The sequence below is a fragment of the Podarcis melisellensis genome (genome assembly GCF_964234715.1).
Source record: "Podarcis melisellensis genome assembly, chromosome: 5".
Lineage (NCBI taxonomy): Eukaryota > Metazoa > Chordata > Lepidosauria > Squamata > Lacertidae > Podarcis > Podarcis melisellensis.
Genome location: NC_138537.1, coordinates 24,318,915 through 24,390,845, shown reverse-complemented (window position 1 = coordinate 24,390,845; position 71,931 = coordinate 24,318,915). Strand labels below are relative to the sequence as shown.

Here is a 71,931-nt window from a genome sequence, read left to right as displayed (position 1 = left end):
GGTGGTAAGGATTGGAAGGCTACATTTCTCCAACAGTTGGGATTTACTCTTAAAAGACAAAGCTCCTGCCTGCAATTTATCATTCCTGCCCATTCTTTTCACCCCCACCCTCTTCCCAGTGGAAAATGGATCCCTGGTAAACAAACCCAAGTCTTTCAAGGAGGAGTTCTGTGTTCTCTACTCACACAGTCAATAGCAGAGACTCTTGCCTGTTTACTCTGTCATGCTTTGGCAGACTGAAAGAGGCAGACAGATTTACTGCCCTTAGTAAGATTGGCAGCTGAGCTATCTAAGGAAAAACCCCAAGGAAAGAGCAGGAATCCCCAAAACCAAAGCATAACTCTTGTTATCAAGTTGCTACTTTCTAGCAAACGTAGTTCAGGTAATGTGTGTCTCCTGAGATCTGCCGCAGCAGTTGCAATAGCTTCTTATCGTTGCTTAAAAATAATTTCTAAAAAGACCTGGTTTTAATCACGCTCGTTACTGAGGGGATTTCAAAAAGATCTGCTCCCCCTCCCTCCCTTTTTTTTTGGCAGAGGCAAAGCTTCATCCACAATTGCATTGACTGCAAACTTTAATCAGGTCTGGATGCTCTTTGCATCCAAATTTGGCACAGAAGAGAAGCAAATATGCCACTAGGAATAAATTATTCAAATGGCGGAATTAGCAGTGATTTATGCCATGCATAATTCATTCTCAATGTGATATGAGGCAACTGGCAGGGGCGGCGGTGTTTGGGAATTCAGAGTCTTATGACAAAAACAGGTGTGAGAAGGGGAAAGGGAGAACGTAGGCCCTGGAAGCAGAATTTACTAACAAACACATGGTGAGCACTGAACTGAAATTCAAGTTGTGAAAATAAAGGCAAGCACCATAGCTCAGTGGTAGAGCACATGCTTTGACTGCAGAACCTGCCAGGTTCAGTCCCTGGCTCTTCACTTGAAAGGCTCACAGAACAGGAGGTTGGAAAAGCCTGAGACCCTGGATTGCTGTTGCCAGTCAGAGTAGACAATATAGGCTAGCAAGGGGTGCTGTCTGTTCACATTTTAATGCCATCCTACCAGATTGGCACTGCCTGAAACAATCCATGAACCCCAGTGCAGCTGTCATTAGAAATTTGCACTTCTCAAAATTGCAGTTCTCCAACGAATGTATACGTGTTTAGAAATGCAAACGTTAGGGCAAAGTGTGCATTTAAAAAAACATATAAAATGTATAGCATCAGGGTAGATTGCTTGCTAAAAATACATCTGTAAGGGAAAATGTGTACTTAAATGCTGAAGAATTTTCATGAAGAGGTTTACCATTTTGTTTCTTAAAAATAAAATTCGGTTGCAGAAATCTGGCAAACTGTACTTAAGATCAGGAAAAACAATGTAATATTAAGTTAGGAAATGCGTAAGAAGTGAATAAGACGGAGGATCATCAGAGGTGCTGATATATATATCAGGTAAAACAAGCAAACCGAAATCAACAGGTTTATCAATCAATAGATTTCCTGTTGGAGTCGATGTGCACATTTGGGATTTTGAGAGAACCTCATGGGCTCCCTCTGGTTACTTCTCCTTCCCCTTCCTCAGAAAGAGAAATCACACGATTGCGCATGCACACACACATGCAGACAGAGATTCTTTGCTTTTCGATGGGGTGTGGGTAAAAGTTGGACCGAGTAGAATTAAAACAGATCCTCTTTATAGGGTTTCCCTCCAAAATGACAATCAGAATTAAAACTGACAGTAGTGGACTGCACAGTAAAAATCACAGATCTGGTGCCTTGCTAGCATCACGTAAACTTTAGTTTGTCTCCAACATTATCACAGAAAATCCCTTTCCACCTTTATGCGCTTGTGGGTGCCAATCTGAGCCTCGAAAAGCCCACAGAGCTGAAGGAGGAAGTGGAGAAGAGCAATGCTCTTTCTTACTTCCTCCGTAAACTCTATGCCATTTTCAGGGAAGGGGAGGAGAGAATGTCACCCTTGTCTCTCATGAGGGTGCAGGGCTTTCATGGGTGCTAAGGGTGCTGGAGGAGACTCTTGAGAGTCCCATGGACTGCAAGAAGATCAAACATGTCCATTCTTAAGGAAATCAGCCCTGAGTGCTCACTGGAAGGACAGATCCTGAAGATGAGGCTCCAATACTTTGGCCACCTCATGAGAAGAGAAGACTCCCTGGAAAAGACCCTGATGTTGGGAAAGATGGAGGGCACAAGGAGAAGGGGGCGACAGAGGAAGGGATGGTTGGATAGTGTTCTCAAAGCTACCAGCATGAGTTTGACCAAACTGCGGGAGGCAGTGGAAGACAGAAGTGCCTGGCGTGCTCTGGTCCATGGGGTCACGAAGAGTCGGACACGACTAAACGACTAAGCAACAACAAAGGGAAGCCCTCAAGGGTGCCATTACGCTTGTGGGTACCACACTGGCAATCCCAGAACCAGATGGGCATATAAGTCTGACCTGGTAGAAGGCAGGATCTTTGGAGCATGAGCACAGCCCCTTTTATTCCACAGTGGTGGTAGGAGGAACAATAATCTAGCACAGTGGTTCTCAAACATTTTTGTTATTACGCATCACCTGAGAAATGTGGGAGGTCTCAGTAGGCTGCTTATTAACCCCATTTTTTATTTTTTTACAAGTCAAAGCACATGCCTAGCTCATAATCTAATAACATTGTTTTCTCTAGCACGCCAGCATCATAATCAAAACCAGCATGGTATTATGAAAATCACAGGCTGTAAGCCAGGCTGCTGAGAAGACCTCCTTTAACTGGTAAATTTTAAAAGGGGAAATTAGCACTGTATTCAAAGGCTGAAAATGAGGGCCTTGTTATACTGCTTGATAACCCAGCACAGGTCAAAACAGCCTCAGTCATTAAAAAGAAATCAAGTGCATTGCCAAGTACAAATATTCTCAGCTGTTCCATATCCTTTCTGTGGACAAGCAGGACAGAGGTCACATGGAACTTCTGATTTAGCAGGGAAACAATAGAAAGTTGAGTGCCCCCCCCCCAAAAGAGCACCAGGCTCTGTCACCCACCAGCCCACCTCTCGGATCCCTCTCCCAATTCCATGAAGAAAATCCCCCCAAAATGGCAGGCGAAACTTATTTCCCAGCTTGGTCACTTAGACCTAGATCATCTGTAGATGCACCACTGGTTGTTCCTTGAGTTAGTGGAGCTCATTGAAGTCGACATGAAAATAAGCTCTTCGTGTCAATGTGGAATGCTCTTCCAACAGAGATTCAGCGGGGATCTTAAACAAATGTTGGCTGAAAACCTCACCTTTTTTGCCACCAAGCTTATGCAATAATGCTAGAAAAATGCAACCTGTGCTGTTGACAGAAGTAGTGCAACTCATGCAACACGTTGGCGAGTAATATACACAGAACAATAATTATACATACTTTATCAACCTTCTGAGAAAAATACAAAACATTAAACAAAGCTACAGAAACTTGAGAACTACCCAGCCTATTGATTACTTAGACTGCCAGGGCGAAACAGGTGCAAAACACCGGCACCCTGTCATCTACAACTTCATTGTCTACAACTTTATTAACATCTATCTACAACTCCACTAGCATCTCTCGGTATTGTGAATAACACCGAACTTACCTTCTGTTGGTATCTTCATGAACCTATCTAAAAGACTGAGTTAAGCATTTGAAAAATCTATTGAAACCAGACATTATAAGTTCATTTTAGGCTGGGTAGTTCGCAAGTCTCTGTGGCTTTTGTTTAATGTTTTGTATCTTTCTCAGAAGGTTGATAAAGGATGTATAATTATTGTTCTGTGTATATTACTCGCCATCGTGTTGCATGAGTGGCACTACCAAGCTTATGCAGACAATCAAGATTTCTGTAATAGCTAGTTGGCGATCTGTCTTTTAGAACAAATCTGTGGTTTTTATTGCAATTTTAAAAAAGAAAATGGGAAATTGGGGCATGCAAGCATTTATGTACATTTACAAGGGCTTAAAGCTCATCTTAGATGGGCAAGGTATTGGAAAGAGAGATCAGAGATCTGCAATGGGTTGGCAGTTCAGGGAAAGGCTGTAACCCAGGTCCAATCCCCACCATCTCCAGGTATGGCTAGGTTAGGTAGGACCCCTGTCTAAAATCCTGAAGAGCTGCTGCCAATCAGTGTAAATACTGAACTAGATGGACCCAGTTTCCTGTGTTCTGGTGTCACCTACATAGAATCTAGTTTTATATTTCTAGGAAGGCTAGAAACTTAGCTTTTCTACAAACAAGCCAAGTTTATAGCCCTGCTAGAACAAGGCTACAGTCTTTTTTAAAAAAAAGAAATCATTTTAAATTTCATTCCGGTTTGTCCTGTACATCTGCTCAAATTCTCCTACCTTTGCACAGGAGTAACAGAGCCAGTACAAAGCGTCCCCAATGAGGCTAAAATACCTCCAAAGAACCACCATCACTTGTAGCTGCAAAGGTTTTGCAAGCAACGGATCATCACTTGTTTTGTTTTTCAGATGTGCCTTTCTAACGCTAAGTAAGAATGGCTGCAACTGGAAATCAAAGCAAAAGGCAGGCATTGTTGAAAATCTGAATGCTTCCACTCCAAATTATCATTCAGCTCACATTTCAGTTTCTAATCTTTTTGACAAGAGTATTTTTAGTTCCTTGGTTTGAAAGGTAGAAAAGTGATAAGCTGGAAAGGGTAAAACAAAACTGGGAAGCAGATCCTCTTCTTGAAAACACAAACGCTACTCGCAGTCAAACACCTTCAAAGTGCCATGGGATCCTAAAATTAAGGATGCTAGCTATATTGTAAAACTGCAAGGAGAGAGAAAGTATGCATTAGGGTAACCTAAAACAACACATTCTTTTCCCCTCCCCAGCGACCTCTAAACACTGTAGAATATTTATTCTCAAAATAATCTGCCTAGCATTCACAATAGAGCGGTGATGTTCACTACCAAACTACCAAAAATTGTAGGAGAAAAAACAGTTCCAAGGACCACGGGATGCCAATATCTATATACAGTAAATGGGCCTGCCGAAATACCATAACATAATGAGCAAGCTTTCAGCTTCCACAAGATTCTTCATCAGGCTGGATGTTAAACAAAATGGGCAGGGAGGTGGGGGGAGAAAAAGTTGAGCGAGGCGTTTCTGTCTGAAAAATCTGTTCTTTGTAAGAGGCTTCTGATAGAACGTGCGGAATTTTTGCAGATCTGGGCTGTGTGCATACTGTAAATTTCCTTCCTAAAGAATCCCAGGAATCATAGCTCTGTGAGGACAGTTCTCAGAATTATTTGAGGGAAGTCATGTGCTTTAAATATATGGTGCTTAAAAGTAAAGGTAAAGGGACCCCTGACCGTTAGGTCCAGTCGTGGATGACTGAGGTTGTGGTGCTCATCTCGCTTTACTGGCTGAGGGAGCCGGTGTACAGCTTCCGGGTCATGTGGCCAGCATGACTAAGCCACTTCTGGCGAACCAGAGCAGCGCACGGAAACACTGTTTACCTTCCCGCAGGAGCGGTACCTATTTATCTACATGTACTTTGTCATGCTTTTGAACTGCTAGGTTGGCAGGAGCAAAGACTGAGCAACGGGAGCTCACCCTGTCGCGGGGATTCAAACAGCCAACCTTCTGATCAGCAAGCCCTACGCTCTGTGGTTTAGACCACAGCACTACCCACATCCCTATATGGTGCATACACAGGTGTAATTAGATGGCAGGCTGTACCTAGGCTGATGGAACAAAGAAACCAGAATGGTTGCTTCCCCATTTTTGAATTTGAGACTTCTCATGGTTATGCAGCTCTAACCAAAACACAAAGTTTGCTTGTGAGGCGGAGAAGAGAAGTAAACGTGATGGTATATTGCATTAGGGAAGCTAGCGATTAATTTAAGGTAGTTAATTTAGCAGCATCCTATTTATCACAGCGTTCACATTGTGCTGAAACAGTTGCTTCCCTTGAATCCCAGCAATTAATGCCAGCATGCCTCTCTTCCTCCTATAACTATACAGCACTGGATAAACTGCATGGGATGCAGTATAAAATATCTGAAAGGATAAGTGTGAATCTACCTATAAGGCAGAGGAGGGGGAATAGTTTTAAGTCTGAGGACCACATTTCTGTCTGATCAACTTGCCATATATCAATGCTGGGTAGTTCTAGAGCAGGGGCCAGCAACCTTTTTCAGCAGGGGACTGTTCCACTGTCCCTCAGACCTTGTGGGGGGGCCGGACTATATTTTTTGGGGGGGAAATGAAGGAATTCCTATGCCCCACAAATAACCCAGAGATGCATTTTAAATTAAAGGACACATTCTACTCATGTAAAAACACACTGATTCCTGGACTGCACGGAAACGCCGTTTACCTTCCCGCCAGAGCGGTACCTATTTATCTATTTTGACGTGCTTTTGAACTGCTAGGTTGGCAGGAGCAGGGACCAAGCAACGGGAACTCACCCCGTCATGGGGATTCGAACCACCAACCTTCAGATTGGCAAGTCCTAGGCTCTGTGGTTTAGACCACAGCGCCACCCACGTCCCACCTTCCCCAACTGAGTCAAGACACCCTTCTCCAACCGGGTGCCTTACATCTCCGTCTTCCATGGCCTACAAAGGGAAGTCTGCACACAACTGTGTCAGAAACTGTCTACAGGCCGTGTTTGGAAAATCCAGCAGCACGAAAAACTCCCCGCAACACCCAAAAATGTAATGGGGAGGGAGATCAACTGCTATAGGCTATTCCCAAAAGTTTGAAATATATTTATATCACTGCACACATGAATATATAATGGTAATTTTTAAAATAATAATGAGGAGGAGGATAGGCTTGAAAACCAAGCCCTTCATAGTCTGGGGGTGGTGGTTTGAGATTCACCTTGGAAAGCAAACATTGGCATGAATGCTTTAAGGATATTGCTTCTTTGCAAAGTACTGCAGAAATGCAATTGAAAGGGATCATTGTGTTACATCAGCAAATAAAAAGGCACAGAGAACATGAGATCATGCAGCAGCCTTTCAAAGATACAAATAAAGTGAATAAAACACAGCTTGTTTATGCTGTGGTGAAAGGATTGCAACATCTTAGGTTCATGGCGAAAGATGGTGGCATTATTAAAAATGTAATAAAGCCATACTGCTGCTTCTGATTACGGTTAAGAACCAGCTAGAAATACATTTCAAGGCAATTATGGGCAGTCTTTCATAATCTTAAAGAAAGCTTTTCATATGATCTCAGCTTCTTTTTCACAAAGAGTTGGGCTTTGTTCAAAGTTTGCTTCATTACCCTCATATGTTTTGCTGGTTATTTTGAAAACAAAAAGAGGATATTGTCATGGATTTGGCCACCTTGATCACTGTGATTAACCGGCCGGAGACTTTAAGAAAGGAACTTTACTGACCTTGAATTACTGAGGGATGCTTTTTCTGATGGGCTAGGATCCAGCCTTCAGGAGGTAACTATTCTCCATGCTAGAGGCAAGGATAGGCAAACAAATGAAGATAGATTTGCAGATGAAGCCGACTAAAATGAGAAGCATCTTGGGGTACAGGGGGCCCTATTTGAGAATCAGGTTCAGATGTACAGATTTACTACAGAAGCATTTGTTGCATAACCACTGCAATTCTCTAGTGCAGACATAGGCAAACTCGGCCCTCCAGATGTTTTGGGACTACAACTCCCATCATCCCTCACTAACAGGACCAGTGGTCAGGGATGATGGGAGTTGTAGTCCCAAAACATCTGGAGGGCCGAATTTGCCTATGCCTGCTCTAGTGTCTTCTTCTCCCAAGGAAACACTGTAGTGTTAAGATTGGAACCTCTGTAAGCATAAAACTGGGGTCACTAGTGGGATGCTTCTTCCTTGGAGAGAAAACTGTGTGCGAATATGATAGAGCCTGAATGGAGGAAATGAGAGCGGGATTCCTAGTAGAAATGGGGGTGGTCTGATGGCTTAAAATTAACCTTAAAATAAGAACTAAAAGCACAGTGAGCAAAATGCAACCCTCCCAAATGCACCTGCCTGGAGGTGAACACTTTGCTTGTTCAAATACTACAAGGGGTCAAAGCTGGCCTAGAGGTCTGCCCAGATAGATAGATAGATAGATAGATAGATAGATAGATAGATAGATAGATAGATGATAGATAGATAGATAGATAGATGATAGATAGATGATAGATAGATAGATAGATGATAGATAGATAGATAGATAGATAGATAGATAGATAGATAGATAGATAGATAGATAGATGATAGATAGATAGATAGATAGATGATAGATAGATAGATAGATAGATAGATGATAGATAGATAGATAGATAGATAGATATAGATAGATGATAGATAGATAGATAGATAGATAGATAGATAGATAGATAGATAGATAGATGATAGATAGATAGATAGATAGATAGATAGATAGATAGATATAGATAGATAGATAGATAGATAGATAGAGATGATAGATAGATAGATGATAGATAGATAGATAGATAGATAGATAGATAGATAGATGATAGATAGATGATAGATAGATACTGCATATATATATAGTTGCTCAGATAGGGTCTCTCTTTCGATAAACCTTCACCAGCTTTTCACGCTCCAAGTGTTTTGGGTTACAATAGTATGAAACTTTGGACCCTTATATGACTATGTGAAGGACAGGGGAAGGGCCTGCCACTGCAATCCTGCCCTCCCCCTGCTCTCCTGCTATGCATTTATCTGAAAAGGATTCCAGTCTTTTTGTTCTGCTAATGGTGAATACTGGCTGAGTAGCCGGTTTGTCTGGGGGTGGAAACTGCTGGTGTTGAGAAACGGGATTGCAATGATCTCAAGTACTTGACAGGAGCGGGTGGGGAGGAGGGGAATGCCTATGAAAATAGGTAAGAACTTTTTATGTTCTTTTTTTGTTAAGCTGTCCATTTACATTTATTTATTTCCCAGGAGAAACTTCTATGCATTATGAAGAGACCTGACCTTTGGGGGAGAGAGGGAGGGGACGGGCTGCAAGTTTGATCATCTGAATCACTGAGAATGTGCCCAGAGATTTAAATAAAAGAATCCTAGGGGTCCTTAATGACTAGAAGTAAGGTGCTGTTGTTGTTGTTGCTGTTCCTTCCTGGAAGAAAGAACAGCAAAAAAGGTTTGGGCAATGGAGACAGCCTCTTTTCTTTCGGCCTTAGGCCCACCCCCGTCCGTCCGTCCATTGTCCTCCCTGGCTGAGGGCGGGTCAAAGGCCAGCCCAAGCAGGTGGGTGGCACCTGCCCAGGTGAGCCCCGCTCAGTGCCGCAAACCCTGCCCACCTGTGGGGAAGGGAGGGCAGATATTGTTGCTGGTTTTTGCTTTTTTATGATCTGGGATCCAGTCTTCAGGGGGTGCTATTCTGAAGTCTAGAAGGAGAGATAGAGGGGCAGTTTGAAGCTGGATTTACCACTGAGATAGGGAGAGAGAGGCAAAGCACCTTGGCTAGATGTAAAGATCCTTGGGGCATAGGGCCTCTTCTCAATCTCTGGCATCTCCAGCTGAATGTTCAAGAAGCAAGTGACATGAAACACTCTCTTCCCAAGTCTCTGGACTATGCTTCCAGCCTGAGTGGACAGTATTGGGCTAGTTCATCATGGCCAAACTTGGTGCCCTCCAAATGTTCTAGGCTGCTACAAGAAGAAGAAGAGTTTGGATTTGATATCCCGCTTTATCACTACCCGAAGGAGTCTCAAAGCAGCTAACATTCTTCTTTCCCTTCCTCCCCCACAACAAACACTCTGTGAGGTGACTGGGGCTGGGAGACTTCAAAGAAGTGTGACTAGCCCAAGGTCACCCAGCAGCTGAATGTGGAGGAGCAGAGACGCGAACCTGGTGCACCAGATTATGAGTCTACCAGGTTGGGCAAGGCAAGGCTAGATGGACACAGTGGTGGACCTACATTTTGGGGGCATTGAAGCTTGAACTGTTATGGGGGCCCCTTCTCAACCAGCAACAAGGTCTGGGTAACCGCTGCTATCTTCTTCAGTGGGGTTGTACCACAACAGATCACCACAATTTTCCCATGAGTTTGCGTTTTTGGCATCTACTTATGTACTTTTGTGACCCCGTTCTTGCTTTTCTGGGGTCTTGACCTCTGTCAAAAAAAAGAGGAGGGGGGAATTACATTAGCCACGGCAGAACAGCCAACTTGCTGTGACATAGGGGGTGCCAACTTGAATAAAATGTGGGGGAGGGGGCAGGTAAGCTCTGCCCCACATAATCGATCACAAGACACGGCACACACACACCATTTGAATGGCAATGTCCAACAACTGGGGGGGCGGCTTCCTCAAATATTTTGTTGGAAGGGGCCAAAGGGACCTCGGCTCCTAGGAGTTGGCTCCTATGCCATGACATTTCACCTTTGCACCATCTATGCTACTGACTCTCAAGCTTTGGGAATGTCGAAATATATACAAAAAGTTTGAATTGTGTGATTCAGATGGGATCTACTAGGCTCTTTTTTTAAAAAAAGGAATGTGAACTAAAGTCACTTATGGGGCCCCTCCGGGATTAGGGTCCCTGAAGCTTAAGATTCATTTGTTTCATAGTATGGACATATCTGAAGGAAGGCAATCAGGTTCTGTATACAACCCTCACTTGCTCAGCGAGGTATTTTTCAACTTCTGCCCCATCCCCTTTGTTTGGGTCTGGACAAGGAGAAGAGCATGAGAAGCCAAGCATCATTAGGACTGCTTGAAAACAGCAGCAGCAGCAGCAGCAGCAGCAGCACACATAAACAGTTTTAGAACAACATTTGGGCTGTGGTATACAGTATGGTGTATTGCAGCCTGCACAAATTTCATGGACCTTGTTGAAAGGACCAGGGTATAATTCCCAGACATCAAACACTTCATTTGTGGTTTGCAGGCACCTTGCAGCAATGTGGATAGACAGGCTTTTTTAAAAACTAGGTGAAAGACTGTAGGCAAGAGGGTCATCTTTATTTAACCAGTGTAAACACAGCCAAGTGAAGTGTGCAGAGTTACTCTGGAATTACACCTCATTTACAAACAAGATCCTGCAGGGGTGCATTTCCTTCCCCTTTCATTGAGTCTATATATATGAGAGAGAGAAATGAGCCAAATATATATAGAATCGTTACAGCTGGGGGAAATGTCACAAAAAGCCACAAACAACAAACAAACCTTAATATACCCTTAAAGATTTACTCACTGTGCAAGGTTTGTATCCGAGCTGTAAGTCCATCGTATGCATGAAATTAAGTTTTATTTACCTTATCTTTGCATTACTATCACCGACCTTACTAAGTAATGGTGATTTGAGTCCTTAAAAGTGAAGAGCCAGTGTGGTGTGGTGGTTAAGAGCAGTGGAATCGTAATCTGGTGAACCGGGTTCGATTCCCCGATCCTTCACATGCAGCTGCTGGGTGACCTTGGGCTAGTCACACTTCTCTGAAGTCTCTCAGCCTCACTCATCTCACAGAGTGTTTGTTGTGGGCAAGGAAGGGAAAGGAGATTGTTAGCCGCTTTGAGACTCCTTAGGGTAGTAATAAAGCGGGATATCAAGTCCAAACTACTACTCTTAAGATATTCGAGCCTTTCCTATTCATCTAAGATTTACCTGGATGAAAATATAGCACATAATTAGTCACTAGCACATATTCAAAATCTGCATCAGTGAGAAAAATAAGAGAAATAGAGTATTAAAAATGAGTATTATTTTCACCTCAATGGAACCGCAACCTTGAGGAAAGATTATGAAATCAATAAGAAACCATTATGCATTTAACACACAGTAACTGATTATGTGGGCAAGCCACAGGTGTCTGTAATAGAGATCCAATATTGCTGCCAAGGCCCAGGTTTCGATATAATTTTATTTATTTATACAATTTATTGTTAGCCATATGTACCAGAGAGCTCCAACCTCAACATCAGAAAGTTCTCCACAGTTGCCAACTTTTAAAAGTGTCTGACAATTGGAGAGCTAAGCATACAGCAATGGTTAGAGCACATGTTTGCAAAACTTGGGAGAGTTCATGTCAGCTACAATATTATAGTATTTGTGAATGTTTTTATTAAACTTTTTATGTACAACAATATCCCCAAAGTGCAATGCATAACTAGGGAAAACCAAATATGGAAAACTGCTTAAGAATTCAATATCGTCCATCAAATAAAGACCATTTGTGTTATTTTTCAAGATTAGTGTTTCCTGACATATCTTTCTACAGTAAGCCATGAGCAGCAGGAGGCTGTCAATCATTTTACTTTTGTGCAATGTACAGTATGTATGCAATACCATGCTGTTTGAAAATTTGCCTTGATTTTTGTTAAGCTTCTCCTGTCTTTTATTTGCTGAGGTACTTTTCCCATTAAAACAATTGTCCATATTTGCTGATGCTATTCATTCATCAAGTTTTCTCCCAGAATTTTCCCATCTTCTGGCTATTGTTAATCTTGCCGCTATAAACATTTTAGTCACAAGACTTTTGTGTTTTCCATCTTGTCCTTTTTCATCAAGGATGATGAATGGAGCAATGCTTGGCTCCAAAGTAAGTAATTGTCCTATCATCAATCCTATTTCATGAAAGACTCTCCTTCAAACTCTCTTATCTTCACAGACTTCCGGAGGCGGCGCGAAACGGCAATGGCGGTCCTCTTTGCGCTCTGAAGAGGGGCTCCGCAGAAAAGGGTCGCCTGCTGCGGCATAGCGGCAACCCATCTAGAAAAACCACGGGCAGAGTGAGCTCGTGGCCATGGGACTCTTATCTTCACATAGGACTACCACATGTGGAAGAAAATATCTGATTCCCAACACGCCCTTCACACAATACCAGCCACAATATTGCTGATCTAGTCTAGTGACAGTGGACTATACTGACCATACAACTAGTCTAGTGAGAGCAATGTGTGGATCAGGGTGAGTCCATAGCTGTCAACCGTCCCTTATTTGGCGGAAAAGTCCCTTATCCCAGCGCTGTGTCCCGCTGCTGTCCCTTAAATTTCCCAGGTTTCAAAGGAAGCAGCTCCTCTCCCTCCCTGCCGGCCAGGGAGGAGGGAGGCTCCAACTGTGTTGCTTGGCTGCGTTGCTCACCCAATAAGGAGTCTAAGAACGACTGGGGGGGTGGAGCTTGCATGCCTTGTGCCGATCACATCGGCTGTGTTGCTTGGGGACTCGTCTTTGCTCAGCGCTTCCCAGCGGAGAGGTGACAGTGGTTTTCCTTGCTGCATCCCCTTTGCCGGGTTGCTGAGCTGTGGGAACCACTGCTTGAGGCTTCGTTTGGCTGCTGGCTGGGCTTTCTGCCTTTGGCTCAGAGGGGCTCAGAAGTGGAACATACCTGTGTCCAGAAAATCCCTTATTTTGGCTGCTGATCCCTTATTTTCGAGGCTGCTGGTCCCTTATTTTCAAATCTGTAAGTTGACAGCTATGGGTGAGTCAGATTCCACAAGTGAATCCATTGGATCTGTTTAGGTACCTGTGATTTAAGTGTCCCATGCAGCCAGCTTTTACATCACATTGATGGAACTCAGATGTCACCTAGAACTGACTGATGTTGTCCAAGCTGATCACGTCAACTGTCTCTTTGGAGGTCATTCACCATAGCTACATGTAAAGATTTCTGAACTAGAGATTCTGAACACTACATTTCCTTGCCTGTATATAAAATTTCAGGCCTTTGCTGAAAGTTCTTTACTCTAAGGCACACCAGTGATTTTCAGGACTGTCCTTCATATGAAGAGAAAGTTGGTAAAGCTCATTTTGATCATGGGGGGTCTTTAGCCCCAAAGCAAATGTACAGGAAGCATGTCACTGAAGTTTGTAGCGGGTGGAACAGGTGGAAATGTGGTGTTGTGACTACTTAGCAGGGCCTACAATACCGACAACTGACCAAGGGGCGCATTCCTAAGGTTTCAACTTGGCAGGTGTAATGGTGCATTTGCCCATGCTGAAGTATCAAAAGAGGAGCGAAAATGTGCCAACTGGTGACCTAGGCTCACTGGCTGTGTTCCAAAAGCAATAAAGACTAGGTCCATTGTGCCAGCACCCTGCTCTGCTTCAGCAGCCAAAACTTTGCAATTTCTACAAATCGTAGTAAGGATCGTTGACACCAAGAAGTGCACCCCATGCTAATTCCATTTCTTTATGTCTCTCTGTGTTACTTCTGAGCAGCTAGAATGTTTATGAACATTCCGTGTCACCATAGCTTCTCAAGTTACCAGCTCACAACCACCAGCTAGTTTTCAGCCTGTTCTATAAATAAGTTTTGGCTTAGCTACCCTTTGCAACAAAAGGGTCAGAAACAAAGGTAATTTTGTGCCACTTTAAACACGGTATACAAATTAATCAAATTAATATGAAATTAAAACAAGGGAAAGGAGCAGAGAAACATGAAACTCCTTGATTAACCCATTTCTTTCTCCTTTTAGATCTTCTTATCAGCACATCTCTCTCATGTCTTGCCCAAGGGAGTGTCCTTTCTGTTACCCAGTTCAAGAATCCTTCTTCAGTTTATAGATCCTTACTCTAAGAGGGTGTAGCTGTTGTTCCTTAGTTGTATAATTTCTCTGTTTAACCCCCTTCCACCCTCTCCTCCAGTCTATTAAACAATCACCTTTTGTGCCTCTTTCACAGAAACACGCATTCTTCTGCTGTGCAAGATATTTAAGTTTTAATGGTTACAAAGTTTGAGAAAGTAGCTTGAAACATTACTCTCAAATATCTGATCTACCAACAAGCCTCCAAGGTATAATTACCTGACGTCTGCTAACCGGTTCAGCCAATTTCCATTCAAAATGATTTTCCAAGCTCACCCATCCATGAAAGGGTTAGCGATTGTAAACTGGAGGGCAAATGGGAGGAGGAACATTAGTGGGTAGAGGAAAATAAATTAGAGATTCTTTTGATTTAGTTTAGTTTCAAGGACAAACACGTGCCCCTTTCTGGCACAGGAACACACACAAAAAAAAGAAGTCTGGAGAGAGTTCATGAAATACCGAGTGCAAACGAAGTTGTTATAAGGCATGTCATACTCCTTTAACAGTGTAAAGCTTACCAGTGAAAACTTGTTTCTCCATGCAAATGCAAAGGCCTGGTTTACCTTTAAACAATATTAACGTCAAATCTAATTATGCAGGAATCTGCTGTCAAGCTGAATTATTTAAGATCTCATGTACACAGTATTACAAATGTGGAATATCTTCAATGACCTAGGGTGGGTTTCAAATTATTTATATTAACACCAGAATTACTCAGAATGCTTTGATATGTCTGCCACAGAAGGTATTTTGCATTAAATACTCCTGAGCAAGAAGGGCACCCTAAATTTGGCGCAGTCTTGCATCCTACTGAACTCTACACCACTGTTTTCCAAATGTTGGGTAAGGATCCCAAATGAATCCTGCTCAGATCTAAGGAGAATTTGCACCTGTGGAGCCAGCACTATTGTATTTTCATTTACAGTGTGTTAGAAAGTGGAGAGAGAACAATAACCAAAAACAAAACAGCGAAGAGGCTGTGGATGTGCTGGACCATTGTCTTGACCTTGGACTGGATGAGAGCCAATAAACTGAAGCTCAAACCAGATAAGATTGAGGCCTTGTTAGTGGGTGGTTTCCTAGACCAGATGGATGGGAGGCTGCCTGCTCTTGGTGAGGTTACAGACCCACTGAAGAAGCAGCTCCACAGCTTGGGAGTACATATGGATCCTTTGCTATTGCTTGAGGCTCAGGTGGCTTCAGTATCACAGAGTGCCTTCCATCAGCTTTGGGTGGTGGCCCAGCTGCGTCCCTATCTGGACAGGGATAACCTAACTTTTGTTAAGTTATAACCTTGCCAACAAAGGTCCGTATAGTTAAAGCTATGGTTTTCCCAATAGTGATGTACGGAAGTGAAAGCTGGACCATAAAGAAGGCTGATAGCCGAAGAATTCATGCTTTTGAATTATGGTGCTGGAGGAGACTCTTGAGAGTCCCATGGACTGCAAGAAGATCAAACATGTCAATTCTTAAGGAAATCAGTCCTGAGTGCTCACTGGAAGGACAGATTGTGAAGCTGAGGCTCCAATACTTTGGCCACCTCATGAGAAGAGAAGACTCCCTGGAAAAGACCCTGATGTTGGGAAAGATGGAGGGCACAAGGAGAAGGGGACGACAGAGGACGAGATGGTTGGACAGTGTTCTCGAAGCTACAAACATGAGTTTGACTAAACTGCGGGAGGCAGTGGAAGACAGAAGTGCCTGGTGTGCTCTGGTCCATGGGGTCACGAAGAGTCGGACACGACTAAACGACTAAACAACAACAACAACTTTTGTTGTCTGTGCTTTGGTAACCTCTAGGTTAGATTACTGCAACATGTTATACATGGGGCTGCCTCTGAAGATGATCCAGAAACTGCAGCTGGTGCCGAATTCAGCAGTCAGGTTGCTCACCAGGGCATAGCGGTTTGAGCATACTGTATAATACCAGTCCTGGCCCGACTGCAATGGCTAACAATCCATTTCCAAGTCCAATTCAAAGTGCTTGTTATGACCTAAAAAGGTAAAGGTAAAGAACCCCTGACAGTTGAGTCCAGTCGCGACCTATTAAGCCTTAAATGGCTCAGAACTGTAAAACCTCAAAGACCACCTCTCTTCATATGAACTGACCCAGATCCTGTGCTCATCATCTGAGGCCCTTCTTCATGTGCCTCCTCCTCACGAGGTCCAGAGGGCAGCAACATGAGAACAGGCCTTTTTTTTGTGGTGGCTCCCCACTTGTGGAGTGCTCTCCCCAGGAAGGCTCGCCTGGCACCTTCATCATATATCTCTAGGTGCCAGGTCCAACATTCTAACCACTACACCACACCGGCTTTCTGGTTGAAATATAAAGAACTGTAAGAAGGAAGAGCAGCAGGGGTCTTGAAGGTGCCCACAAACACTTCACCCCTGGGTTGCAAAACTAGGCAGGCACACACATCATAGTCTTGTCCCCTGTTATGGTGAGGGGCATTGTAGTTTAATGAAATTGCAGAGAATGGTTCTAGATTTGGAATTATACATACAAATTGGCACATGCAGATTTGCATCTTCTTTTGTGGTGATGCGTTTATTTTAGCAATGCCTAAGGGTCCTCCAGACGTCCTTTTTGTTGCTCATCCATGATGCTTTGAGCTCATGATGGTGTCAGAACAGTTATACCCAGGTGCCTGCAAAAGTTTGGATGAAGTCACCCTGTTGTATTTCCAGTCAGTACACGTCCCATAGCCTTCTGCTGAAATCCCATGATTTATTTTTTTATATATACCGCAAATGTTCCCGGGTGTTTTTTCTCCCACTTTTATTGTGCTTCCTCTGACGTCAATAAAGCAGAAATATTGGGGGTGCACTCTTAAGAATGTTGCAGCTTATGACAGAGTTAAGTATGCTTCATTTGGGTATTGTGACTTTACTACCATGTGTTTGAGCATGAAGAAGCTCAAGTCTGGGGGTTTCCAGCACATGGTACAGTACTTAGCTACATGGCTGGGATTACTGAAGGCTCTCCAAATGTCCTCTTTCATACCAGATAGACCAGTATTTCTGGTGTGGCCTAAACTGGTGTCCACTTTCCATTTGCTCAAAGTTCCTTCAGTTTTGCAAGGTGGCCAGCAGGTAGTGTATTCTGCTTCTTCTAAATGTAAAACAAAAAGAAATTGGCAAGTCAGACTCTTCCTCAGGGAATCGTGCAGGCCCTGACTGTACCCTTTAAAAAAAGAAAAAGTAGAATATTATTGTCCTGCCCTTGGGGCCCCTTCCAAATCCACAGTTCTATGATTCTATGAGTTCTGGCCCCTCCCTTCTTCTTTCCCAAAACCCCTGGTCTGAAACCTCTGTTTTAAAAGCACACCTTTTTTTCCTGTGGTGACATCACACCCTCTGTTAACCCTGGCAACCTCCCTCTCTGAGTTCTTCTGTTTCTGACCAAATCTTGTTGTGTTCTTAATGGCATCACTATCAGCAATCTCCTGAACAGGAGAACTGGTTCAGCCTGTATTTTTCACTGGCCTGGAATCTTCCCTTTGTGCTCCAAATATTAGCTAAACTCTGCCCTTTACTAAAGTTGGGATTATGGGGAACCTGTCCCCACTGCCCCAAATTCATAACAACAATATAGTGGTGGTGTAAATTAAAATCAATTAAATGACATAAAATAAGCCGAACCTTAAATCAAATTAATTCCCCCAAAATGTTTGGCAAAACAGAAACAGTTTCAGACCTCTGTTTTTAAAAGGACAACATTTTTCCGCTGTGTAATCTAACGCCCATGTTACCCCCTGGTTTCATACATCAAAGCATCTTTTGATGGACCATCAACACATCTGTCATGCTTCCATCTCAGGGGAAGACTCCATGCATTTGGTAATTTCTAGCATTCAATAATTTCCAACATTCACTAACTTCTTAGAATGATGGACACTTTTGCACCCCTAATTCTGGTACCCCAAATCTGTTCCAATACTTTGCTTCTTCCACATCCCACCTGAAACTCAACAGGACCTAGATCCAATGCTTAAGAAGCATCAGGGCTGCTTGTTGCTTGTAAAATGGAAGGACTGTGTATCAATAAACAGAGGTCAAAAGTCCTGTAGCACTTTCAGGACATTCCACCCAGTGAAATGGATCTGCATCTTTTGCATACGTCCTCAACTAAGGCTGTCATTTATTAGCACGGTAAGATTTCCAGTAGCTGTGAGTCAGCTGAAATTGGAACTCCACCGGTTTTACACCTCTGGAAGTAAATACACAAGAGTTGAAGAAGAAATGTCACCGCTGCAGCACCCTTCCTATCTGTAACATTTGGTTGTGTGGGTGAGAGAGTTGCTGCTGAAGTAGATGAAACAAGGCTTTGAACAGTCCAGGGAGAGGAATGTTTTAGACGAGCGAACCATCTTCTCTTTTCAAATTGATCAAAAGGATGAGAAATTCCGACAGCAAGGGCAAAACCCCCAAGAATGCCAGCCAAAAAAAATGACTCCACTACTGTTCTGACTTTCCTATACTGTGTTTCTGGAAGCACCCTTTAATCATCAATGGGCAGATTTTATGCTCAGTTTCCATCTGATAAAGATGGGGTGGTGTGTTCTGGATCGCAGCCACTATATAATTTCCCTTTGGATAAAGATAAAATGTGTTGTAAGTGTTTAAGGTGGCTGCCATATTTCCCCCTCTTTGGGTAGGGGTGTCTCTGGTAACAGTGTTAACATGCTGACAACTTCCAAAACCCTACATTTGTGATCAGGATTTTGGCAATCTTGTAAATAGGCATCCATCTTTCTTAAGAGACAATGGAGTGCATCTCCTGGGGAAGTCAAACTGCTGCAGAATCACAGCACCTGCTGTAGCTGCAGAGACCAGTAATTCATTACTGCTTCCTCCCACATTGTTTTTGCTGCGTTAGCGGCACCAACATGACCTCTCCGGGATGGAAGCCGGGGCAGTGTGTATGGAGGTTCTGGGCTGCCAAAACAACAAGACCCCATTCTTGGCCTCCCTGTGGTCCAAAGGAAAGCAGAGCAATAAGTTTGGCACCAACTTGGCTGCAGGAGTTACTGGAAAGAGGTGTACAAGGCACCATCCAGCCATCTTAGGGACTCTGCTCCAGATTTGTGTAGGGTTTACTCCTTAGCCTTTTCTTCTCCTGAAGATGTTCCATAAGGTAACTCAGAGTGAGCCAGAGTGATTTCAGAAGAGCTTAGCTTCAAATGATTGTAAATGGAACATGCAGTAAATGGAACATGCAGTCGTAACTTGGTTTTTGAACAGCTTAGTTCACAAACAACTCGGAACTTGAATGTCACAAACCCAGAAGTAGGTGTTCTGGTTTGCAGACTTTGGCTTAGAAGATGAATGTCCGGTGTGGCTTCTGCGGCTTCTGATTGGCTGGAGGAGCATCCTGCAGCCAATCGGAAGTCATGCCTTGGTTTCTGAACATTTCAGAAGTCAAACTGACTTCCGGAATGCATTCTGTTTGGAAACCAAGGTACTACTGTACAAAATAAATAAATGAATCCACAATTGCTTCTTCCCCAAATTGCTGCTTAATTTTCCAACACCTTTTCCTGATTTTTATAGTCTGATCCATAAGCAAATGCTGTTTTTTTAAAAAAATGATAATGCTTTTTTTATATAAAAAAAAAAATACAAGAAAGTTTAGCTAGATTATTCAAATTCAAGTTCCTCTAGTCTTACTTTTCACAGGTATAAGGCTCATTGATACAGACAAGTGTAAGGTTCATGCAAACAGACATTTAACTAGGGCTTAGTGGAAGGAGCTGGCCTGCATTCTACCTTCACAATACATTCAGCTGACATACCTATCTGTGATTCAAATACCAATCCCAGCCGTCTGTCTTGCTTTTCCTTTTTCAGCAGGCTACCTGCATTGTTATTTTTGAAAGTGCAATGTGAATGCCTACTCATTTCTATGTTCGTTTAATGCTTTATGCTTACAACCATTTAAAAACTGTGAAATTGTTCTGAGGATGTGGATCTAAGACATCAAAAGCACCAGCCTATTAGTTTTGTGCACAGCTACTTTCTGCAGCTAAATCACAGAGCCTAGGGCTTACCGATCAGAAGGTGGGCGGTTCAAATCCCCATGATGGGGTGAGCTCCTGTTGCTCGGTCCTCCTCTTGCCAACCGAGCAGTTCGAAAGCACGTCAAAGTGCAAGTAGATAAATAGGTACCACTCCAGCGGGAAGGTAAACAGCGTTTCCGTGTGCTGCTCTGGTTCGCCAGAAGCAGCTTAATCATGCTGGCCACATGACCCGGAAGCTGTCTGCAGACAAATGCCGGCTCCTCAACCTACAGAGCGAGATGAGTGCTGCAACCCCAGAGTCGTCCACAACTGGACCTAACGGTCAGGGGTGCCTTTACCTTACGTTCTGCAGCAAGCTCCCAGGTTTGAAATTTCATTCAACACAGTGAGTGCCCTTCCATAGTGGCCTCGTTCAAACAGAATGCTAAGCTACGGCTTAGCATTATGCGAATGCACCTGGGCAAATATTGGATCCCCATATTTTCCCACTCACTCTTCCAACATGGGATCAGAAACTTTCACTTCTATTTTCGATTAACCACAGTTGCGTTCAGGGCTGGCCCAATGCATTTTGGCACCTGAGGCGAACCACAAAATGGTGCACTGTAGCAACAGCAGGCAATGCATTCCTTGGTCGGCCGGGTCTGCTGCCCTTGAGAACCCTGCTGCCTGAGGCGGTTGCCTCAACTTGCCTCATAGGTGGGCCGGCGCTGGTTGTGCTACACCCACACTCAGAACCCAGAGTCTTAAGCTATGGTATGAAACTGGATTGTTTTAATAAGACATAGTTAAGAGTAACCACTGTTTGTCTAGGTTCAGAAATAATGCTAAACTGCAGTTAGTTAAAAATAGCAGCAAAAGCTTATAAGCTCTTCCCTGGAGGGAGAGAACGCGTAAGTTCAAGGTTTGTGCATGTAATACTAAACCGTAGTTTTGTGCTACATCCGACCAAAGCCAGTGCCCATTTAAACAACATACATCTGTATGCACCCTTCAATTCAAGGAGGCTGAATAAAGTGATTTGCCCATCAAGCAATTAAAAACCATTTCAAGCCCTGGCCCAGGGCAGCAGCTGACATGCTTAACAATCTGTGTTAGCAAGGCTCGGAATCCATGCTTGTCTGTACAAAGTTCACAGCCCTCTAGTATTCACAAAGTGTTAATTATGTGGCACAGATGGGATGTTTCAACTTATGGAATAAAGCTGCTTCCAGGCAGGCTGTTTCTTTTTTGGAGCATGTCGTCTGTTTAACAGCTGATTCTGAGAAGGAGCTGACAGGAGACGGATTCTGCAGCATTGCATTCCCTGCATTTCTTGCTGAAAAGAGCACGTTCTCGGCAGTTGAATTCTGAAATAAATGCACTTGGGAAAGTCAAACTCTATGGGAAAGCCCTCAGCTAACTGAATTGCGGAAGGGAAAAGAGACACTGACAATATATTTGCATATTTGCAGTCTGAAAGGGAAAACATACCACTATGATAAGGAAATTCAACAGATGCCATCTGCAAGCATCTTATGTTGGCAACTATGCTGCCAAAACTATGGAGAACAACAAAGAGAATGCCATTATGGAGCGAATTACAGCACATGTGCTTAGGAAACACCCTATGTTCCTTCCTAAAGCACTCAACTGAAACGTTCCCCTTCATCCCCCCCAAACATGAATATTGTAGCACAGAAGAATTCATTATTGACAGTCATCTCTCCTGTCAATGTAAAAATGTACCCCCATGCTAGCCTTCTCCCTATCCTTTATCATTATTTATTTTCTTATTAGAACTTACACCCAGCCCTTCAAACACAGGATGAAGGCTGCTTATGGTGAAACATTACAAAACAGCTGAAACAGAAAAATAAGCTAAAAACAAAAAATCTATAGCAGCTGAATAAAAAATAACCAGAGCAAAACAGATCAACAGAAATTCAACTGCCTGGAAAGTTATTTGCCTGGCAGTGGAAAGTCACCAGAGTGGGCAACAGGTGAGCTTTTCTGGGAACAGCATTCCAAAGCTAAGGTTCCACCACTAAAAAGGTCCTGTCCCCTGTTACCAGTTGAAGCCATTGGTTCAAGTCCTACCCCCAGGGCAGGAGAAAACAAGCTTGTTCCCTCTTCCATGTGACAGCCCTTGAGATATTTGAAGATGGCTATATCTTCTCTCAGCCTCCTCCTTTTCAGGCTAAACATACCCAGCTCCTTCAACCATTCCTCATAAGGCTTGGTTTCCAGACCCTTGACCATCTTGGTTGCCCTCCTTTGTACACATTCCAGCTCGACAACATCCTTCTTAAATTGTGGTGCCCAGAATTGCACACAGGATTCCAGGTGTGGTCTGACCAAGGCAGACTAGAGTGGTACTATGACTTCCTTGATCTGGACACTAGACTTCTGTTGAGGCAGCCTAACATAGTGTTGCTCACTGGAAGGACAGATCCTGAAGCTGAGACTCCAAGACTTTGGCCACCTCATGAGAAGAGAAGACTCCCTGGAAAAGACCCTGATGTTGGGAAAGATGGAGGGCACAAGGAGAAGGGGACGACCGAGGACGAGATGGTTGGATAGTGTTCTCGAAGCTACCAGGATGAGTTTGACCAAACTGCGGGAGGCAGTGGAAGACTGGAGTGCCTGGCGTGCTTTGGTCCATGGGGTCATGAAGAGTCAGACTAAACGACTAAACGACTAAACAACAACAGCATAGTGTTAGCTTTTTATTGCCTCATGTTGACTCATGTTATGCCCCAAGATCCTTTTCACACCTACTGCTTGTAAGCCATGTGTCCCCGTCTTATATTTGTGCATTTGGTTCTCCCTGCCTAATTTCAGGAAGAAGAATTGAGATACAGTCATACCTCGGGTTGAATGTGCTTCAGGTTGAGCGCTTTCGGGTTGCGCTCCACAGCAACCCGGAAGTAATAGAGGGTGTTACTTCCAGGTTTCGCCGCTCGTGTATGCGCAGACACTCAAAATGATGTCACACGCATGCGCGGAAGTGGCAAAACACGACCTGCGCATGTGCAGACAAGCCGTCACATCTTACGTTCTGTTCAGGATGCGAACGGGGCTCTGGAAAGGATCTCGTTCGCATCCCAAGGTACCACTGTATAAACACAGGACAATAAATGAAAGTAAAATATGCTATGTGGTCAACAATGTTGTAGTACCTAACTGAAGAGAGAAGTTCACCTTAAGATGATGGAGACCACCGATGTTCACTTTTGAAAGGGTTGTGGATCATGGATAGAAAACAACAACACTGTTTAATGCACTTAAAGGCTGCTTGAGCCGATATGTCTTCGAGTACCCTGTTAAAGGCTGGTTCACACATAGCTCTGTGTTACTTGACTAGCAGCTGACTGTGCGGATTGACTTCAGGGCTGTTTTTGAGGAGGCGTGGCACTGCCTGATATTAAAAGATTTGTCTAAGGTTTTAGATCTGCGACGGTTCATTCACACACTTAGATCAACATACAATGCAGCTGTCATCTAGTTTTATGAATATACAGGTGTAAACCAGCCATGAGTCACACTGAATAGAGGTGAGAAGTCTGCTAGAATAATAAGTAGTCTAAGAATAATTTCTGTGTTGCACAGACAGTCGGAGAGCAACGAGCTAAGATTTAAAGGGAAATTATATACACAGAGGAAACTGAAATGTATCCTATTAATTTTAACTGCACCAAAAATAGATTCTCTGCCTTTCACCAGCTCCTCCAAAGCACACCAAAAGCTTGCTGTTTTCATCCTCTTAACAATTTACTCCAGTCAATGTTTTGATCTGCTTCATTCTACTGCTTTGTCAAAATAAAAAAATGCTTACACTGGGGATGTAGGAGGTTTACTGTCCTCTCTGAGTATTTCCTAAATTGGCAGTTGCTTGGGTGGGGGTGGGGATTAATAGATGAAGAATCAAATCTGGAGTGGAAAGATAGCAAACATCTGGGGTGTGGGGTAATCACAAAAATCTTGAAAGGAGAGCTATTCCTTTCTTAACCTGGAAATAAAATGATGATGTAAATCATGGGTAGGCAAACTAAGGCCCGGGGGCCAGATCCGGCCCAATCACCTTCTAAATCTGGCCCACGGACGGTCCAGGAATCAGCGTGTTTTTACATGAGTAGAATGTGTCGTTTTATTTAAAATGCATCTTTGGGTTATTTGTGAGGCATAGGAATTCGTTCATTTCCCCTCCCTCCCCCCAAAATATAGTCTGGCCCTCCACAAGGTTTGAGGGACAGTGGACCAGCCCCCTGCTGAAAAAGTTGCTGACCCCTGATGTAAATGATCACAGCTTAATAAAGCTGTATGCATCCCGTCAAGGCATTTCTTCAACAGCCAGTGTGGTGTAGTGATTATAAGTGTCGGACTAGGGCCTGGGAGACCAGGGTTCAAATCCCCACTCACTGAGTGACCTTGAGCCAATCACTGCCTCCCCGCCTAACCTACCTCACAGGGTTGTTGTCAGGAGTAACTGAGGAGTGGGAGAATCATGTACGCCACCTTGAGCTCCTTGGAGGAAAGGAAAGATATCAATGTAATAATCAAGATAAATAAACCATAATAAACAGCCCTTGCCTGCAATCAGAATCTCAAGTCATTTATACATTTGTGAGATGATGGGAGCAACTGCATGGTTGTCCCTCTCCATTCCTGTGTGGCTCAGGGCCGGCCCTCCCATTAGGCAGAGTGAGTCAGCTCCTGGATACTGAGGGATGGGAAGAGGAGGGAACTGTGTGTGCACAATGCCTTTCTCTGCTCCTCCTAAGCTAGACTGCTGCCTTCAGGTGCAGCAGAAGACAATGTTGACAGCATCCAAGTATGATTCAGCTACAATTCCGGTCAGTTTTTGTACATGAAATACGAGGCGCCATCATCTTGTTGTTTGCCTCAGGCAGCAAAATGTCTTGGGCGAATTTTGGTCTACAGCCCAATATTTGGGAATGGTGACAGTGCTAAGACTAGCCCTGGTCCTGTAGAAGGGTTTGAGGTGTGATTCATTCTCACGCTGTAATTCGCTTGACAGCTATGTTATGGTGTAGGAAATCTACCACATAATGAACCCTTCAGCAGACACGGGGCAGTATGCAACGGAACAGCTGCACGGGCACAAGGCTTAGTGCTGGTGCAACAGGAATCCCATCCGCTCCTCCCCATGTGAGTTCTGTACCATCCTTAAATCTGATCTGGAGGGTTGGGGGAAAACCCAGAAGAGATTTAAAGAGCATGTAAGGGGAAAACATTCCATTGTGCAGGGTGAGGAGAAGGTGGGAATAATTGCAATGAAGAAATGATGATTCTGCAAGCTACACCTGCTGAAATTGCCTCTTATACTCGGCTATTAAAAGTGTGAGGAGTCCTGTCCTTTTTTTTTTTTTTTTTTTTTTGCATCTGCCCACCGTACCTGCAGCCTTTAAAAGCCAGGGAGATGCTTATGCACTCAAAGATGGAGCCTGGGGTTCAAAATGGAGCCCAAAAAGAGACCCATGCCAATGTGCTTAAACTGGTCAGACCGGTAGGTCTTCCCACATAAGCCAACCTGGAATGGACTATTTATTTACTATCCTGCAATAATAAGAATTACAGCAGCAGCAGCTCCGCTCTACCCAGCTCTCAAGGACTGCCTATTAGAAGCATCCCATGCCATCTAGACATATTTGTTTAGAAGCCTTCAATACTTGTATCTCTAATTTATTTCTCTTTCCGCAACATAATCCAGTGTCCTCGATTTCCCCTACACAGAATGTCTTTTTATCCAATAACATTCCTCTGTTTGATGACTTCCATTTTCAAACACCTGTCCCTCCTGGCTGGTATTTTTGTATAACTCCGTATTAACCCTTTATTGTCAGTACTGGATATTAAGGGTGGAAGTTTTGTGAATAAAATCACATTAGGCCCCTCAGAGCCAGCCTGGTGCAGAGGTTAAAGTAAGGACAGGTGGTAGCCTCCAGATCTTCTGGACTAGAACTCACATCAGCCCCACCCAGCATAACAGGGCTAGTAGTCCACAACATCTTGAGGAGATCACATGTTTTTATAATGTTGCACTGTTTTAGTGTTGTTAGCCGCCCTGAGCCCGGCTTCGGCTGGGGAGGGCAGGATATAAATATTATTATTATTATTATTATTATTAGAGTGTTGGACTAGGACAAGGGAGACCAGGGTTGAAATCTTCAGCAAGCTGCGAAGATGACTCTATGATTTTGGGCCCATCACTGTCTCTCAGCCCAACCACAGGGTCCTTCCAAGAATAAATTGGGGGTGGGGTGGGGGCATGTGCAATGCCTCAAGCTCTTTATAGGAAAGGTGGGGTGCAAATGTAGCAAGCAAATAATACTTCCACGCCCCACTGTTTCCTTTTCAAACAATCTTACAAAATCTCTCAATCTGCAGCTTGCAAAAAGCAATAACCGAGCTGTCGTCATGCTTCTAATATGTTGAGTAATCAGATTCCTCAGCACTGAAGAGATAGGTAGGTAGATTGGCCCCATTTATTACTTTTCTTTTGTTTTCTTTTGTAAGGTTAAGATCTGTCTGAAGAGCTCTTGTTAACTCTAAGCATGGCTTCAGCATTCTTCATTTGAAGACAAATGGGAAAAAATGTGGATGTTTTCAGTCTAAAAGTGTTGTGGTTGTTGATGTTGTTGTTGTTGCATTTCTGCATCATAAAATATGCTGGTAGCCCCTATATTATTTGGAATACAGTGGTACCTCGGGTTACATACGCTTCAGGTTACACACTCTGCTAACCCAGAAATAGTGCTTCAGGTTAAGAACTTTGCTTCAGGATAAGAACAGAAATCAGGCTCCGGCGGCGTGGCAGCAGCAGGAGGCCCCACTAGCTAAAGTGGTGCTTCAGGTTAAGAACAGTTTCAGGTTAAGAAAGGACCTCCAGAACGAATTAAGTACTTAACCCGAGGTACCACTGTATACATTTTGTTTACAACTGCCAGAGGGATGGCTATGTTAGCCTGTTGCAGAAAAAACTATAGAGCAGAGCTCTCCAAACTCTGTGCCGTGACACTTTAGTGCAGTGGTTTTCAACCAGTGTGTCGTGACACCCTGGGGTGCCTTGAATGATGGTCAGGGGTGCCGTGGGCAACACTGGCCTCTGTCCCTCTTTCTTTCTTTCCCTCCCTCCTCTGATGCCCTCTCAAGTCTCTGCCTCCCAAAGGCTTGCACAGCTGTTTGTTGCAGCAGCCCTGGCTACAAGCTCCCCAGGTTGATCAGAGGCTGGCAAGGGGGTGCTTCCTAGGCCCCTGTGGGGCAGTGGGAGGAGGTACCTCTCTCTGCAGTGGGGCAGCTGAGAGACCAGGGGTGGCAGCAGCGGCTGCCCAGAGGACTCCCAAGGAGAGGAGAGAGGAGAGGAGGCTGAGGGAACCCTCCACAAGGGAGGGTGTTTGAAAAAGAGTGAGAGGCTGCCAGCTCTGCGGGCAAGGGGTGACATAACTGAGCTCCTGAGCCCCACAGGGGTGCTGCAGAAATAATGTAGTTGGTCAAGGGAGCCGTGGACCCAAAAATGTTGAAAACCTCTGCTTTAGTGTGTTGGGTGCAGTGTGTAGTTTGTTGTGCAAACGTTCCCCGTACTTCTCCCAGGTCTGGAAAGAGGTTAGTTTAACCTCCAGTTTGCTACTAAAACTGAATGACTGTGTCACAAAATGATGCATGTCTAAAAAGTGTGTCACCAACATGAAAAGTTTGGAAAGCTCTGCTATAGAGTGTCTTAGAGGTCAAGGCCTGCCTAAGCCATTTTGCAACAAGACACACACTCACATGCACGTACACCCTGCTGCTACATCCCACAGTGTTGGGACCCACTATGTGTTGCAGGCTCTGTAGAGATGCTGCCCTAACTCTTGCAAGGCTTTAGCCAAGGTAAGTGGCCAAACAGGAGCTCACATTTCACAGCGAAGGGTCCATGCTCATTCTGGCAGCCCAGCAATCCAGGGGCAGGCAGAAGGAAGGATTCACTTCACAGCTGGGGCTGATGGGAGTTGTCCAAAATATCAGGCAGGGGGAAATAAAGTTAGTGAAGGCTGGTGTAGCGCCATGCTCCTTTACCCTAACCTCAGCTGACTCCGATTTGAATTGCTTTACTCCCAAACAAGTGTTACGAAGGCCAGATCTACACCATACATTTAGAGCACATCGAATGTGCTTCTAGAGCTCATGGCATCCCCCAAAGAACCCTTAGAACTGTGGTTTTCCTCCTCAATCAACTACAATTCCCAGCATCCTTAGCAAACTACAATTCCCAGGATGCTTTGGGGGCAAGACATGTGCTTGAAATGCGCATTGAACGTGCTTGAAAGGTGTGGTGTACATCTGCCTACTTCTGGCCAGGGAGAAGTTCCAGAGACAGGATCACTGGTTTCAGTTTTGTTCTTAGATGAGATATTTATTGGAGATCACACATACACATACGCAGGGTGGCATTGTAATATTTGCTTTATTTACAAATATGCAAGCTGAGCAACATCAAGGGCAAACAGGAACTACCTCAGCAGATCGCCAGAGGACAGTTTCTGGTGCTGCCTCTCTCCTCAGAGCTTGCAGCCCCTAGCTCTGGCGAGAAACTCTCCTGTCTTTTCCTCCCCGAATTTCCCATTCAAGTTCCAAAAACAACAGTAGCAGCAACAGAACTATCTCTGATCTTTGACCTATTGATCTATGGAGTGGAAATTACAGCCCATTCAGAAAACATCCCACAGCCTTCGATAAGAAAATCAAGGTGCTTTAGTTAAAAAATAATAATAGTCCTGACTCCAGTCAAATGCTTTAAACTCATCTTGCAAGCACAAATATTTTGCTGGTTAAAATAATTGTAGGAAACTGCCTTTCAGAACTAACACCCCACCCCATCCCACCCGTTTCAAAACACCTGATAACAGGAAAAGCTCTCCTTGCTGCCCATAAAGAAGCCTAGTAATGGTGCAATTCTTTACAAGCCTAACCTACCTCACAGGGTTGTTGTGAGGATCAAATGAGGAGGAGGCCTATGTACCACACTTTGAGCTCCTTGGAGGAAAAGTGCGTTATAAGTGCAATTAATCAATCAATCATCTACTCAGACGTAAGCCCCACCAAGTTCAATGGGGCTTGCCCTAGGTCAGAAGGTAAAGGTAAAGGGACCCCTGACCGTTAGGTCCAGTCATGACCGACTCTGGGGTTGTGGCGCTCATCTCGGTTTAGTGGCTGAGGGAGCCAGTGTAAAGCTTCTGGGTCATGTGGCCAGCATGACTAAGCCGCTTCTGGCGAACCAGAGCAGTGCACGGAAACACCGTTTACCTTCCTGCCGGAGTGGTACCTGTTTATCTACTTGCACTTTGACATGCTTTCGAACTGCTAGGTTGGCAGGAGCAGGGACTGAGCAACGGGAGCTCACCCCGTCGTGGGGATTCGAACCGCCGACCTTCTGATCGGCAAGTCCTAGGCTCTGAGGTTTAACCCATAGCGCCACCTGCGTCCAATGTCTGGGTCTACTTGGTAGTAAAGCCTATTGAACCCAATGCAATCCCATGCATATTTACTAGGAAGCAGGTCCTACAGTGTGCTCAACTAGGTTTACTCCCAGGTAAGTCTATAAAGCTCTGCAGCTTTGGTGCCTAAAATGTGAGGCGGTGCTTTTTTCCAGAGCTCTGCATTTTTAGCTTTATTTTAAGCTTCAAAAACGTCTTAACTTTCCACCTTCAAAGGGTCTTGCTATGCAGAGAGATGGGTTGTGCCTGGGCCTGCACTGCAAAGGGAGCTGATATTAAGCAGCAGGGGTGTATTCATCAGGGAAATGGAGGTCAGGAATGAACTCAGGATAGCTCACTAGGTAGAGCTAAGAGCCTCTTAGTCTCAACGTCGTGGGTTCGAGCTCCACGTTGGGTGAAAGATTCCTGCATTTGCAGCGGGTTGGGCTAGATGACTCCCAGGATCCCTTTCCAACTCTTGCAATTCCGTGATTGATGGAAGGTTGGACCAGCCTTCCAAGAGCCCCTCGCTCCCGTTCCTTTCGCCGCAGGGTTGCAGTACCCCCGAGAGGGCGCCAGGTGTCATGCGGCCGAGACCCATTCAAAGGCTCCTCATGCAACTTGGGCACGTGCGAGTTAAAACGGAGAGCCGGCGTTGTCTCTGTAAAGATCGCTGCTCAAACGCTTCCATTTAGAGAGAGAGAGAGAGAAAATGGGGGTGGGGACCGGTCCAGGGCTCTAATCAGCAACGGCCCCCTTTGCAGTGCGCATTTTGCCAGCTCCGGCTCGCCCGCCCCCCGCATGAGCTCACCTCTCCTTGACCCTCCGCCACTCCTCTACTGCGGCGACCGACCAATCAAGCCCTCGCTCCTCGGCCACTTCGCTGAATGCAAACGTCTCTGGCCGTGCCTCTATTTCTATGGTAACCCAGCAGAAGAGATGCGGTCGCGCGCATTACAGGGCTGGAATAAGCAATGGGGAGATGGGAAGCCCTTCGCTTTAAAAAAACAAAACAAAACAAAAACGTATTTTGGGGTTGTTCTAAGCTGCGCTGTAGAAATAGACGGTTCTCTCCCCGCCCCGCTCAGCTTTATGGATTTCTTTGCAACGAATCTAATGGCTGGTTTTGCCGATGAATGGTGAATTGTGTCAGTAAGGATTGCCTTTAAGAAAAACACACCACACACAGACACACATTTCCTTTAACAACAACTAGACAGGAAGAAGTTCAGCAGGTGAAGTTCCCTTCCTCCACCCCACCCTGTGCAAGTTTGCTAATATTATTACTGTATTGTATGACCCTCGGGGTCGCTTCCAATTATGCAATTCTCTGATTTTGTTATATATTTGTTCATACCCAGCCTTCTTCCCTAAGGCAGTTTACAGATAAAAGAACAACTAAAACGTGGGGGGGGGGGACCCTAATCATTTAAAAACATTTAAGCATCTATGGGATTAAATAGATCATTATATGTTGTATGTATACATACAATCACAACCAAAACAGCACAGCACCAACCCCCTCATTCATAGAATTGTAGCGCTTGCGGTGGTGGTGAATTGTGAACTGAAAAAAAGTACAGTGGTACCTCGAGTTAAGTACTTAATTCGTTCCGGAGGTCCGTACTTAACCTGAAACTGTTCTTAACCTGAAGCACCACTTTAGCTAATGGGGCCTCCTGCTGCCGCCGCGCCGCCGGAGCCCGATTTCTGTTCTTTTCCTGAAGCAAAGTTCTTAACCTGAAGCACTATTTCTGGCTTAGTGGAGTGTGTAACCTGAAGCATATGTAACCTGAAGCGTATGTAACCCGAGGTACCACTGTACTATGAGCAAGACCCCTAGAGAATCAAACTCAGTGATGACAGCTATTGCCCATCTGTGCTTGTTTTGTGAACTGAAGTACAACCTGTGAATACTTTCTCCTCTGGAAGGCCCGCCGAAATGAATGGGAGTTGTACAACAGCAGTACATAGTCTGCAGTTGTATACAGACTTACCTGGGAGTATGTCCCATGGGACTACGTTTGAGTAGACGTTAATAGCATTGCCCTGTTTGGCCCTGTTCACACACTTGCTTCTTCATATTCATTCTCCTTTATAGGAGAAGTCTCTGGTGGCACATTATGAAACTATCATGTGATTGCCCCAACATATACCCAACTTGCAACTTAAGCTATATTTAGTCTGCCAACAGTCAGCCCCTATTTGTTCTGCTGACACCGAATCTAATTTTAGAAGTTTTGTGATGGAACAATAAACGTGGATTATGTAGTATCATGGAGCCGGGATCTGCACATCCAGTTCCACATTAGTAATATTCATCTCTTACTTTCAGTTGTCTTGTACAAAAGTTTTGTGTGGGTGTGTTTGTGTGGGTGGGTAACATTTCCAACTAAACTATTAAAACATTGAATTCATGCACAATCCCGTTTATGAAAATCTAAACTACCATTAATTCATTTGGTTCTGGTTATGAATTAATTCATTTGGTTCTGGTTATGAATTGCTTCCCATGAGGCATCCCAGAGCAATACAATAAAAACATATATGGAGCAACTGCATGTATAAAGGCCCAATTCTGACATATGAAATGGACCTCCTGATAGGATTGGATTTTTTTTTTAGGATGCCCTCCTGTAGAACACAGTTATCTTCTTCTTCATTTTCGGCGATCACTCATAGCCAAGTAAGATTGTCTTCCATAAACACAGTTTTAACAATGATTCTGTAAGTGACTGTGGAGGCCAGTTCTGCAACCACATGTCCTTCCACAGTGGGGACATTGGTTTCCAGGCGGGAGTTGATCATGGTGTGGATTTGCCAAGTATTCCTTCCTCTTAGCACGTTTCTCCCTTGCGTCCTGAGTTCAAGTGTCTTCAAAGCCCATGACATCTTTGGTAAAGGCTGTTCTCCAGTTGGAGCGCTTGCAGGCAAGTGTTTCTTGATTGTTGGTGTTTATACTACATTTTTTTAGATTTGCCTTGAGACAGTCTTTAAACCTCTTTCGTTGACCACCAGCATTACGCTTTCCATTTTAAAGTTCGGAATAGAGTAGTTGCTTTGGAAGACAATAATCAGGCATCTGCACAACATGACCAGTCCAATGAAGTTGATGTTGAAGAATCATTGCTTCAACACTGGTGATCTTTGCTTCTTCCAGTGCACTGGCATTAGTTCGCTGGGTATGAAGGGAATGAGAATCTTTTAGGCATTCTGGTTCCAAGGGATGCAGGGCTTTATGTATCAGTACCAGCTCCTTGAACTTAGCCCAGTAGCCAATTGGCAGCCAATTCTTTCAGCAGCAATATCCTGGCAATATTCCACCCCTAGTTAGCAGTCTCGCCTTTACATTTTGCACTAGCTGCAGTTTCCAGATCAGCCCAAAGGACAGACCCATCCTGGAAGAATCCAATCTGGAGGTTAGCAGCACATGGATGACAGAGGTTAGGCTATCCTGGTCCAGAAACTGTAGCTGGTAAAAAGGCACTCATAGCCTGGGACTCTAGTGACAGAGATGGATCCAAGTGCCCACCAGAACTATGAACCTTCTCCTTCCGGGGGCATATGACCCCATCCAAAGTAAGCTATTGACCAATAATCCAGACTTAGGAACTACTCGCCCCCAGCATCTCCTCCTTGGCAGGACTCAGAGAGTCACTTCCTTGGCTCTCATCCAGCCTACCACTGAAACCAGGCACCAGTCCAGAACTTGCATGGCTTCTCCTGATTTAGATGTTACAGAGAAATGGAGCTCAGTATCATCCGCATACCGATGACAGCTCTCAACAGCTTCATGTAGATGTTAAATCGAAACAGGGACAGGATGGTACCCTGAGGCACCCTGAAGCAGAACTGCTAGGGGAACGAGAGATAATCACCCAACGCTGTGCTCTGAAACTGACCCTGAAGGTGGGAACCAAACCATAGTAAAACATTGCCCATTTCACGGAGCAGGCTCAGGAAGCTACCATGTCTGATAGAATCAGAAGTCCCTGAGATCAAGTAAAACTAACAGGGTTTTAATCCTCCACTCCTGCTGATAAGGTCATCCACCAGGGCAACCAAGGCTGATTCAGTCCCATAACCAGGTCTGAAACCCAACTGGAATGGGGCAAGATCACCAGTTTCATCCAAGAGTATTTACGACTGTTGTACCACAACGGACTCAATCACCTTCCCTCGAAAGGGGGAATTGACAACAAGGTGGTAGTTGTCACAAGCCAATTGGTCAGTCCAGGGTGGGCTTTTTCAGGAGTGGCCATATCACTGCCTCTTTCAAGATGGTGATATTATAACCCCTTTGAAATCTTCCAAACAAACACTGCCATTGCAATCACAATGACAAAACTCTTAACAACACAAAAGACTACACACTTTAAAAAGTATTATTCCATGTGTGTGTGTTTTATAAAGATGGACCATTTCTCAACAAAACTTTTCAATTGCATATCTTCTCTAATCTTAAAATTAGTTTTATCGTATGTGCTAAGTCTTATAATCTTAACATCTATTCCAACAAAGAGGGCACATATTTTTTGTTTCCACTTGCATCTTTTATATTTCCAGTTATAAATAATTTTCTAAGTATTTAAATGTGATTGTATAATGGGGTCCCCACTGTGGTGGCCCATGGGTGCCATGGTGCCTCATGTGATCTTCCCTTGGCACCCACAAAGCCTATGAGACCCCCACCCTCTACCTCATTGGTCATGGAAAATTGCATGCAGCTGCAGGAGAAAGTTAGGAGGAGGATGCTCTTTCCCACTTCCTCTTTGAGCTTGGTGTGCTTCTCAAGACTTAAGGATATGTTCACATTAGCAACGTAAAATGCAGCGAGCTTGTTCTGCCAAACCCGTGCATTTCAAGCCACACATCAGAGAGAGGGTGGGGATATCTTCACCCAATATGCAGGACCTTTTTAGTTTCACTGACCATGCACACACCCACACCCCGGGCGCTCACACACCCCGGACGCTTACTCCAGTGGCACCTGGGCACGTTCCCAGGGGCAGGGTGAGCCATCCATAGGGGCAGGGTGCACCGCAGGGCCTCCAGAGTCTGCCTGCCTCCTCCCAATCAGCTGCCCTACAGCTGGGGGGGGGGAAGCAGTGGGTGGACCATTTGGGCAGCGTGGAGTCTGCGTGCACCCAGGCCACCGCATCTCTCCCAGGAGAGACATGTGGCTCGGGTGCACTGCAGGCCCTGCGGTGAGTGCTGCCTGGCAGTTTGTCACCCCTCTCAGTGGTGACACCCAAAGCGACCCGCCCCCACTGCACCCCCTTCCTCCGCCCCTGTCTTACTCATGAAGCTGTTATCTGTGCATGTGGAATGGCTGTCTCAAATGTGCACACCGTTCACAAAGGGAATGTGGCATAATAATATAATACTACTACTACTACTAATAATAATAATTTATTATTTATACCCCGCCCATCTGGCTGAGTTTCCCCAGCCATTCTGGGCGGCTCCCAATCGAGTGTTAGAAACAATACAGCATTAAATATTAAAAACTTCCCTAAACAGGGCTGCCTTCAGATGTCTTGTAAAGATAAGATAGCTGCTTATTTCCTTCACATCTGGTGGGAGGGTGTTCCACAGGGCGGGTGCCACTACCGAGAAGGCCCTCTGTCTGGTTCCCTGTAACCTCACTTCTCTCAATGAGAGAACCACCAGAAGGCCCTTTTCTAGTCAGACTGAAGCTGGTTTGAGGGAAAACACATTAAGCAGCAGTATTTGTCAACGAGTTGCAGGATCTAATACCACGGAAACTAGCGCTAATACACCCAAGAACCTCACCAAAATGCTGGAAAAGCTGCACCTCCATGGGCACATACCTTCACATGTGATGGGAATGCCCCCAAATCCAACTCTTCTGGACATCAATCATACAATAAATATGCAAAATAACTAAGCAAGTATTAGAAGTCACCCCAGAACTGGCCCTGCTGAACATCTTCCAAGATAATAATGCCCACTCACATCACAAAGAGCTCATAACCCATCTACTTTCAGCAGCCAGAAGCATCACAGCCAGACACTGGAGAGACCTGTCAGGAGTAAGCATGGACCAATGGTACTAAATAGTATGGGAAACAGCCTTACTGTATTAGAAAAACTAGCCAATAAACTGAAACTGACACGGGGACCAATAGAAGAAGATGCCTTAACCCAGGTATTGTTACCCTTTATCACATACACAGCCCAACAAGACAACAACAAGAGCCCGCCAACAGCATATGAATCAATCTGGCTAACCTGACCCAAACACACACACACACACACTACTCACACACAAAAACAAATTTCATTACAGCCAATCAGAGACAACGCTAGGCCACCCCCAATTTCTCTCCTCACCAAAGAAATACAAGCGAATAGTAAAGAGAACCCACAATCGACACTGACATAAAACCCCACATGTACACTAAGTAGAAGACTAGAAGCATTGCCACCTGACCCCACCCCACTAACCACTCTCCTCCATCTCTTTCTCTCTTTCCTTTCTCACCTAACATTGTATGTATATATAAAAAAGGAGCTGCAGGATCGATATGGGTTGTGGCTAAAGTTGTAGGTAAAGGTAAAAGTATAGGGACCCCTGACGATTAGGTCCAGTCGTGACCGACTCTTGGGTTGCGGCACTCATCTAGCTTTACTGGCTGAGGGAGCCAATGTTTGTCTGCAGACAGTCTTTCCAGGTCGTGTGGCCAGCATGACTAAGCCGCTTCTGGCGAACCAGAATGGAACCAGCATGGAATCTCCGTTTACCTTCCTGCCGGAGTGGTATCTATTTATCTACTTGCACTTTGACATGCTTTCAAACTGCTAGGTTGGCAGGAGCAGGGACCGAGCAACAAGAGCTCACCCCGTCGCAGGGATTCGAACCACCAACCTTCTGATCGGCAAGTCCTAGGCTCTCTGGTTTAACCCACAGCGCCACCCACGTTGTGTGTATGCAGCTTCAAAAACTAGCAATGGGAGCGCACTGGATCTAGAGTAAGCGGTGATGTGAACATGCCCTCCAATTCATTCTATGGGATCTAACTTTTACACAGATTCCTTGGGAAAGTGAAGTGTGTGTCTTGGGGTGAGAGTGAGCAGCAATAACCAGAAGGAGTGGCAACTGCAGCACTTGCTCAAAAATCCCGTCTTAGATCTGCTACCTTATGGTTCATTTGCCTGATTTATTTGATGAATGAGGCTCAGCGGGTTCAAGAAAAGTGCACATATTAAAAAGTTATTATATAATGTACCTGCCTCTCCCCTCCCCCAAAAAAATCCCATCATGCAAACCTTTTAATTCCTCTTTGCACCTGTCTAGTAAACTGTTAACAAGAGTATAGAGCTTAGTCACAGTGGCAAGAATTATTGAGAGACAGCTTAAAATGACATGGAAAAGCCTTGTGGCAGAAATACCCTCGTATTCACTTGAATAAATACATAAAACCTGGATGTTAGCTCTTGGACCATTAAGCTGCTTTACTGGTGCATTACCATGTAAATCGGGATGTGTCTCGACTTCATTAGTCATTTGCTTGAGAAAAAAGGAGTAAAAGTGACAGCTTCAAAAATTAAGGAGACTATAGGTAAGTGACACACACAAAAAATCTCTTTGGCTTTTTAAAGGCATTTTCTCTTTAAAGAACAGGTATTATATAATTTAGTGTATACTTCAAAATGTAACTTGTGCATGCATAGTTATTTATTTATTGAATTTATATCCCGCTCTTCCTCCCCTAGGAGCCCAGGATGGCAGATACCTATGCAATTTTAAAACAAAACAAAGACAGTCTACAACTTGTAAAAACAACCATACAGTAGTTAAAAACATTCCAAAAATGATCACAATTACAAATCAGCTTCCATCCCATAATCTTGAGGTTGCCAGGAACAGTATTCTTCAGCCACTAAATGGCTGTGTAAACAGGAATGTTTTTAGGTTCCTCCTAAAGATTAATAATGATGCAAGCAGGTGGACCTCACTAGGGAGGGCATTCCACAATTAGGGAACCAGCACTGAAAAGGCCCTGACATGAGCTATTGCCAACTGGGCAGCAATGGGCACCACTAACAAGGCCTCATCTGCCTATTTTTGGGTCTGAGCAGTTGTGTATAAACTAGAGTGTTAATGCACATGTGGGGATTGCACAAATCCACATATCTTTCCAAACAACAGGGATTTTTGTACACTACAGTGGTACCTCGGGTTACATACGCTTCAGGTTACATACGCTTCAGGTTACAGACTCTGCTAACCCAGAAATAGTGCTTCAGGTTAAGAACTTTGCTTCAGGATGAGAACAGAAATTGTGCTCCGGCGGCGCAGCAGCAGCATGAGGCCCCATTAGCTAAAGTGGTGCCTCAGGTTAAGAAGAGTTTCAGGTTAAGTACGGACCTCCGGAATGAATTAAGTACTTAACCCGAGGTACCACTGTACAGGCTTAAATTGGTTTAAAGGTCGTTGCTTCTCCTCCAGAAAAACTGCAAAGTGAGTGTGGTAGGAATTTCTTAGTATACTCCCTGAACTACAATTCCCATAATTCTTTGAGAGGAACCAAGGCACTTAGCAGATATAAAACTGCTAAAAGCTTGTCACACGCAAATATACTCCACGTGTACCCCACACGTGTACACAACTATTCACATGCTCGATATTCAGGGGCTGGGGACCTTTAAAATAACCAATGGGGCACCCATTTCAGAAATGGGATTCTCCCCCCCCTTTTCCCCTGTGTGCCCCCCAAATCAACTTCAGGGTGTTGAGAAGGGGAAACAAGAACTTAGAACTCCCATTGTGCAATCAGATGTCTCTCCCCACCCCCTCTTTTTACAAACTTTATTTAAGAAAGAAAAAATCCCCCCAGCAGATTTCTGTTGTGCAAGTGGATGGACAGCACTGGATGTCACCCAAGATAATTCAACATATTAAAGCACATTAAAACAGCAGCCAGCCCTGTAAAGATCATAAAACAAATTCAGCATGCTGACTTCAGCGTCTACCTCACCACTGAGGAAGTATGGCAATCTAACAATGGTAGTTTATTCAGCCCTTTGCAATGGGGAACTCATTGAGGCTAAATCCCCGTGACTCTTAGCCATAATTGTGCCAGCTATTTATATTCATGTCTTACCTGTTGGGCGGCTAAGCCAGCCTGGCGAAACACATGTGTGTGTGTCTCATGATTTCTTTTGTTCTTCCCTGTCTGAGTAGCTGGCAATGCCTTTGATCAAGATCATTGGCATGTATTAGGAAAGCACACTCATCTTTTGCCAGGTTCTTCAGTGTTTGCTAAAGGTGATTAATATCTCTATTTTTTTTGTGTGTATCTTAATTCCAGTGAACTACAAAAGGTGAGTGGACCTGAGCAATAGTTCTTGGCATATGTGGGGCAACGGTTATGTATTAAACTTAGTAACTGCTTGTCGCCAAAGAAGGTTTCCAAGCAACTCACACAGAAAAATCGATGAACAAATACAATTTACAATAGAAGGAGGGGGGAGAGAATAATATAAACATTAATATACCATACAGCATACATCTAAAGCAGCCCTCCCCCATAACAGCAAAAACAACATTGGCAGCACAGTAACGAAAACCAAATTTATACTCCCACCCGCTAACCAGCAGAGAAAATAAAACTTGACAGAGTAAGTAAGTTTTTGAGAAGACTTTAAAGACTGCAAATAGTCGATAATCCGAAATAGTTTTGCAGTGCAGTTGCTACCACCCAAAACCAACTGTTTCCAGTGGAAGATTATACTGTAGAAAGGTTAGAGTCACATTTGTTGCTCTGTCCATTTTTGCCTCTGGCTTTGCCCTCCAGTAGCCCTTGGTCCTCAGTAGCGAATGTGGCCTTTGAGCCAGAAATGGTTCCCCATATCTGCTATATATGTAGAAGAGGGCGTATCTTGTGACTACTCTTCTACTCTAGCCTTTAGCAGCTAGTTTGGAAGCAAAGTGTTTCCATTAAAGTACAGAGTATCTCCAATTTTCTGCAATTGGTGCTCTCCTACAAGACAATTTCTACTTGGTCCTTGCACAGTGATCTTCTTGCCATGCCTTCCTCCTTGCCTCTCTCCATGCCTCACCCATCCCTTGATGAAACAGATCTTTTCTTGCGTCTTGTTATTAAAAATTCACACTCACTTTATAGTTTTTCTTTATAGACTCCAAGATCTGAAGTTCTCTCCACCGAGCTCAGCTGCAGCCAAAGTGGATTGCGCTGTAATCCCAACAAAAAAATATAGTTGACCAAGAATTCTGTCTCCACAGTACCGTTGCATTTTCACGCAGGATAGTTCCTTTTGTCGACTCACTAAAACATATTCTACATCTTACATAGGAACCCATAATTCTTTTGGGAATTATAGGGACAGAACTACCTAAACTGTATGGAAACTTATTCAAGTGTGCTACTACAGTGGCAGGAATGTTACTCACCCGAAAATGGAAAGAAGTCCCAGCAAAGGAAGAATGGATACAAAAACTTATGGAATATGCAGAAATGGTGAAACTTACTGGAAGAATAAGAAATCAAGATAACAAACTTTTTATAAATGAATGGAAATGGTTTATTGAATATTGACAGATAAATTGTAAACAGATAAGAACATTGGCAGGATTTTTGCAATAACCTGCAGTTTTATAAGAGTATATATTTAAAGTAGATGAATAAATGAGCAAAGTGAGTTAATTTGGATATGCAGAAGATGTTAAAAAATAAATTTAAGGAACCGCAGAAATAGGGGGAAGGAAGTCAAGTTTTGAAATGTTAAAAGGATTGTAAAATTAGTGAAATTTATAAACCTGAAAAGCATAAATAAAATTAACAAACATAGGAACCCAGGAGAGTGCCAGACCTCAGCCAGCTTCTGATTGTGCATAGCCGCCGCCTTCAAGCCACAGTCCTCAGCAAGTGAACATGTCTTCTCACTGCTCTGCAACACCCTATTGCCAGACGATCTCTTCCTTCCATTTGCCACTTCGCTTCCACTTGGAAGGTGACTGCCCCGTGCTGAATGTCACAGCTGTTGCACACTGTGTTCTTCTAGGGAAGAGAAAATGGACCAAATGTATATATCCATAAGGAACATAAATGAGAAGAGCCTGCTGGATCAGGCGCTGGCCCAGCTAGTCAAGCATCCTGTTCTCATACTGCACGCACACACACACACACACACACACACACACACACACACCACATGCCTGTAGAAACCCCACAAGCATGACCCAAGCACAAGAGCTCTTCTCCCTTCTGTGGTTTCCAGCAACTGGTATTCAGAAGCATCGCTGCCTCCAACTTTCGGAAATATCACTGCCTCCACTCAGGTGCAGTGTGCTTTGGTGAGATCACAGGTCACCCATAGCCAAACAGCAAGAGCTGGCCAACACATATCCATTTAAGCAAGAAGCATTATTATATGAGGGACGCAGGTGGCACTGTGGGTTAAACCACAGAGCCTAGGACTTGCTGATCAGAAGGTTGGCGGTTCGAATCCCCGCAACGGGGTGAGCTCCAGTTGCTCGGTCCCTGCTCCTTCCAACCTAGCAGTGCAAGTAGATAAATAGGTACCGCTCCAACGGGAAGGTAAACGGTGTTTCCATGTGCTGCTCTGGTTTGCCAGAAGCAGCTTAGTCATGCTGGCCACATGACCCGGAAGCTGTACGCCGGCTCCCTCGGCCAGTAAAGCGAGATGAGCGCCACAACCCCAGAGTCGTCCGCAACTGGACCTAATGGTCAGGGGTCCCTTTACCTTTACTTATTATCATATGAACGTAAGGAGAACATGCCATTATCTCCATCTAGTTTGGTGTTGCCTACACTGACAGGCAGTGTCTCTTTGGGATTTAAAGAGTGAGGCCATTCTCAGTCTTACCAGGCAGTGCCGGGGATTGAACGTGGAACCTTCTGCATGCAAAGCAGATGCTCAAGTACTGAGCTGTCTTTGTGAAAGCAAATGGGGCACCGCAAGGAAGTTCTAGCTGCAACTGGCAGCTTTTGGACATTTCTGCATTCCATCGCAGAGTGTCCACTGCAGCACATGCCTTAAACAGCTTTGCCTTACATATGGGACACAGCCTTTGTCTGCCCTTTTCTGTGACTGCGCAGCTTCCAGTATTTGACAGTGGAAAATATGCACGCGGTTCATTCATGGCCAGTGAGGACACTTAAGGAAACAATGAATCAACAGCATGAAATACCAGTGTTAACAGTGTGCAATCCTATGCATGCTAATTGCGAGGCAAGTTCCATTAGGATTGCTGCTTAAGTGGAGTCACCAAAGCAAATTTCTAGCACATGGTGTGTTGTTGTTTTTTGTTTAGTTACAAAACAGAGCGCTGGTTTCGCAAGGTGAGAAGAGCCATGGGGGTAGGATGTGTGGTGATTTGGGGATTTTGTTTTCTATACTGTAGCTTGATGTGGGCCATTGTGATAGGCTAGGATTAAAAATTAAAGTTACCATAATTCAAATGGAAGAAAATGGGACCTGGGGTTGGCTGGGATTGGAATCCCGAGCTCGACTGTCAGGGAGACTGACTACACTGAGCAAATGTCCAGGAGTTCCATTTTAGAAATGTAATAGAGATGTTTGGGAATGACGAAAATATGATGGAAATACTTTCATTGAAATGCAATGGACTACAGCCGTCTAAACGGCCTGGGAAATCTCTCCACCAACAACTTGTATCATGTACACAGGTTTGTTTTATTTTCTTTTAAATCCCCTTCTATGGTCTCTGGTTTATTCTTACATAACTCCTCATGGTTATTTTTACATTTCGAAATCCAACTTGTCTGGTTTTAAATTAGGCTATAAAATTGAACTGCTACCAACTTCCCTTCCCACTCAGTCTCAATGTGTTGGCCATATTAATCAGACTAATTGGGAGCAATTGTACCAGATTACATAGATAAATCATCATGATTACAGAATCTTCACTACGGGAAAACAGAACTCAAAACAGCTCTGAATGATTGCAAGCCGGGGTGTTGCTGATGGGAAAGAACTCTGCAAGCGCAAACTGCAGAGCTCAAATAAACAATCTGTTTGTTCTTGCCTTGAGTTGTGCCATTGCCAGCCTGTAAGGGCAACGTGACTGTGGAAGAAAGCTATTTCAATGCAATTTCTGGACCTCTCAGCCTAATCTACTTTGCAGGGTTGTTGTAAAGTAGGGCACGGGTGGAAAGAACCAAACCTTGAGTTCCTTGTAGGAAAAGCAGGTCGTAAATTTATTCTGTGCTCACTGTAATCTAATTTATTGTGGTTTGAGTTCCGCTGAATTTTCGCCCATCTGGAAAGCTCATTTGTGAAATCATCCCAGATGTCGCTTCAGAATAAAATGAACTGGGTTGAGGAATGAGATGTTAACAGATAAGTACCATTTTACGGGGCAGCTTGGCCAGTGCGAATATACTGACAGATTTTTGAAAGGCTATTAAACTCAAAGTGCATGGGAGAGAAGGTGCACAATGTAGCTGTTTTCAGAAGGAACTCAGTGTATAGCTTTCAATCTCTCTCTTCCCCACATGACTCAGGGTCCACTTGTAACCCCAACATGCTTCTTGAAACACTTAAAAAAATTGGACTAGATTTGTTTTCCTTAAAAAATATTGCCCACTTTTACACCTCTACCTCTCTCTCTCTCTCTCTCTCTCTCTCTCTCTCTCTCTCTCTCTCTCTCTCTCATGTGTGTGTGTGTGTGTGTATGCAAAGGGAAGTGTGCAAAGGAAGAGGAAGGCCACAAAACCCTGACTATGGGGGTTTTCCTTCTGGGTATTAGAGACACCAGAAAAGGAAGAGGAGGTGACAGTCAGCCATAGTGAGCACATTTGTGTAGTGGCTCATTCGGCCAGAAATATGCTCCACACACACACACACACACACACACACACACACACACACACCTGGATTTCCCCAGGAAAAGGAAGGACCCAGGAGTGGTTTGCTTCCTAGAGCTATTGTCAGTTTAATCTCTAAATATTGCTGTCAACATCTTTCTCTGGGTTCAATAAGGGCTACCCGGGCTGAAGTCCCTCATCCCAGTTCAGCCAGAGATACATTGGAGTAAGTTAGGGTTGTCATAGTTCAAAAAGTGAAAATCTGGACACCACCTTTTGCAAAATCTCAAGAAAAGAAAGAAGTCACTGAGCTATTTTGAAGCAAATTCGCCAAAATCTTGACTTCTGAAATTTTCATGGGCATTCAAGTGATTTCCACCTGAACACCAATGGGTGTTTTCCGGCTATGTCCAGAAAATTCCGGACGTATGGCAAGCCTAGGGAAAGTTCCCTATCCCATCTCAACTGAGGGTTAGCTGAAGCTGGCTGACCCAGCACTAAGTCCCAAGAAAGGGGAGGCAGGGCAGGTGCAGAATGACCCCTCTTCTAATCTCCATTCAGCTTGGGCATGTGACCTAGCAACCCAGTGGAAGTTACACTGGCAAAAAGGGTGTGTATGTAAGGACAAACTCTATTTTAAAGGCTCCTCCCCCCTTTCTGGCAGTCTCTGGCTGGCTCCGCCAGCTGTTCCCCCAGTTCTGACCAGAGTTTGGAATAGGGTTAATGTATGCCTTTTTAAGTTCTGAAGGTTTCCTACCGTTGGGCTTGCTCTGCAAGTTTACTCTGAATTTATTAGCTATTTCACTCCAGTTGGCCATGCATAGCCCACGATGTACTTCCCATGTGTTTGGGAAACCCCCAGTCTTTTCTAGATTTAGAACATTTTTATCTTTCTGCAATTACTGCCACTTTCACTTCTTTCAATGCCAGTGCCATTTCTGGACATTTTTTTTTTTACCCTTGAAGCAGAAATGTGACACCCTGCTGCTCCATTACGGTGTGTGGGGTGGGAAGGCACACAGAGACGTTGACGGCAGAAACGTGATGTTCCTTCAGAATCTGCTGCACAAAGCAATTGCACTGCATTGCTTCATCATGGTTTGACTTGTTCCACTACTTAAGAAATATATCCTAACATCATAGCCTTGGTCCTGGATTCTTGAGGGGGCATTTCCATTGAGCCTAACCTTTGTGGCCCTGCGGTATCTTCTCCCATTTGAAAAGAGTTGCAGAAGCAAAAACTAAGTGATAACCAGGTTACGTTTGTAAGTTTTAATGAAGCATTGTGATGGGAAATATATTTAAAAGGGGATGAAGTTTTACAGCAATAATATAAACAACAAAAAAAGAAAGGTGTTTAAAGTTAAAGAATGAAGGATTTACAGACAAGTTGAGGGAAGTCGAAAAAAGAGAAATAAGATGTAACTAAGATGTATGGAGTGTATAATTTTGTTTTGTATTTGAAAATTAATAAAAAATATTTTTTTTAAAAAAAATGAAAAGAGTTGCCGAAGTGCAGACCCTAACATTTCCTGTTCCGACTCTGAAGCTGTGAGATGCATTAGCAAAAGGAATCGCCTGGTATCTCCTTCCATTGTTTTGGAAGGTGGTTTTTCATTTTATTTTAAAAGGTTATCCTTTGATAACGTTTACTGCCAGAACTCGCTGATGATGTAGACTCAGAGGTAGGCAGCTTGGTGTTTGCCAGATGTTTGGGACTACCATTCTAGGGTCCCATCTGCACTGGACATTTAAAACACTATTTCACTGCTTTAAATAGCCGTGGTGAAATATACTTGGAGTCGAGAGTGGATGTCATGCTCTTTATTCAGCTCATAGTGGTGAGGAGGAATGGAAGTTCCCCCAGAATGTCTGCTTTATATACATTATTTACACAATGGGCCCCACCGTGATTGGCTAATTCCGGGATTCACCTGTAGGCCAATCAGGTTGCGGATTCACTTCCACCTGGAGCTGGATTGGGTGGCTCCTGTGGACAATCAGACTGCTGCATTCTGGGTCCTATTGTTCTAGGTCTAATCAGACTGCTGCATTCTGAATCCTATTCAACTCAGTACATAACACATGGCTTCTCCCAAAGCATCTTAGGAAAGATAGTTTGGTGCTGAGTGTTGTTAGGAGACGCCTCTTCACTTCTCAGAGCTTCAATTCTCAAGAGTGGTTTTACAGTCAAGCCATCTTCCCAGTGCACTCTGAGGAGGTCTCCTCACAATGCTCACCACCTTTAACAAATTGCACTTCCCAGGATTCTTGTGGGGCCAGGGAGGCCTGACTATTCAAAGTGGTATGATACTGCTTTAAATGTACAGTTCAAATGGGCCTTGGAGATGCAGGTGAAGACTATCTCAGAGCCTGTTCCAGCATCTGTGTACAGGGCCCTCTACCATCAACTGCCCTGTGGGAAAGATTTTCCTTAGGATGGGAAGAGAGAGGACAGGCAATGACCACCTTAGAGCCGCTGCCAGCTGAACTTTCTCTTTCCCTGTGCCATATATACCATCAACTGCCCTGTGAGAAGGAGTCAGCGAAAGAGAGGCAAGCAAAGACCCCCTCAGAGCCTGAATTACCCCCACCCCATTGGTTTTGTCTTTCTTGTGAGCTGCCTTGGAAGGATTTGTATTGTTGAAATGCAGGATATACCGTAAATGGTTGTAATAGATAAACAAGCCCCATCAGCATGGGCAATGATCAGAATGATGGGAGTTGTAGTCCAAAAATATCTAGAAGGCACCATGTTGGCTTACTTGTGTCGCAAGGTACAGTGGTACCTCGGGTTAAGTACTTAATTCATTCTGGAGGTCCATTCTTAACCTGAAACTGTTCTTAACCTGAAGCACCACTTTAGCTAATGGGGCCTCCCGCAGTGCCAGAGCACGATTTCTGTTCTCATCCTGAAGCAAAGTTCTTAACCTGAGGTACTATTTCTGGATTAGCGGAGTCTGTAACCTGAAGTGTATGTAACCCGAGGTACCACTGTATTGGGATATGCCTTTCAGCTGCTCTTGCCTGTTGCATTTGCTTTTAATAGGTTCTTAACTGGTTTTAGATGGCATATTCTATTATCAGGCTGAGCTACCTTGAGTGATTTGTTTTTCTTTTCTGAAATAAAACAAATGATCAATAATGCACTGAATGGATCTCTACCCACCCAGCGGTTATGATAGATGCAAGCGAGCTGCTTATTTTATAAGCCTCTTGCATCTCTGTGGGTGAACTCTCAGTTATTCAGCTAGCTCTGTGGCTGATGAGTCATTCCTCGCCCTTGAATCATTTCTGATGGATGTGAAACACCTCCCTCTGAATTGCTACCTTGATGAGACATTTGCATGACCAGTTTCATGAGAGAATGGGAGCAGTCTCATGATTTCCCATTCATGTGCTCCAGCTGATCTGGAGACACGTGTCTAATTTCTCCCAATGTCTTCCTGTGTTGGGTTTCATTCTACAACTGACCGGAAGAAGCAAAATGCCAGGAACTCTGTTGTCATATGTGGCTTGGGTGCAAGCAAGCAATTAAACTGTAGGACATTGAAGTCTCACCAGGGTATCTCTCGGCTTCATCCCATGACAGTCACTAGGCAGACATGAGGTGGTTGATAGACTGTGAACATTTCAGGGCTAGGAAAGATTCCTTTCCTTATTTTTACTGGCCTTTCAGTTATCTTACACTCAGAGCAGAGCTGGGTCTGCTGTTCTTTATTTGATTCTTTCAGTATTTATTTCATCTGCCTTGCCATGTGGGTAATTTGCCGCTTGTATTACGTTAGTCAGAAAACTCAATAAAAGTATGTTGTTTTTTAAGTGGGTGTAAGCATTCAGTAGGTTTATTAGGACAAGCCTAGATAATTGGGGTGTGTCTCCCAAAAAAATGCAGGGCATGGATTATCTGTTATAACACACATCACTGTGACGTCTGTCTGATGGTAGTAGACACTGTTGCTAAATGACACCGCTTATGGATTTGGGTGGGAGAGGTGGTGCACTCAAGTAATTGTGGGACGTACATGTGACAAAACTGCTTTCAGCATCCTTCTCCATTTTGGCTTTATCCAATACTGAGGATATAATGACATACCTATTTGGGAAGCAAGCTCCAGATGTCCAGTGGCTCCTAAGAGTTCATCCATATTTGTGGACTGCTCTTGGTTTTCATTCCACAGAGGTATCCAGGCAACAGGTTTGTTGACCTAACCTGGATGGAGTGCTTAGTCAACAGTATCTTAAGTACTGACCTGACCTGCAGACAGTATAATGACTTGGGCTGTGATTGGTTATCTAGCCAAATATAGCCTGCATAGACAGTGTGATGCAGTAGTTAGGGTGTTGGGCTGGGACCTGAGGAATCAGGGTTGAAATCTCCACTTAGCCATGAAGTTCAATCCATGAAGCTCACTGAGTGATTTGAGGCCAGCCTAACCTGCCTCCCAGGGTTGTCGTGAGAATGAAATGTGACAGTGGAAAGCCATACATACCACCTTGAGCTCTTGGGAGGAAAGACATGCCATGATAAAATAAATATCTAGCACAAGAAATAGGAGTGGGTCCAACCTGCATCTACAGTTCATTTCCAACATGGCCTTGACCATTAATACTGGCATTTGTCTATTCTTACTGGGTTTCCCAAGTAAGCAAGGCAATACTGGTATTCTAAAGTAATGTCCTCTGCCGTTTACATGTGCCCTGATCTCCAGTAAAAATCCCCAAATGATACTTTGGTGAACACATGTGTAAGATACAGGTTTACATATGGATGTGTATTAGACACATGAGTGGATTACAAGAGCGATCCATTGACTTCTTAAAGTGTTCTAAAACAACCCAAATCACACATTGAATGACCACTCACATTGGCGCCACTTGTGAGCAACTGGTGCTAAGCTTTTTGTGTAAATCGGTTGACCGTGAAGTTGCAATGCCCTGTTTTCAGGCATTTCTGATAGCATTCCTAAAATATCTGCAACTACAGCGAGGACCTGTTTCTGACAAATACCTTATTGCATGGAGTTGTTGTACATACAGCTACCTTGCTGCTGCCGCCACCTTTCAGAATAAAGAAGAAGAGTTGTGAGATGCTTTGGTTGGAAGCCCGCAACCACATATCTGTTACACAGAGAGTTAAAATATGCATCCTCCTGACTCACAGCTAGCTTTGAACCACCAGGAGTGCTTGCTCAGCAACTCCATGTAGATGGATTGCCACAGAGTATTTCAGCGCTTGCTGCATCTAACAGTGATATGGCATCTGTGCTTCCTTAAAAGGAAGAAGAATTTGCAGAAAGTGAAGCTCCCAGTGGAGCTCTTGACAGGTTTGCCCTCCTCAGAAGTGACACAATCTCTGCCCATTGCAAAGGATGGGCTTCTTTGCACGTATCAACTAATGTCATGTTAACTATTAAGCAACTCACAGCTGTTTTGGGTTAGGCTGTAGGACACCACCTCAAGAGTCAGTCTTCTGTCACATAACGTACATGGGGAAGGGCCATGGCCTGGCATGTTCCATATGCAGAAAGACCCAGGTTCACTCTCTCTAGGCAGGGCAGGGAGAGACCCATCCCTGAGACCCTGGAGAGCAGCTGCCAGACAGTGTCAGCAATACTGAGTTGGATAGTCCAATAGTTACACTCAGTATGTGGCAGTACCCTATCTTCCTATGGCTTTTTAGTGGTTCCAGACTTCCCATGAGGGTTGGTTCCCAAAGCTGTTGCCTAGGGATTTCTGCTCAAGATCTTCATTTTCTTTTTAAGCTTTCTTCATTGCTCCCACCACCACCAGAAGTACAGTTGGTGAGGACAGGCAAGGAGACCTTTTTGGGTAACTTATGGAAGAGCTTTTGTTTTATTCCAGCAAGGTAATAGAGCCTGCAATGATAGATGTTATTTCCTGTTTGTTGACATGCTTTTATAATGTGGTTTGATTTTTGTTTTATTGTTAGGATTGTATTGTATAAATGTTATAAATCTATATCTATCTGTGTGTGTGTGTGTGTGCGCGCACGCGCGCACACACGCGCTTTGAGTCTTCTTCTGCCTGCAGACAAGAAATGAAAGCAATATCCTGTCCTTGCATCTGAATGTAATGGCAAACCTTGGTTTGCTGCTCACCAGGAAGTCAGTTGTGGAACTGGAGCATGTGAGGGAGAAGAAAGACAGGGGTGCACAAGCACAAATAGCCAAACCATAGTTTGCCACTACATGCGAACCAAGCCCAAGTGTCTTGGAAGCATCCACTTGCAATACACACCATGTTCACCAAAAACAATTGATGCAAGCACATGATGCACCAAATCCTGTCAAAAAGCTTGCATACCAAAGAACGTTCTATACTTGATGTATTCCATGAATACAATAGAGCGGTACCTCTGGTTACATACTTAACTCGTTCCGGAGGTCCGTTCTTAACCTGAAACTGTTCTTAACCTGAAGCACCACTTTAGCTAATGGGGCCTCCTGCTGCTGCCGTGCCGCCACCGTGCAATTTCTGTTCTCATCCTGAAGCAAAGTTCTTAACCAGAGGTAATATTTCGGGGTTAGCGGAGTCTGTAACCTGAAGCGTATGTAACCTGAAGCGTATGTAACCCGAGGTACCACTGTAAATGTATAAAGAAAAGCTGTCAGCACTCTGAACGGAATGAACATGCCTTAGAACTGCACCTGGGATATGAGGAGTTTGACCAGGCAACAGGTTGTGGCAAAGGATTGTTATCTCTCTTCCATGAATTTTGAAGGAGCTGCAGAACAAGAGACTTTGAGCTATGCCCTAAGAGGTCCTTCTAATCTATTTTTTACATAGGAGTCAAGCCAAGTAAACAAAATGATTACTGTTATTTCATGGCAGCTTAACTGAAAATAGACGAATATTGTGCAGAAATCAAAGGCAAATTCCACAAGGGCACCTTTACAATCCAAACAATGCACAGGAACGTGTCACTGAGACTTACTGGCTTAACCATGGATCAAAGAGTTCGTGTTGCAATCGGGCTGAAAGGGGTTGCAACATTCACCACCTCTATTTCAGCAAGTCAAAATGGGCACAAAATCCCACATGAGAACCACCTTACCTTCCTTCACATCAACTTGATGTTTCTTGTTTCAACCCCACCAAATCAGAAGGAACACCAATGATATATAAAGAGAGGAACTGAGACTGAGACCTTATGCATACTTTCCTAGGGGTAATCCCTTTTGAACACAGCATAACTGGACTTCTGAGTAAGCATGCACAAGATTGCACCATGAAGGGATCAAAGAGTTCCTCAATCCCTTTGATGGCAGCATAAAGACAATACAATCTCTTCTCGATCAGTTCTAGAATAATTGCACCAGCTGCAAATCAAGGCCTCCCTCCTGAATGGCAAACAATTGCTAGTATGCACTGATCACTGAATCATTTTAGTGGATTGGAATAACCCACCACGACACAGAAGGGGCTAATTGTGTTTTTGGAAGCATGAAAATAAAGAAACTGTTAATTAAAATTCCTCCAAATGAAGCTGGAAATAGAGTGGGGAGAATCCTCCAAACTAGGGGTGAGGAACTTCTGACCCACAAGCCAAATATGGCCCCAAAAGCTTCACCCATTTGGCCCACCAGGCCCTTTCCACCAAAGCATGCCCAATGCTATCTCACCTTTTGCCATATGTGGGGGCAGGTATGCAGCAGGTAAGGATATGACTCCACAGGAACAACCAGGAGGTTAGAGTGAGCTCCTAGTCGTTCCACTGCAAGCAGGTTTCACTTCCAGAGCAGATCAACTGATTGGTGCTGACAGGGAGCCCCACTGGGATCAGCTGCACTGGGGAGTTTCAGTCTAAAAGGTCTAAAATACTCAGAATAAATAAATTATATAATGTCTAGGGGGGCCAGCTAAATTATAGCAAGATTCAATATTTTATGTTGAGTCTGGAAACCAAGAAAGCAGAGATGAGACATTCAAGCGGATTATTCTAAGTACTACAAAACTTAAATAACTGGCTTCTACTTGATGTCCTCTTCCCTCTTTATCACCTTTTCCTTTTAGACTATTTCTGTGGGGTGGGGATATCTTGTTTTAAATCTGTGTGCCGCACGTAATAAATGATAACCACTGTATAAAGTATTATTGTGAAAACTATTATTAATAATAAAACTGGTTGACAGGAATAGTCAATAAGTGTTTTGTATAGGTATATATATATATATATATATATATATATATATATATATATATATGCAGGTTTTGGTGTCCTCGGGTGTCTTCCCGTGTAAAAGTTGGGGTGTCTAGGCGACGTTTCGACGAGGTCTCACTCGTCATCTTCAGGCTGGTGCTTTCGGCTTCTTGTTACTGGAACAGAGCAGGATCTCAGTGTTTGAGTTCCTATAAATACTGTTGAGGGGGTGTGGTGTATAGCCTCCAATGTTCTGGGCAGAGAGGAAGTTCCCAGGCTAGTGTGCCTTTTCTTCTTTTGTTCCTTAATTACTTGAGGGATATCTTGAGTGATTTCTTGAGTGATATCCTGAGTACCACTTAGGTGGGTCATTAGGTGTGGATTAGTTGCTAAAGTCTTTATATATATATATATATATATATATATATATATATATATGCAGGTTTTGGTGTCCTCGGGTGTCTTCCCGTGTAAAAGTTGGGGTGTCTAGGCGACGTTTCGACGAGGTCTCACTCGTCATCTTCAGGCTGGTGCTTTCGGCTTCTTGTTACTGGAACAGAGCAGGATCTCAGTGTTTGAGTTCCTATAAATACTGTTGAGGGGGTGTGGTGTATAGCCTCCAATGTTCTGGGCAGAGAGGAAGTTCCCAGGCTAGTGTGCCTTTTCTTCTTTTGTTCCTTAATTACTTGAGGGATATCTTGAGTGATTTCTTGAGTGATATCCTGAGTACCACTTAGGTGGGTCATTAGGTGTGGATTAGTTGCTAAAGTCTTTGTGTCTTGACCTCTTGAACTTTGTGAAGAGTTTTTCTGAGAAGATGGCTGTACTGCACTTAGTTGTGCTCTGGTTTGGCTTCGTGTATAGGGGCGAGCTGTGGTTTTGTGGCCTGTGTCGGCCAGATCTGTGTAGGGATTGCAGGGGGGTGCAGCATCCGGAGGTGCCACCATGGTTTGGCTACTGGATGGTGTCTGTAATTTATCTGTGGAGAGGGTCTGGGTTTGGGTCTGGTGTGGTTGATTGGTGATAGCTCTTTAACATGGAACATCACCACAAGAGAATAATCATGGAAGCCATCGAGATAGAGAAACACCCTCACAACATGAACAAGCGTGACGACACATCCCGCTTGCCAGACATCTGGAAATTAGCCCTCCCCACAAAAACTGACACCAGATCCAGAGGCACACAGAACGCTATCACCAATCAACCACACCAGACCCAAACCCAGACCCTCTCCACAGATAAATTACAGACACCATCCAGTAGCCAAACCATGGTGGCACCTCCGGATGCTGCACCCCCCTGCAATCCCTACACAGATCTGGCCGACACAGGCCACAAAACCACAGCTCGCCCCTATACACGAAGCCAAGCCAGAGCACAACTAAGTGCAGTACAGCCATCTTCTCAGAAAAACTCTTCACAAAGTTCAAGAGGTCAAGACACAAAGACTTTAGCAACTAATCCACACCTAATGACCCACCTAAGTGGTACTCAGGATATCACTCAAGAAATCACTCAAGATATCCCTCAAGTAATTAAGGAACAAAAGAAGAAAAGGCACACTAGCCTGGGAACTTCCTCTCTGCCCAGAACATTGGAGGCTATACACCACACCCCCTCAACAGTATTTATAGGAACTCAAACACTGAGATCCTGCTCTGTTCCAGTAACAAGAAGCCGAAAGCACCAGCCTGAAGATGACGAGTGAGACCTCGTCGAAACGTCGCCTAGACACCCCAACTTTTACACGGGAAGACACCCGAGGACACCAAAACCTGCATTCCTGTACCCGTGAAAATCTACGAAAGCATATATATATATATATATATATATATATATATATATATATATATATATATATGGGCTGATTTAGGTGAAATAAGGAACTGTGTCAAGAGAAGAGCTTGACACTAATTGATATTTCAAGTCAAATAAAAAGTGGTCAGTCTTGATCACTGAGGATAGCTGAATGCTAGGGCAACATCTCAGTTTTGGACCCTTATCACGATCCAGTTCTTTGTGTATTTCATTTGGCACTTGGGTTATTTTAAAATATCATTGTGCAATGGAATATGTTAATAGTTTGAATTTAGAGGCACTCCCTTACGGAGATAGGAATTGCAAGAGAAATGCTAATCTGATATCGAAAATTGTTGAGCCAATTTCAGAGATGAAGCCTTTTATCTCTTTTTTTTTAAAGTTATTAATTTCTCGCTCATGAGTGCTTGGACTTGGGAAACTCACCACGACAGATTCCGCTTTGAATATCTCCTCTTCCAAATTAGCTTTTCTCTCAGATGAAATCATGATTTAGAAATCTCTCAGGTCCACAATGCTGCTGATGAGAAGAGCCTTGATCTAATGTAGGTACTTAAATAATTACATTTTTCTTATTTCTTATTCTAACATGACAGTCTACATAAATGCGCCCAGGTAAGTGCTCTGTCACTAAGCAGTACTAAGCATTAGTACTGCTGGATGAAGGCAAATAATTAGGAAACGAAATTAAAGGGACATATCACATTACCTGCACAATATCTTTCTAAAATCCACTTTGGGACATTTTCATGAGCTACTCCATCTTGACAATATTTATTTATTTTTCTCTTTGTGGAAAGGTACAAGGCAAGGAGGGTGGGGAAATGAGGACGACGACTATGGAGGAAGCTTTGTGCAAATAGAATCTGTGGTGTAGATCCAAGAAGTGACTTTCCAGCATTGGAAGGGCCCAATTCCTTTTTGAGATGAGCACAAGGCTGCACCCCATTCCCAGGAAGCGGGAACGGCAGTTAATTCAACGTGTGAAGCAACTTGTGAACATGAGGCGGACTGAGGCAGCCGCCTCAGGTGGCGGAATCTCAAGAGGCAACACCCCACCCCCACCCCATGGGCTGTTCTCCACCCTGCCACTGCTGCCAGAGAAGTGAGAAGAAGAACCTGCAACATCTTCCGGCGAGATCTCGCGAGATCTTGAGCTCACATGAGATTTTTTTTTTTATAAATAATTTTTATTATTTTCCAGCACAAATATACAATTCTATCAGATTTTCACAATTTTGGTTCTTTTTAGACTTCCTTCGGCTTCTCTGACAATCATCCATATTTACTTCTCAGTTTACGCATTCCTCTGTTTATATTGCCATTAAACTTCCCTCCCACTCCTATTTCTTTTTAACAATATATCTCGACTTTCACAGTGCTTCTTGAAATCCCACCAGTGTTGTTTGCACATCACATGTTCCTTTCAGATACTCAACAAATTTCCCACAGTCCTCGATGAACTTTTGGTCTCGAAGATATCTAATTTTCCCGGTTAATCTGTCCAATTCTGCATAGTCAGTCAGCTTCAGTCGCCATTCTTCTGTTGTCGGTATTTCCTCTTGTTTCCATTTCTGGGCCAGTAGAATTCTTGCTGCTGTGGCTGCATATTGAAAAAGTTTACAGTCTTTTCTTCTAATTTCATTCCCTGTAATTCCTAAAAGAAAGGTCTCTGGTTTCTTTATAAATGTATATTTTAACATCTTTTTCATTTCGTTATAGATCATCTCCCAGAAGCCCTTCACTTTCTTACATTCCCACCACATATGATAAAACGTACCTTCTTTTTCTTTACATTTCCAACATTTGTTACACATCTTATACATTTTTGATAATTTTACCGGTGTAATATACCATCTGTAAAACATTTTCATAACGTTTTCTTTAAGTACTGTACATGCAGTAAATCTTAAATTCTCTTTCCACAATTTTTCCCAGTCCTCAAACTGAATATTATAACCAAAATCTCTAGCCCATTGCAACATTACCGATTTAACTTCTTCATCTTTGGTATTCCATTCCAACAATATTTTATACATTTTTGACAAAATTTTACAATTATTGTTTATCACGTCTGTCTGGAACTTTGAATCTTTTTCTACATAACCACTTTCTTTAATGTCTTTTTTAAACATTTCATTAACCTGGAAATAGCGCAACCAGTCTGAGCTCACATGAGATCTTAACACTGCCATCACTTCTCCTCACTTCTCCGGGGGGGGGGGGGGCACACTCCAGCTGACACCACCAGAGAAGCAGTGACTGTGGCTTCTTGGTTCCAGTGAAATCTCACAGACTTCTCACGAGATCTCACCGTAACCCAGAAGCTGCAGGTGAAGCCACACAACCCTGGTATATGAGAGGCTTTGGCCTCAGGTGGCAAAATGGGATGGGGCATCCCTGTTGTGAAGATATCCCCTAAGGCCAGGGGTAGGGATTCTGCGGTCTCCCAGATTTCTTGGAATACAAACTCCCACCATCCCTTAATCCTTGTTTCTGGTGTCTGGGGCTAATGGGACTTGGAGTCCAACAATAATTGGAGGACCACATGTTCCCCACCCCTGCCTTAGGTGAAGATAGGGGTAGCCAATGTGATGCTCTCCAGATGTTGCAAACCAAACGACAACTCCTAACATCCCTGACTATTGGCCATGCTGGCTGGTCTTGTTTGGAGTAGAAGTTCATATGAGGATGGCACCATGTTGGCTATAAGAAAAGAGTGATGCCATGAATAGCTAAGGTGGGAATAAACCCAGCTCCATGGTTTCTCTAGCTGATGGGACTATGTTGGCTCCAAGTAGTTAAGAATATTAAATCTGAGATCACCGTGGCTATTACTGCTATGGATAGCAGCCAGATCACTAGTAGGCGATTAAAACAAAACATATTTTGAAAGGAAAAAGAAACCACTATGATAGCTGCTTTCCTAAGAAGGAGTGATGTTTGAAGATGTCCGCCCTTTGATTTCATTTCTCAGACGTGTGTACCTGCAGGTACCCTCATTCTATCAAACAAGTGTTATTACTTACATGAATATGGGCTGTGGGTCCCTGCCTTTTGGAAACCCTGTTTAAAAGAGAACTGGCTGCTTTTATATGTACAGCTGTGATTTCATCTATAGGCTGTGTGCAACATAAATATATAGCATTTTCCTTTAATAGACTCCAGAAATCCCTGTTGCCAGCAGTAAATTTTCAGGCCGAGATAACACATTTAGGGGGGAAATGCTTAGCTTGTATTTATTTCAGATGCTTAGAATTTTCTCTCTGGTCGTGTTATCTTTTAGTGACTTTCCCAGAGTTGTGTGCAAGCGAACTTTATTTGTTGCTGTCAGAGACACAAAGCCCTTAAGCAATCATAAATGTCGAGTCTAAGAGCGATGAACATTCAGACGTTTTCTCACATTACAGCTGCTGCCAACTGCTGATGTAGAGGGGAAAAAATGAAGCACATTAAGCACCTAAGAATTAAAAATAAATTATGTATAACATAGGCCAGGCGCTCATATAAAAAGCATTATTAATGCCTGTGTTGTGTGCAACAGTTCAGCTCCAATCATGTTTTATTATGATAGTCTCAGTATGTTTTGTACTGAGTTTCAAGACACCTGGAAATAAAATGGCTTCGGTTCTGAATGAGCTAATACAGTATATCCCCAGAAGAACAATCGTTTACCATGCAGCCAATTTTGTTTTTATTTTATTTTTACCCAGCACTTGCTTGCTTCCTCTATTTTTTTTTATCCCTAAATAATAATAATAAATAAAAAATGAATGTTTCATTTCTCTCTCCTCCTCCGTCTCAAAGGACCTGATCTGTAAAGCAGTAAAGCCCATGGAAGCAGAACTCATGGACAGGTTCCTATTGGGAAAACCTGCATGCTTTGTTACTACAATGGAAATAGCTGACTCCTCCCTTCCGTGCAAGGCAGCTGTATCCTGCATACTCTATAAAATAATTGTGCATTCTTCAGGGCTGGAACAAGCCCATCAGATGATTCCCACTGAGATTCTAAGTTCAGAGTAGTTGGATTTCCTTTGCAATCAGATGAAGAAATAAATGTAAACAATACAAATTCAAGTATTAGTATTAGTACAGTGGTACCTCGGGTTACATATGCTTCAGGTTACATACGCTTCAGGTTACAGATTCCGCTAACCCAGAAATAGTGCTTCAGGTTAAGAACTTTGCTTCAGGATAAGAACAGAAATTGGGCTCCGGCGGTGCGGCAGCAGCAGGAGGCCCCATTAGCTAAAGTGGTGCTTCAGGTTAAGAACAGACCTCCGGAACGAATTAAGTACTTAACCCGAGGTACCACTGTATTATTATTAAGCAGCAAAGGGCAGAGCACTATCAAGAACTGTATTCATGATGAAACATGGTATCCAACACAGCAATTGACAGCATCCAGATGTTTGGAAGAGCCAGGTGTCCCTCCCACCTTTGACAAACTGAAGAATGTCATCAACTCCCAGGCATGTGGGAAAACTGCAGGACAGTGTGGAATCCCAACAGAAGTGCTGAAAGCCAGCCTCAATCTCTCATGACACACCGCCATGGCCTCCTTTTGCAGTGTTGGGGAAAAGGATTCGTGCCACAAGATATGTGTGACTCCAGCATTATGACCCCTTATAACAGGCATGTCCAACTCCCAAGAGATTGGGATCTACTCACACTATTTAAAAAACTGGCAGTGATCTACACATTGGTCATTAGAGGATAGATCAGAGTTGTTGAGAATTTTTTTTAGGGAGCAAGAGTTGTTGAGCTATAAGGACAAAGGTGATTGTAACAACTACCACGGTGGAATCTCCCTTCTGAGTACTGTGGGATTACAGTTACTTGCTGACAGGGTCTATCCCAAGTCAAAATGTGGCTTTCGAGCTGAAAGGTCAACAGTTGACATGATTTTCTCACTGTTCCAGTGCAGGAGAAATACCGAGAGCATCGCCTTCATAGACCTGATGAAGGACTTTGACCTTGTCAGCTGAAAAGGACTCTTCACGTTGCTCAATGAGATGCCCTCCTCCTCTGACTAATGCATTTAACAAACCATAGACTATTATAATTCTAAGGGATAACCAATGTGAGGTAAGGCATAGAATCATAGAATTGTAGAGCTGGACAGGTCACCTCGTCCAATCTTCCTGCAATGTTGGAATATCAACTAAAACTCAACTAAACTATCCAGATAAACTGAACTGCAAAGATAGAAACCTGTTTGCGTTTCCTACAAAAGTTAGTAAGGTAAATGTTCAAGCTTACCAGTGATGGTGTAGCAGTGTAAGTACAGTAGACTATGTATTATTCATCCTATTTTGGGGCCTCAGTAAGCATCACATATTGCCAAAATGAACTTTCTTCCAAGTGATCTATCACTTTCTCTGAATTTTTAATTGGAATATGTGTTTTATGTAATAGGTAAGACTTATGTGTCAAGTGACTAATAAAATCACCATCATCAACCTTGTGCAGGTGGTGCCCAAGAAGGTAGCCCATAAATTTGGTTACAGACAAACTCAAAGTTTAGAATAGTGGTTTTCAAGCTTTCTCTCTTCCAGAAAACCTTTTCATAGTAACTATAAGATTAGGGTTAGGACAGGAGAAGGCCAATGGGGCCCGGTGAATGGCAACAAATATTCTTTGATAGTCTGAGGTGAAGCTCTAACAGTAGCTAGAGAACCCACCAACTTCCAACACAGTCTCTCCCACTGTCCAACAGCTAGAATCCTGAGGACATTAGCCTTAATGTTTAGCCTAAATACTTTCTCTTGTAATTTAAGCTGAGTGATCCAGTTCTTGTCCTCTGGGTCCTATCCTCTGCGGGAGATTTCTTCCTCATCCCTTATGCCTAATGAGACTAAAGCTTCTTAGTTTGGAACCTGGGGTTTGACTGCATGCTTTTGACCACCAATTATTTCTCCCCTCGTATGCCAAATTGCTTGTGACACACTTTTACAGTACAGGCAAAGGAAAAACTGACTGAATTCATCCAGCACTGAATAGGGAGTTAGCTGGTAGTTGTGCCCTCAAACTCGCAAATCTTGGAGTTGCCCTCGTACAAGTTCTGGGGTTGAACTGAGGCGTGGTGACGAAGAAGAAATATTACAGGCTGGTCTAATCTGCAGGAGAGCTGGGAACTTCTTCGCACTCAGGTCAATGGGTTGCATTCAGACAGGTCGTATGTTGCGAAAGGTGTGATATAATCTCCCTGCAGGTTTGTCCACAGTGTGATCACATAACACAATCATGACACAATATGCAGACTAGAGCCAGATGGGTAGAGAGACAAACTACCCTAGAAGGAGCATGAGAGGTGCTGCCCCTCCCTTAACATCCCACACACCCCAATTGCCAGTGTACAAATGATTCCCACCCACCCCCAGCTTCTTGAGGCCCCACTGAGTAGATTTATACTCAGTTATAATTGTTTTAAAGGCCCATGGTTTCAGTCATAAAGAAAAGGAAGTGGTTTTCAACAGTTGTGCCTGACAGAAAGCTACCCCACATTTTAAATGTTACATCTTTCTCTGAGTTGTGTGCAGGGCCGGCGCAAAGGTATAGGCGGCCTGAGGCAAGCAGCAAGAACCACCCCAACTCTTATTTTCCCCTTCCTGTTGCTGCTGTCATCTCCCCTTCTCCTAGCTCAGCTTATATGTATTTTATTTCATTGCTGCATTAGTGGCAGGAGCAAAAACTAGTTCTCCTCCTCCTTTCCCTTCCTCTCTCTTATTCTGAAAAAAAACACCGAGATCCAGTCTTATGCACCACTGGGGAATACACTTGTTTGGGATCCACTAGGTCCCTGTCCATCCCAAACCTGAAATGCCCCATTGTGGGTTCTCATGACAGACACATGAAACACAGTTTAAAGTAGTGTGCATAGGGAGCTCTGAGAAATGCAATCTTCCCAGAGTGATCAGCTTCCCCCTCCTACTTAGTCACAGTCTTGTCCTCTTGAACTCAGCAGGGAGGTGGATGGGAACAGCTCTAGAATTAGATGGCTTTGCCTGTCATTGGCTCCTGTGCCACCTACATTTGCTCTCCCTTCTTCCTGCCCTACCTGTCCCAATGGGCACCACCCACCACTGGAAGCCTCTGTCCTTTTGCATAACTGCAATGTGGCCTGTACAATGGTTAGAGCAGCATCCTTTGCCTCACCTGCTAGCATGAATATTTTCCACTGGGAAATTCAACCCCCAGACTGAAAAATATTCCCCATCCAGGAAACAGGACTCCCCCTGCTTACCTTTCCCTCTCCTGTATATTATGTTTCAGTGCATGATTCTAAGTAGGAACAAACGAGTTTTGTCTACTATCAAATTAAACATACTGCTACTGCCTTGGGTCAAACCTACACAGCAGCTGAACAGGAAAGTCACTTTCTTAAAAAGAAAAAGGAAAAAAGAGAGAGAGAGATCTGGTTTCATCATTCTGCCTTTAGCTACAAATGCCAATTTGGTGTGTTTGAACAGAATGAGTCAGTGATTGCCAGAAAGCCTCTTTGCTGTTGGAGACAGGACAGGCACTAGCATAAAATGTGCTCAGACTGCATTCCCTCAAGCTTGAACCACTAGATTGACAAACACCGGAGGACTTTGGGCAACGGAATGCGTAGAATGACCTTTGTCAACCTGGTGCCAATCTCAGGGCTTTGGCCTACTGCGCTCATTGGCCCCAGTGAGCGATGTCGAAAGTCAGGAATAAGGGGAGATGTAGCCCAAAACTTCTGGAAGACCCCCGGTTTGGTTGAGGAGGGCCTGCAACTATCGTTTTGTAACCTTGGGGTTCTACTTATCAACATGAGCCAAAATGGCCCTAGGCTGAACTGGAAGTGACCTCTGTGGCAATTTTGTTTCAAGAAAGACTGCTGGGAATTCAGCTTGCAGCATCTAACCCATTTCCAAAAATATATTTTTTAGTTATTTACACGTAAAGTTTGATCATGCTTTCCCAAAAGAATTCACACAACAACAATAAAAAAGCACAGCACACATCTAAGCTCAAAACCACCTGTATTGACTTGGGTGCTTCTCTTGCCCCATGCCAGGGCAAGTATTATTTCCTTAACAGATTCATCAGTAAGATGTAAGACCCCTGCAGAATCAGACGAAAGGCCTATGTCAGCCTTCGTTCAAACATCTTGAAGGCAGCAGGTTGGCATGGGCTGACCCAGTAGAGGGTGTTGTTGTATGTGCCACTCACCTGACCTTCGACCTACTCCATCACGGCAGTATACTGAGATGGAGAGAGAGGGGCTGGCATGGTGAAAACACGCTGGTGGAGCCAATCTGGTGCTCTTGCTGCCGTGTTAGCACTGCACCAATCTTTCCAACACCACATCTACTCTCTGTATGCTGCAGTGACACTGCTGGATGGAGGTCAGGAGAAAGGCACAGCCACGCCATGCCTCCAGCTACTAGGCTGGCCTGGGTAGTCCAGCCTCCTGTTTTCTACACTGGCTGACCAGATACCTCTGGAAATCTCACCAGAAGGACATGGAGGTAACCACACATTCCAGTTTGTCATTCCCAGCAACTGGTATTCAGAAGCATGCTGTCTCTGATGCTGGAGATAACATGGGGCCATAATGACCAGTAGCCGTTGATAACGCTATCCTGCACGTATTCAATGCCAACTCCCAATTCCTAATCATGAAGAGGGTTTTTGTTTTGTTTTGTTTTGTTTTAAGCCCTCGAATACTGCCATTGTACAGAATGGGAAAGGAGTCTGAGTTCAGTCAGGATTTGGTTCTGTTGAGGTTTGTATCCAAATAGCTCCTTTGCAAAAAGCCAGAGTCTGAAGTTAGCACAGCACAGCCTTGGGGAAAGATTAACAGGCGTGATCATTAAGTGGCCTTATCTTTTCATGCCTTTGGCTTGTAAATCTATATTGCTAAGATCCCGAAGGAGAGAAAGCTACACATCAATGATATTCCCCCTCCTGAGGTCAGAGGAAGTGAGGAGTGATAAAAGTGTCTAGAAGTTATATAGCTGGGATGGGTACTTCGTGGCCCTCCAGAAGTCATTGGACTACAAAGTCCATCATGCCAGACCCTTGGCCTTGCTGGCTGGGGGCCAGAGGAGCTGACTTCTGATTACATCTGGAGAGACACAGAATACCCAATCTGGCTGTAAGGAATTCTGCAACATTAATATCCTTTCAAGTCCATTGGAATTAATGTGATTTTCATTTGCATAGGTAGTCCCTTTTGCTGTAAAAGCTTCCCCTCTCAGGAAAATATTTGGGAAGAGTCTGGTTTCTGAGGCTCTTATCCTGATGGGTAATTTTCTCATTACAGTGGTACCTCGGGTTACATATGCTTCAGGTTACATAGGCTTCAGGTTACAGACTCAACTAACCCAGAAATATTACCTCGGGGTAAGAACTTTGCTTCAGGATGAGAACAGAAATCGTGTGGCAGCAGTGGGAGGCCCCATTAGCTAAAGTGGTGCTTCAGGCTAAGAACAGTTTCAGGTTAAGAACGGACCTCCAGAACGAATTAAGTACGTAACCAGAGGTACCACTGTGTTATTTATTTTCAGTTTTTGTAAATACAATATAAAATTTTGTCTGTGTGTTCTGCATAATTATAGGTGAAGCTTTTGCTTTCTAATGTATTTGATTTGGGCTTTCTTTTCTTGATATGGTCCACATGCTCATCCCATTTTTTGTTTCCTCCCTTCATACTCGTTTCATTAAAGCTGTCTGCTTCAGGCTGCAGTGCTATAACTCATTTACCTGCTGAACCCCAAGTGTTGAGTAGATTGTACTATGTATGTTTCACTTACTGGTATATGTGCTTTAAAAGTCCTGACAGGAGAAGGAAGGTGGTCTGGCAGCCTTTGAGCAGTTTCTGTTTCTTATCATACAGACACAGGAAATGAAGGAATCTCTTTCATTCCAGCTATGACTGTTGCTCAATACATGTGCCAATGAGCAGATTATCATTCCTTGCAGCCACTTGTGAGCACAGCGTAGCATAAAGAGCAAAATCCCTGCCAACTTTACAGTCATATATCCTGTCACATGGGAGGGATGACACATCAAGAGTAGAATCTGAACCATTATGTTAAACAGCGAAAGTGGGAAGAGTTCAGTATGCTTCTTTTGAACTTGACATCTCTTTAACCCCCTCGGCTGGGAAGTTGTTGCTTACAATAGCACAATCCTGGACGCATTATTTTCCCTTTTACAGTTATTTCCCTTTTTCTAAAATTGCAATAAATTGCAGCTCCAACAGTAACCTGCAGCAAACAAATAGAAAAAGGTAATTTACAGCAAAGAAAACACAGGGCATGTTACCATTAATTTTCTCTTTTCATATTCAACAAAAATAAAATAAAATAATTTTTAAAATAAAATTTCTTCCAATCCATAGCCCCATATCTCCACATGGTGATAGCTTCATCATTTTACCAGCTTTACCTATTTTCCTCAATTGCCAATATTGTATTAATTTTTTATTCTTTTATCTTGGGGTGGTATTCAACTTCATTTTACTCAGAGTAGACCCATTGAACTTAATGGCACTGTTATACAGTGGTTCCGCTCCTTTCTCCTGGGCAGTGTCCAGAAAGTGGTGGTGGGGCTGCCTTATACCCAGTCAGACCATTGGTCCATCTACCTCAGTTTTGTCTACACTGATTGGCCACAGCTCTTCAAGGTTTCTTACTATGGGTTAAAAGACTAGCATGTAGCTGGAAAAAGACTCAATAATAATAATAATAATAATAATAATAATAATAATAATAAAAAATATCACACCCATCTGACTGGGTTGCCCTGGCCACTATGAGTAGCTTCCAACAAATTATAAAACCACAGTAAAACATGAAACGTTAAAAACATCCATGTACAGGGTTGCCTTCAGATGTCTTCCAAAAGTAAGATAGTTGCTTATTTCCTTGACATCTGATGGAAGGGTATTCCACAGGGCAGGTGCCGCTACTAAGAAGGCTGGTTCCCTGTAACTTCATTTCTCACAGTGAGGAAACCACCAGAAGGCCTTCAGAACTGGACCTCAATGTCCAGGCTGAATGATGGGAGTGGAGACGCTCCTTCAGGTATACAGGGCCAAATCCATTTAGGGCTTTAAAGGTCAGCACCAACACTTTGGGTTGTGCTCAGAAATGTACTGGGAGCCAACGTAGACCTTTTAGGAGTGGTGTTATATGGTCTCGGCAGCTGCTCCCAGCCACCAGTTTAGCTGCCACATTCTGGATTCATTGTAGTTTTCGAGTCACCCATCCCCAAAATGCTTGGTACCTGGAGAAAACCAGCAAAAGCCCAGGCAGCAGTTTCATAGAATCATAGAACTGTAGACTTGGAAGGGACCCCAAGGGTCATCTAGTCCGAACCCCTGCAATGCAGGGAACTCAGATAAAGCCTCCATGACAGATGGATAAAGGAGATAACTCTGTATCTGATATACATTAATCTACTTACTTTATCAAACCTTTATTAGGCATTATGGAAATAAAACCTTAAAAGAGAAAATAACATATAAAAGCCTTGAAATATATATAAAAAAGGCAGCAGTTTGCTAAGTACATATATATATATACATATAGAGTCAGTGGTTTTCCTTGTTAACCTGCTCCTTGGAGGACTGCTGCCAAAAACTCGGCTACCCCCGCCGTTACCCTTTGGTCAACGTCGGATAGGTAGAATCCCACACATTCACCTTGCTGCGGTTCCAGACCACCCAAAAGAGGGGACAGCACGCGTTGACGGAGCGTACTGTACAATGGGCAATGAAAGAGAATATGCTCTACAGTGTCCGGGACATTCATAGAACATCTGCAGAATCTCTTGTTTCTAGGAATGTTTTGATATCTTCCCCTGACAAATGCTGAGGGAAAAACATTCAAGCGGGCCAGCATAAAAGCCCTACGTTGGGCTGGGATTATTAGTTTAGTGACGTAATTGGCTCTGCTATCTAAGATATTTAATTCATAGAATATGGGGGAGCAAATTTTGTTTACAGCTGCCATAATATTTTGTCTCTCGACATCCTTTAGTCTAGTTAGGATATTATGGGAAATATATTGCTCATTAGAATTGTACAGGGACTCCAGCTCGACGCCTAAAGATTCAATCTTTTTTTCGAGGTGCTGATACCATCTTGATTTATAGGAGTCTTTGAGCAAATCAGCGAGCAGACTTGATGGAGGGCAGCGGAAGTGGCAGCGTAACCAATACTTTATTGAGGTGGACCATGCCCAATATTCCATTGTGTGTATGCCTATTTCTGCACACATTGTTTCATATTTGATCATAGCTGGGAGTCCAAGAATACGTCTCAGAAAGCTAGAGTGAATCTTTTTTAAATCATTGTTATATGCTTGGACCCATAGCGGGATTCCATAGAATATCTGGGATTGCACTTTTGTTTGAAATATCTGGTTTGCCGCAGGAATAAATTGATTACCTTTCTGATAATGAAAACGGGCAACTGCTGATGAGATGCACTTTGCCTGTTTTATGGCATTTGTGCGATGGGTTGCCCACCCTAAATTGCTCTGGAATAAGATTCCCAGATACCTATAGATTTTCACTTGTTGGATTTCTTGCCCTCTTATTTTCCATTTCTCTAATTTCCAACCATTCGAGAAGACCAAAATTTTTGTCTTCTCATAGTTTATAGAGAGTTTGTTACATTCGCAATAGAGGATCAGTGAAGATATAAGACGTTTTAGACCCAAGCTCGTTAAGGATAGTAGGACAGCATCGTCTGCGTATAGTAAGAGAGGAACTGGTTTCTGATTAAGTTTAGGGGCATGTGATTCTATTTTTTGAAGGTAATCTGGCAAGTCTGATAAAAATAAATTAAATAGAAAGGGGGCAAGAATGCACCCTTGTTTTACCCCTTTCGAGATTGGGATGTCTGATGAAAGGTGACCTTTGTTGTTAAGTTTGACTTGACAGGTATTGGAAGAGTGTAGATTTTGCATTAGAATCAATAGGCGCTGATCAATTTTTAATTCTGCGAGTTTCCTCCACAACTTTGGGCGGTCAATTGAGTCGAATGCACCACGAAAATCTACAAAAGCAGCGTATATCTTAGATTGCCTTTGGGATCTGTATTTTTCAACCAGATGCATAAGAATAAGACAGTGGTCTAGTGTAGAGCAACCTTTGGAGAAACCTATTTGTTCTTTCCCTGGTAAATTTAGATTTTTCATCCAGGTAAGGAGTTTAGATAAGAGGTGCTTAGCGTAGATTTTCCCTATCACTGATAGAAGGCTTATCGGTCTATAATTCCTTGGTTCTTTTGGGTCGCCATTTTTAAAGATTGGAATAATTATTGATCTTAGCCATATCTCAGGTATGATCCCATATTTATCTATAAGCGTAAACAGTTGGGCTAAGGGTTCTGCCCACCAATCTATATAGGTCTTAAATAATTCTATTGGTAGACCGTCTGGCCCAGGAGATTTCCCCAATTTGAAATTTTTAACTATCTCTCTAATTTCCTCTTCCTCTACCCTTGGCCACTCCTGGAGTTTAATAATTTTATTTTTAGTGGTTTCATTTCCTTTAAGTTCACTATGTAGATTGTTAAATACAGATGTAAAGTATTGGGACCATTTGGATTCTGCAATTGGTGGTAGAGTTAGTTGATTTTCGGCTTTCAATCCTCCATACACTAAGTTCCAGAACGCTTTGTTGTTTTTACTCTGAATTGAGTCAAATAATTGTAGCCATTTTTGGGTTGCGTATTTCTGCTTCTTTTCGGCCAGAATGTAATGATATTTTCTTTTTTCGTCAAGATAAGAGGGCTCTAGTTTAGTGCGATTATTTTTAAATGTTTGGCGCAGTTTTCTTTTTAGCTGGAAACATTCATCATCAAACCAAGGGCTAGCGGTATGTTTAAGTACCCAAACTTTAGGTGGAGTACTAAGCTCTACAAACATTTGGAAGATTTCATTATAAATTTTCGGAATATCACTGTAGGAATTAGTGATCTATGAGTAGCTTCCAACAAATTATAAAACCACAGTAAAACATGAAACGTTAAAAACATCCCTGTACAGGGTTGCCTTCAGATGTCTTCCAAAAGTAAGATAGTTGCTTATTTCCTTGACATCTGATGGAAGGGTATTCCACAGGGCAGGTGCCGCTACTAAGAAGGCTGGTTCCCTGTAACTTCATTTCTCACAGTGAGGAAACCACCAGAAGGCCTTCAGAACTGGACCTCAATGTCCAGGCTGAATGATGGGAGTGGAGACGCTCCTTCAGGTATACAGGGCCAAATCCATTTAGGGCTTTAAAGGTCAGCACCAACACTTTGGGTTGTGCTCAGAAATGTACTGGGAGCCAACGTAGACCTTTTAGGAGTGGTGTTATATGGTCTCGGCAGCTGCTCCCAGCCACCAGTTTAGCTGCCACATTCTGGATTCATTGTAGTTTTCGAGTCACCCATCCCCAAAATGCTTGGTACCTGGAGAAAACCAGCAAAAGCCCAGGCAGCAGTTTCATAGAATCATAGAACTGTAGACTTGGAAGGGACCCCAAGGGTCATCTAGTCCGAACCCCTGCAATGCAGGGAACTCAGATAAAGCCTCCATGACAGATGGATAAAGGAGATAACTCTGTATCTGATATACATTAATCTCCCCCACTCCATCCATTCGGCATGTATTCTGCTTTGAACTGCTGCTTTTGCAAGCAACCCAAAGTCCCCCAACAGTGGGCCAGAAGAAGAAAGAAACATACTTATTGACCGGTTTTCTGCCAATGGCCAGTTCATTATTACTCTTCTAGCACAGAGCTTACCTGTAATTCAGCAGCAATTTTAAGAGTCACGTACAGGAGAGATGCGAGCCAAGCTGTGAACCAACACCAGGCAAGCGTGGGTTTCTGTTCCCTGCAACACAGACAGACCCTTAGGGCCAGTTGTGTTGCAAGCCTCTGACATCACCAGGTTCTAGAATTTATGGATAATTGTAATCTGGATAGACTTCCACTGTTGTTCTCATCTGGGGGACAGGCCAGCTCTTAGGATAATGCTGGCTGGGCTCCCTTTGCTGATGTTACAAACTATTTGCTCAATCAGCAAAAGTGTAGTTCTCATGCCTGTGCAGTTCCCTGTTTGGCTTGTCTTCTGCACCGATGCTGATCAGTCGTGTGTGTGTGTGTGTGTGTGAAGGGGGAAGCACTCGCAGCGGGAAAACCATGTGGTGCCAATACAAGAGAACCAAGCTGTAAGTTACATCTCAATCAAGTAGTTGCCTGCTAGCTCGTCTGTCATCTGTAACTGAGAAGATCACCCAGACATGTGCATTAATCTGGGAACCCGGGTGTGTGTGTTGAGATCATGGGGATATTTATGTATGCCACTACTGCGACCCATGTTTCGTTAGCCCAAAAATGGAAAATGAGCAAGGCCCCAACCAAAGAAGAGTGGCAACTTAAGTTGACAGAATATGCACAGCTTGCGGATTTAACACACAGAATAAGAGAACAAGAAGAACAAACGTTTAGAGAAGATTGGAAAACGTTTATTGAATATCTGGGAAATAACTGTTTGCCGCTCAAAACGCTGGCAGCATTAAGATAAATTCAACAGTGTAAATAAGTCGTGATGGATGGAATAATGGAATACTGAATGGTATAGTTTCTGCAGGGATTTATGATATGTAAAATGGACCATGGAAGAAGAAGATGAGAATTCGTTGATATTTTAAGGATGTAAAAATGAGAACTTTAAATGGTAAAACAGAACATTTAATAAAAATTATACACCAAAAGAAGAGAGAGATCATGGGGATATCTATTTGGAGACAAAAAGCATCCCATGAAAAGGACAGAACACAATTTTGCAGAGGGGGTGAGTCACACGGAGACAGTTAGGTTGCAAAAATGGGACAGGCTGGTATGGAATGTGCATAGAGTTTGGGGATAATAGCATGGTGCCAGCAAAACATGTAATCTACTTTCACCACAGCTGTTATACTAATGCTCCAAAGTTTGCACTGGCTCCCTATTGTCTTCTTTCTAGGCACAATTCAAGGGCCTTTCGGGACAGTGGTCTTCTTCCCAGGGATATCACGGAAATTTCTGCCAGAGCCAAAGCAATTGAGGCAAATATACATCAGTCCTCCTTTAATGAAACAGAGTAAGGTTGTTGCCTGACAAGAGCCTTGTAAGGAGACATAGCATTCACATTTTGGGGGAGGTGAGTGATACAACAATAGACTAGGGTGAAGAACCTCAGGGAGGCTGATGAATGCAGCCTCACAGGCCCTCTATCTGGCTGAGGGGCCACCTTCTCCAGAGGACTGAGGGGGCCCACGTGCAATACTTTGGTGCGTGGTTTCTATCACCACACCCCTGTTTCTGTTTGATCCTCACCTGAGCACAAGCCAATCATTTTGCTTCCAGCTAGCAGTCCAAAGAATACACAACTGTGATTTCCACCAATTGCCTCATGTTGAGGGCAAGCGGGACTTTCAGCGACCAAGTTCTAAGGAGCTATTTCCTCGAGCTCTTAACACGTGTGGAGGATTACACTGAAAACCATTACCACAATGCATGCAGCAGGACTTAATTAATAAATTTATTAGGTGCATTGTCTCACTGTAGGCAGCTCAAGGGTGTCTTTATAAAAATGACAACACACACATTCATTAAAACTGGTTGAGGGGGAACGACCCATTAGAAAGCACCCCGTGTTGGACTTCCTGAGCAACTCTCCCTTACATATATTTTGAGTTCTGGTAGCAGTTTCCACTTGGTTCCACCTCTGGGGAAGTCATGTGTCTTGCTTTACAGACACGTTCTATTTATGGGGATTCCTCTCTTTGAAGATACTTCCAGGCCAGGTCTAGTTTAAAAATGAAAAACTCTTCTAAGAAGGGGAGAGCAAAAGCCTGGTTGGCTGCTGTGGGAGTAGATGAGCCTTTGCCCTGATTCAGCGGGCTCATTTTATGTTCTCGTGCATAAAAACGGACATTTGCACATTTCCTGAAAATCTCTGCCCTCTTTTGTCCTCTTTTCGGGTGATGTCTAAGTGGCCCAGCTAGCATCATTTAGTTGTTACATCAGGTCGTGGGGCTCCACTAAGGATTAAGCCAAGGAACACATGAGAGCCAGTGTAGTGTTGTGGTTAAGAGCGGTAGACTCGTAATCTGGTGAACTGGGTTCGATTCTCCGCTCCTTCACGTGCAGCTGCTGGGTGACCTTGGGCTAGTCACACTTCTCTGAAGTCTCTCAGCCTCACGCACCTCACAGAGTGTTTGTTGTAGGGGAGGAAGGGAAAGGAGAATGTTAGCCGCTTTGAGTAATGATAAAGTGGGAGATCAAATCCAAATTCCTCCTCCTCCTCCTCCTCCTCCTCCTCTTCTTCTTCTTCTCTGGTGGGTTCCATTACTAGAGCCACATTCATGTAAGGCACCATGATACCACTTCAAACAGCTTCAAAGAATCCTGAAAAGTGTAATTTGTTAAGGCCGATGAGTGTTATTAGGAGCTGCCATGGAACTACAATTTCCAGAGTTCCCTGGGAAAAGGGACTGGCTGTTAAACTGCCCTGTGGATTGTGGCTCTGTAGGGGAATACAGACCTCCTAACAACTCTCAGCACCCAAACAAACTACAGTTCTCAGGGTTCTTTGGGGGGAGCCATGGCTTTTTAAAGTGGCATCATAGTTATTTAAATGTATGGTGTGAATGTGGCCTCAGTGTGCTAAGATAGAGGTGTTCCTCTTAATTTGCCTAGTGGGAGAAACTTCGCTCTAGTTACTGCATTCGTAAGTCCCATCACTGGCAGGACTGAACTTCTTACTTATTTCGTTCATTAATCGCTTAGCATTAAATATCCTGAAGGGATTTAACAATAAAAACAGCAACAATAAACACATGTAAAAAATACAATTTCAATCCGAGGCAGATAAAAACTGTGAACATAATCCCACTTGAAAGGCTTGCTGTTAAAAGGCTTAGCAATTTAAACGCTGGAAGGAGATGGCAAAGTCTTCTCCCGTGTAACTTTAAATGAAATGTAGCTTGCAGTGCTGCCACGAGTTATTTAAAGGTGGAGTCGCTCCCATTGGGTTTATGCATGAGTAGATTGGCACAGCATTGCAGCCTTGGCATTCAAAAATTGCATTACACATCTTTAAA

General features: G+C 43.6%; 2 long non-coding RNA genes across 2 annotated transcripts; both read right to left on the bottom strand.

Annotated features, from left to right (window-relative positions):
• Positions 1-21,739: 21,739 nt before the first annotated feature.
• LOC309370019 lies at positions 21,740-48,026 on the bottom strand. Its single transcript, XR_014168358.1, has 4 exons — positions 47,915-48,026; positions 30,789-30,939; positions 24,966-25,028; positions 21,740-21,871 (listed from the first exon to the last, which is right to left on the bottom strand). It is a non-coding gene; the product is annotated as an uncharacterized lncRNA (long non-coding RNA).
• A 15,830-nt stretch (positions 48,027-63,856) lies between these two features.
• On the bottom strand, positions 63,857-68,692 carry LOC309370099. Its single transcript, XR_014168424.1, has 2 exons — positions 68,585-68,692; positions 63,857-64,050 (listed from the first exon to the last, which is right to left on the bottom strand). It is a non-coding gene; the product is annotated as an uncharacterized lncRNA (long non-coding RNA).
• Between the last annotated feature and the right edge of the window lie 3,239 nt (positions 68,693-71,931).